Source organism: Schistocerca piceifrons, chromosome 1 (genome assembly GCF_021461385.2).
Source record: "Schistocerca piceifrons isolate TAMUIC-IGC-003096 chromosome 1, iqSchPice1.1, whole genome shotgun sequence".
Taxonomy (NCBI): Eukaryota; Metazoa; Arthropoda; class Insecta; order Orthoptera; family Acrididae; genus Schistocerca; species Schistocerca piceifrons.
The window spans coordinates 416,568,620-416,640,708 of NC_060138.1; the positions used below are offsets into that span (position 1 = coordinate 416,568,620).

Consider the following 72,089-nt stretch of genomic DNA (forward strand, 5'->3'; position numbering starts at 1 on the left):
GTAGGCGAATTTGAATGTGCCCACATCTTTGATTGTTCTTTTGTCTCAGGGTTCACGTGCTTAATCCAGGTTTCGTCACCAGTCACGATTCTGTTTAACAATGGTTCTCCTTCGTCCTCATAACGTGACAGAAAGTCTAATGCAGAGGCCATTCTTTGAGTTTTGTGGTGGTCGGTAAGAATTTTGGGCACCCATCGTGCACAGAACTTACGGTAACCCAATCTTGCTGTCACTATCTCGTCCAAGAGAGTCTTAGAAATCTGTGGAAAACCAGTAGACAACTCCGACATTGAGAAACGTAGATTTTCACGAACTTTTGCATCAACTGTCTGAAGGAGTTCGTCAGTCACCAATGATGGTCTACCACTCCTCTCTTCATCATGAACGTTTTCTCGTCCACTTTTAAATAAACGTACCCATTCACGGACAACTCCTTCACTCATAACTCTTGGTCCGTACACGGCACAAAACTCACGATGAATAGCTGCTGCAGAATATCCTTTGGCTGTAAAAAACCTTATGACAGCACGCACTTCACATTTGGCGGGGTTTTCTATTGCAGCACACATTTCAAACTGCCACAAAAACTAAACTAGCGCAGGTACGACGTTCACTCGACCACGGCTTGATGCCGACTGACCTGTTGAGTGCGTGAACGCACAGATGGCGTCGCTACTCCCCCCACAACCCGCACTGTGACCAATCGGAGGTTACTTTCTGAACCGCCCTCGTAGATAGGAGTGATCTGGTCCTAAAAGCGAATGCCACAAATGTATCGTGAACAAGCATTCATCGCCAGTTTCAACCTTCATGAGCTTTCGTACGAAAGTCCTTGGAGAATAGCATCACCATAGTTGTGTACATCGAGAACAAGTGACTCTACGAGGTTCTTTTTAAGCTCGAAAGGAAACATTTCTTTATATTTCTGTAGTGAGAGAAGTGACGCTGGCACTTCGTACAGACTGCAGTTATGTTTTCAGTCCAGTCTAGGTGATGGTCCAGAATTATTTCCAAGTTTTTTCTAGAAGAAGAAAAGGTTATTCCTGTGCGGTTTAGGATTCTCTGAATTTATTGTAATGAGTCATTTATGAACATCTAAGACTGCTTCTGTTTTAGATGTGTTAAGTTTCAAACCTAATTCTTGCACCCAGTCTGACAATGCAAGTAAATCAGTATTTACATGCTAGATATCTGCTTACAAATTTGATGGGTTAGCACTTAGATATAGCTGGCGATCATCAATGGGTAATTGATATTTATAGTGGAAGAGAACAGTTGAGATGTCATTAACTTATAACGAGAATAGTAACAGGCCCAATACTGATCCTTGAGGGACTTCTGATACTACATTCCTCCACTGTCACCGTTTTTACCAATTATTACACGCTCCTGGCTCGACGTAATGTATGAGTGGGACCATTCTACAGCACTTGAAGAAAAGTTAAGGGTTTTGAGCTTAGGAAGTAAAGTGTCAAAGTCCACAGTGCCGAAGGCTTTGCTGAAATTTAAAAAGCACATAATAGTCACCTGCTGTTTGTCCATTGGTTTTTTTAAGTCGGCAACGGCCTTGCCGCAGTGGTAACACCGGTTCCCGCCAGATCACTGAAGTTAAGCACTGTCGGGCTGGGCTAGCACTTGGGTGGATGACCCTCCAGTCTATCTAGCGCTGTTGGTAAGTGGGGCGCACTCAGCCCTTGTGAGGCAAACTGAGGAGCTACTTGACTGAGAAGTAGCGACTCCGGTGTCGTAAACGGCCGGCAAAGCGGTGTGGTAACCAAATGTCCCTCCATATCTGTATTTAATGACGCCTGTGGGCTGAGGATGACACGGCGGCCGGTCGGGACCGTTGGTCCCTCAGGACCTGTTAGTACGAAGTTTAGTTTTAGTTTTGTTTTGTTTTAAATCATCAGTCACTTTTATGAGAGCAGTAATCGTGCTGCAAGTTTGCCAGAAACCAGACTGGTATTCAAGCAAAGTGATAAACTTGGATAGTGCTGGTAGATTGCAAATGAGTCTGTAGTCGGAAGGTTCTTTAGCTGAGTCCTTCTTTAGTATTGGTTTTATGAATCCCTGCTTCCAGTCTGATAGTACGCAAGAGGTAAAAGAATTGTTAGAAATATCCGTTATTATGGGCAGCAGTGGATCGACGAGAAAATCGATCGTTTGCACGGTAATATTATCGTGTCCTGCAGCTGCAGAACGAATTGACTTCCTGACCATGTTATGGCGTATAGTCTGCAAAGAAAATTTCTCGCGTCAACAACTCATGCATTAATGGAATCGATAGTTTGTGCCCTTTTGTGTTGGTCAAGTATAAATGTCGGCTTTGCGGAATACTCGTTTAGGGACAGTAGAGGAAGTAGAGGTTCGACAGCAGATTTGGGTTTGCCTATTCCTAGACCTCGTGGATTTTTCCACGTTATGCCAGGTCTGGAAAACCCTCAATTAGCGATTGGGCATACCTGAGTTTTGCATTCCTGACGGATTGATTTACTCGGTTGCGTAGCTGTTTGTATGTAGTGTAATTATCAGATGTCGGATGCCACTTCTATTTCCCGTATGCTGCGTCTCTGACACACATGAGGTGTTTGAGATGATCTGTGAACCATGGCGCAGATTTCCTCCTTACTCCTACTGTTTTTAGGGGAGCACGTTCATCGTATAGGTTATAGTGTCTCTCAACGAAATTAGAGACTTTGTTATTTACGTCGACGCTATTTCGTGCTGTTATCGACTGGCATAACCGAAATTGAACAAAATTAGTTTTGAAAGCTACTCGTTTGGGTCGGCTGGGTCAAGTGAAGCCCAGAGACAATATACGACTAGACGAATGTGGAACTCCTTTCAAAACCATCCTCAAACTGGACGATAGAATCAAAATTAGTCTCGTCTCTCCAGTTAGCCGTATTATTCTGTAGTATACCAACTGGATATCAGAATTCGTAGCTTTTTTATTGCCTGTGGCACTGTGTTGAACCCGTAGACTTTGAGAAGGTTCCAGTCATAGAAAGTAAATTTTTTCCACCTTGAAATTTCAAAATTTGTCCTGTGTTCAAGCACAGATAATGGTAGCTTTCTCAGCTAATGCTTTTACGATTAAGAATAGGCGTGCACACGTACAATATGGCACAGCTGTGTTCTTCTAAGTGTACTGGAATAGCTCCGTCGTGCAACGCTAAATACAGAATCAGGAAAGCCGTCGTGGGTTTTCTTTTCCTACAATTTTGTGATTGAATTGTGCATGGTCGTAGATCGGGTTCTTTCTGCAGCTCGGTAAGGTCTGATCAAGGAAGCGACAGAAAAGGGACTGTAAGCATTATTTCGGCACGGTTCTTATCTATCTTGACGGCAGATCAGTGCCTAAACTGCTCCCGCACAAAGAAATCGGATTAATTTCCCATCTATGAACAGAACGATAAGTAAGAAAATCTAAAATACACTGACGGAAAAAAATCACATCATCAAAAAATAATTGATGTAGAATACCGAAATTTCGAGAATACGTTTTGGTTGGTTCAAATGGCTCTGAGCACTATGCGACTTAACTTCTGAGGTCATCAGTCGCCTTTAACTTAGAACTAATTAAACCTAACTAACCTAAGGATATCACACACATCCATGCCCGAGGCAGGATACGAACCTGCGACCGTAGCGGTCGCTCGGCTCCAGACTGCAGCGCCTAGACCCGCACGGTCACTCCGGCCGGCGAGAATACGTTTTGCTGGGTAACATACGTGAGTGATTAGCATTGCAAGATCGCAGGTTAATGTAAGCGCAAGATAAGACATTGCAAATGTGAAATGATGGTACCTTAGTAACCGTTGTAACCGCCATGATCTTGAATGCATGCATGTAAACGTGTATGCATTATGTTGTACGGTGATGGATGTTAGTTTGTGGGATGGACTTCTATGCCTAGAAGACAAACCAGACCAGAATGATACTCGTTGGAAGTTAATATGTCTTTTCTCGGTTACGTAAGACTTCTCACTGGCCCAGTAAACGGAAATATGGCGGTTACTTGTTCCATCAAGTTTAAGGATTGCTTCGTGCGACCAGAGAATTAGATCTTGGAAACGTCGCTCTTCTTCACATTTGTTAATGAACCACTCACAAAATTCACTTCGACTATCGAGATCATCCTCGTTAAGAGCATGGAAAAATCTTGGAATGTAAGGCTTCGGTTTCTGAGCTCACAAAATTCTATGAACACTGCTTTCGCAGATCCCAGTCTCACGAGAGCATTGCCCCACAGATTTCTTCGGGGACTGTGTGTACGTCTGGATCACTGTATCAAAACTTTCATTGTCTGTTGAACGTCTCTTTCTTCCGCAGAGTCCCTTCTTCATATCCTGCACCGTTACTTCGACGTCAAACTTATGTCGGATCCTTGTTATTGTTACCATTATTGGTGGTGGTATTCCAGATTCAATCCTCCAGCGTCGTCGTACCTCAGTCACATTCTCTGTTTTCCAGTAACGCTTTTGCACCCATTTCCGCTGGTCCACCGATAAAGCCGTTGTTTACAATTCTGAAACAAAAGAAAAGTTTGTTATGTTTTTCACCACCTTCTGCATTCAAAATGTTCAAATGTGTGTGAAATCTTATGGGACTTAACTGCTAAAGTCATCAGTCCCTCAGCTTACTCACTATTTAACCTAAATTATCCTAAGGACAAACACACACACCCATGCCCGAGGGAGGACTCGAACCTCCGCTGGGACCAGCCGCACAGTCCATGACTGCAGCACTTAAGACCGCTCGGCTAATCCCGCGCGTCCCTTCTGCATTATTTCCTGCAAAAACTGTTTTTCTATCTCCTTTATTTAAAGAGATATTCAGTTTCAAAGAGTGTATGCATTATTTTGGGACACCCTGTTTTTGAAATGCAAACTTTTCGGTGAAGTTCCCTCTGATCGGTCTCAAATTTCACCCAAGATATACAAAAATACTTACATGTTACATGTTAAAACGCACCTGTTTAAGAAAGCATTCCATGTGTGGTGCTCTCAAGTGGAAAAAATACTACACTTGTCTCTGCAGTGACTTGTGATCTCTCTCAGACACCTCCCCAACCTCTCCCCCTCCCAGATCATCTTGTAAAGGGGGAGGAGCTTGTAAAATTCGGTGCTTCAGTTCGTTAACCGCGCCTACTGGAGTTATGTGTAAGTCACCCTTTAGATAATCCCAGACAGTGTAGTGTAACGACGTAAGTTTTGTATAAATGATTTTCTTTGGACATATGACCATGTGCTGACTTCGTCACCTACGTCAGTTACAACACACTTCAAAATTATTTAAACTCTTTTTAAATTGTCTTTGAATGGTTCTTGAACGAAACTGTAAAACATCATCATTTGAGTCGTATGCGCAGAATTAAGTCACTCAGTCCAATTGGTTTGCGCAAACTTTTTCAATTTAGATGTCGTTTGTTTCTTCTCAGAAATTATATTAATGCAAGTGATTTGCTTTAATAAATATTAGAACCACATTGAATAAACTTTCAAGAATCATACTCGCGATGAACGCTGTCAAAAGTTAATAATCTTACGTAACATAATTCTTCACAAATAAATTCTCGGAACACGTATTTAAACTTTAGTAGCATCCACTAGTTTATTATCTTCCTACATATAGACGTGAACCTGAGCCTTGACAAGATAGAACTGAACATTTACAACATGATTAAACTTTCTATGACGTCATTGTTGTAGTAACGTTACAAATTCTTAATTTTCAATTTTTAGAAGCACGACGCAACAACTCGGTTTCAGGATCTTCTGTTGCTCTTTGGCTGTCGACCCGCGACGTATAGTGGCCAGCAATTTTCTCTCTGGTCCCGGCAGTGAAGATGCTGTCTCCGTTCGTTGCGCCGCCCTCTCCGTACATGAAACATAAAAAATTAATACAAAACTTTAGATAATTCACAACCATTACAAATATTACAAAAATACATCAACAAAAACTAAATTAAACTTATATTCACCTGCAAACTGGGCTGACACTGGTGGATGGGTGACGCTTCAATTTCGCGTCCCACTACAACAGAAAAATCCACAGGATTGAGGTCACTTCACCTTCGAGGCCAAGGTGCAGGCTGAGCTGGGCCAATTCGTTTTCGACCATATTGGTGTGATAGATGTCGTCTCATATTAGCAGCAAAAGGTGCCTGTGCTCCATCATTCACGTACAACATTCCCCTGCGTTGGCAAGCTAAGACAGGCCACGGATGAAATTTCAGCAGAATTAAATGAGGATTTAAACGAAAAGTTAACATTTCAAATATATCTCTACTAACTAGGACAATATTTCAGGGACGTCTCGTAACCAAACATCCGCAACAGTATCGCAAATAGCTCGTTTGCAAGCCCAAGTTTTCTAGGACATTTTTGTTCCTGTTATGGTATACTTTTACAGTGCCAGTTTTCACTACTAATTATGATAGACATTGTTAATATGATGGGATAAGTCCTGGAGAATTGATCCACTTTTTCTTCGACATAAAATTTGTGTGTTTTTCAATTTTTTTAAACTTCTGGCAGCATGCTCGTATCGGATATCATACACACTTAAGTACAATATATTATTGAGGCACTAACACTTAAAGTACAAGAGATATGATAAAATGAAAATATACACAAGTGGTCCATGTCACCCATAGGTCTGTGTGTGTGATGGACCAGTGTACTGGGGGAGATGGGCGATGTAAAATGGCAGTACATGTAATGTAGAAAACAGTCAGTTAAATGTCATATTTTTATTTGGAATATGTTGAAATGAATATACAATTATACCATCAAATATTTTAGGCCAGAACAATTTTATTAGTTTATTACACGATGAACAGTGTGAGCTATTTGTAGTATTTTTCTTTTTTAGTTTCTTCAGTCTGTTTTTCTGTTTACTAGTGTTGCCCTTGGGTGATCTTTTTATACATTTTTTCTCTTTCCCTTCTTTTCTTATTTTTCTTTTTCTTTATGTTTGCAGTATTTTCAGCAGAGTTTAGCTATTTGGGTACAGTTGCTGCTTTCCTCTTAAAATTTGTGTTTTTATCAATTGAAGAAACAAGTGACATTTCTCCAGCAGTTTTGACTGTTTTGGTTTAGGTGTAGTCAGTTTCGAGATGGCAATGTTGGAAGCTTTGGGTGTAGTAGGAGTGGAGGCCTAAGTTGTGTCACTGAAGGAATTTGACTTGCGCAGATAACTTTGCTTTTCTGATGTGCTTGTATCTTCTGACAAATAAGCAGCCGGCCGGGGTAGCCGAGCGGTTCTAGGCGCTACAGTCTGGAACTGCGAGACCGCTACGGTCGCAGGTTCGAATCCTGCCTCGGGCATGGATGTGTGTGATGTCCTTAGGTTAGTTAGGTTTAAGTAGTTCTAAGTTCTAGGGGACTGATGACCTTCGAAGTTGAGTCCCATAGTGCTCAGAGCCATTTGAACCATTTTTGAACAAATAAGCATAGTCTGAGACAGCATCCGTCTTCAGTGATATTATTCCACATACCTTGAAGTTAAATTTAATTGTGCTCCTTCTTTCTCACATTAAAGTAACTGGTCCATCTCTCCCAAATAACTCTGGTCCATCTCTCCCGATTGTCTTGCAAAGATAGACCACACCGAGGTCTGTCTGTGAGTAGCGAAATCGATGGTCATTTTAGGTTAGTTACCTGCCTAGACGTTTGTCACTCTCGCAGCAAAACAACTGCAACAGTATTGTGGAAACTAAGAGTTGATAATAAAATTATGTAACTACACTATAAATCTTTTCGGCTTACTAGGAGAGAATATGATTTTTCTCCAGAACTGAAGCGAAAATTACAGCACCACTTTTGCACCACCTTTTCTCACAAAAGAGCGTCCTCGCAAGTGGAGGGAGCTGTTCTCCAGCGGCGCATTTGTGAAATACGTCACTGCTCCGTCTCATCCAGTGGTCCTAATCTCCCGGACTCTCTGTATCAAAAACTTTTCACTAAAATGTTCGAGAAACTACGTTAGGCGAAAGGGAATTTCTTCTCCTCTTAATATTTTACACCGAAATAAAATTTAAAAAATCATTTCCGTTACAGAGGAATGTTTACGTCGAACTTACCTTATAGGCAAAGACAACGAACTTCAAAGATCACTAGATTTGAATTATTTTCAAAGATATTTTCAGAAGTCCAAGAATAGGCAACTTCTGTCTGAGGGCGGGGACTGGGGAAGGGGGAAGGGAGCGACATATACTACTGGCCATTAAAATTGCTACACCACGAAGATGACGTGCTACAGACGCGAAATTTAACTGGCAGGAAGAAGATGCTGTGATATGCAAATAATTAACTTTTCAGAGCATTAACACAAGCTTGGCGCCGGTGGCGACACCTACAACGTGCTGACATGAGCAAAGTTTCCAACCGATTTCTCATATACAAACAGCAGTTGACCGGCGTTGCCTGGTGAAACGTTGTTGTGATGCCTCGTGTAAGGAGGAGAAATGCGTACCATCACGTTTCCGACTTTGATAAAGGTCGGATTGTAGCCTATAGCGATTGCGGTTTATCGTATCGCGACATTGCTGCTCGCGTTGATTGAGATCCAATGACTGTTAGCAGAATATGGAATCAGTGGGTTCAGGAGGGTAATACGGAACGCCTTGCTGGATCCCAACGGCTTCGTATCACTAGCAGTCGAGGTGACAGGCATCTTATCCACATGGCTGTAACGGATCGTGCAGCCACGTCTCGATCCCTAACTCAACAGATTGGGACGTTTGCAAGACAACAACCATGTGCACGAACAGTTCGACGACATTTGCAGCAGCATGGACTATCAGTTCGGAGACCATGGATGCGGTTACCCTTGACGCTGCATCACAGACAGGAGCGCCTGCGATGGTGTACTCAACGACGAACCTGGGTGCACGAATAGCAAAACGTCATTTTCTCGGATGAATCCAGGTTCTATTTACAGCATCGTGATGGTTGCATTCGTGTTTGGAGACATCGCGGTGAACACACATTGGAAGCGTGTATTCATCATCGTCATACTGGCGTGTCACCCGCCGTGATGGTATGGGATGCCATTGGTTACACGTTTCGGTCACCTCTTGTTCGCATTGGCGGCACTTTGAACAGTGGGTGTTACATTTCAGATGTGTTACGACCCGTGGCTCTACCCTTCATTCGATCCCTGCAAAACCCTACATTTCAGCAGGATAATGCACGACCACATGTTGCAGGTTCTGTACGGGCCTTTCTGGATACAGAAAATGTTCGACTGCTGCCCTGGCCAGCACATTCTCTAGATCTCTCACCAACTGAAAACGTCTGGTCAATGGTGGCCGAGCAACTGGCTCATCACAATATGCCAGTCACTACTCTTGATGAACTGTGGTATCGTGTTGAAGCTGCATGGGCAGCTGTACCTGTACACGACATCCAAGCTCTGTTTGACTCAAAGCCCAGGCGTGTCAAGGCCGTTATTGCGGCCAGAGGTAGTTGTTCTGCGTCTGATTTCTTAGGATCTATGCACCCAAAGTGCGTGAAAATGTAATCACATGTCAGGTCTAGTATAATATATTTGTCCAATGAATACCTGTTTATCATCTGCATTTCTTCTTGATGTAGCAGTTTTAATGGCCAGTAGTGTATATTGCTTCTGGGCTAAAACACACTCGAACTGGCCGCGTATTTACTTTCCTTAACAGAAGAAGCTCAACGCCACTGCATACACGCGTTTGCTGGATACCCCCGCCACTCTCTCTCTCTCTCTCTCTCTCTCTCTCTCTCTCTTCCCTTCCTCGCCGCAGTTTGCGCAAGCCGGCCGGATGAGCAGGGGTACATAAGCGTAGCACAGTCGATGATTCCTACGCTGGTGTGGCTGGCCGTCACAATGGCAGCAAGGATGACATCGGTCCCGCGACTGGCGCTGCTGTTGCTGTTGTCGGTGGCCCTTGCAGCAAAGGCGTCCGCCGAACACTTGCTGCGGAAATCAGGTTGAGTATAGCCGCGATCTATTATCTGTGGTTAACACGTTAAAAAACACTGTTTCTTATCATATGGCACACGCCCTTGTCCCGCAAGGTAGCATATTACGCTGTAAGCTGTTCGAGCATTTCTCGACTCCCTAAAAGCATTTAACTCGGTACCGTACCACAACAACGCTTATTAATGAAAGTACGATCGCAGGGGATGACAGAAAACGTGAGACCAGACTGAGGGTTTATTGGTAGGGAGGAACCAGCATGTTCACTTGGTTGGAGAGTCGCCTTCACATACTTCAGGAGTGTCCCAAGGGAATGTACTGGGGCCCATCTTTTTCACGGTGTATAGTCTAAATGGCCTCGTAGAAAGTATTAACAGCAACGTCAAACATTTTACACATGATGCACTGGTCTATAATTAAATTTAGCAAGGTTCCATTTATCTGGGTTAATGCGGACCCGAGACTGCACAGGTAACCCAAAACACAGAAATCCAAAGCAACATTATTTTTAACGGAAACAGCTATTCACAGTATTTTGAAAAAGTACTGGTTGTCACGTTTGAAAGCTCACGCATTACTCGCTGCAAAGTGACAACTTATATACAAAACTACACTAAATCCCACTGCATTTCGTATCACTGTCTTCTAGTTCACTATTGCGGTACATAATCGCCCAGTTATTTTCCGTTTTCGTTTTTAATTTAATTTTTTTTTGACGCCTGTTCTCATTTTCCCGAAAGTAAAACATCAATATAGGAAACGAATTTTGTCCTACATACCCGAACAACAGATCACAGCATTAAGTGAATCTGTGCGCGTGATAATGGGTTCTTTGATCGCATCATTTTCGGTCTCTTTCTGCGCCGAACACACATGTTCACTACATCTCGTTCGCCTGCTCAAATCCAGCTTCACAGTCAGATCGATATTTGATTACTCGCGGATGTTTTCGTCATCTACGTTTTCACAACCAAAAACTTTTATTTTAACCGTAAATTTAATGCAAATATTCGTTCTAATTAGAACAGAATACGTCAGGTTATGTTTTTCATTTTTTTTTATGAATCGACGGACTACGCACGGATAATCCACAAGTCGGTTAATCAGCAGCTTGCTGTCTTATATGAAAAAAACCAAGCTGCACAAATATTTTGTCAGATACTGACAAGATTTCAAAGTGGTGCAAACATTGGCAACTCGATATACACGTTATGTAATGTAAAATTGTTCACTTCACAAAACCCAAAAAAGTAATATCAGTGAATCATAACTGAAATCAGACAACTCATATCAATTCCTGGATGTAAAAATTTGCGAGCACATGACATGGAACGGTCACATAGACTCAGCCGCACGTAAAGCTGATGGAGTCATTGGTTCATTGGTAGGTTACGGGGAAAAATGCGGACAAAAAGTTCAACTTCTGTCTGAAGATCGTTTCTCTGTATGTACTGAAGAGAAGTAGTCTGCAGATTGAAGCTGGACAGTTTTGTATACCCTAATGATCATGGGCACTCCCTAATGACGAATAATCTGCATTTGATAAACTGCGGATAGTCTACAAAGGAGATAGCTTACGAAAATCTCGTGGGATGCATCACAGAAAATTGGTCAAGTGCGCGGAACCCGTACCAAATTTTAACACTGAAATGGAATATTGAACGTATAAAAGATGGGAACAGCACGAATGGTCACAGGTTTGTCTGATTCGCGGGAGAGCGCCATGGAAACGCTGAAGAAGCCATGCTGCTTGAAGAGAGACGTCAGCTGCCCCGTGAAAGGCTGCTGACAAAGTTTCTACAATCAGTGTCGAGTCAATAATTTGGGAATATAGATTACTATAGTCCTCCTACGTATCGCTCCGGTAGTGACCACAACGACAAGATTAAGCCGTATAACTGACAGAAAGCACAGGGGCATTGAGGCAATCATTCTTCGAGCATTTCATACGCGAATAGCGTCCCCAAGACATGCACTTCGCATAGTTTAGTCGCTTACGCTTGTGGGTGTAGAGCAGATGCATCATCACAGTCCAGAGCCGAAGCAACAATCAAAACACAGGCGAGACTGCATCGGAAAGAGTGAATACCGTCTTGTAGGCCGGAAAAGTTATGGCCACTTATTTACTTGTTCTGTGTCCGGCGGCAGTATGACTGGAGACTATATTTAGATAAGATGTGCTGGAAACATATAGCTAATTAAACAATCTGTGAAGTTATTCGGCTATTCTTTGGTACCGTCTGTTTAGTTGTGCAGGTCCACAACGTCACCTTTTCTTAAAACAAGTTTCTACACACATCAGAACTTGTCCACCGTCTTGCACCTCCTCACATTACGGTTTTGATCGTCGGTCAGTGCCTTCTTCACCATTTGCATCTTCCCACATAATATCTAATTAATTCTGTTTAAAGTTTGTCCAAAGCTTTCAGGGTATTTGAAAGACGAGTACCGGTACTAGCTTAAAGGTGCCCTCACATGTTGAATAATATTATCAAACTGTCAATATATTGACCATCTGAGGCAGCGTATTGATATAGGCTACTGTCAGTATTACAAATATTAACGAGCAATATTGATGGCCCTCAAAATATTCTCATTGTTGCCAATACATACCGAACCTGTGAGGTGAATCATTGACGGTTTGACAATATTCTCCAGAGCTTCATGAATCAGCCACGTCGCCTGAGTGTGCTTTGTTTATATTTTCAGATTCAATTTCTCAAGTAGCCTTTATAACACAAAACAGTCTTAATAGACTTATGCAAGGGTAATTGTTGTGTGTACCTCTTAAGGATGGTCAACGGAGCGTTCTCTAAGACACTGCTTACTTTATTAATTTAAAAATAACATAGCAGTTAGGAGAAACGCACTTCGAAAAATACGTCACGCATCTGCAATGACTGGTAAGAGGTCTGCGAAATGCATGTCATTGTCAAATAATCGCAAAACGTAAGAAAAATGCCGTACATTAATTGCCTGGACCTAACCTTGCCAGGCAGATGTAATTGCTTCCCAGGTTTCCATACAATTTTACTAATTTTGCTTGCTGATATTACTACAGAACTAAGCTTCAAGCGCTTGAAAGAACTGCTTGCAGGAATGCTTGAAATTTGTTTCTGTAATATCACCAGACACAAGAGTTCCTCGAATGCAGAACCGGTTTTTATCAATTCTGAGACGACTAGAAGCTGCTTTGAATGCCGACAGGGACATGGTATTGTGTTGTGTAGTTGATGTTTCCGTATTTCTCTCGAACCTCTAAAGAGCTTCTTGTGGCTAACCTCTCCTACACCATTCTCAATCGTGAGACAAGTGCAAAACTTTTGCACTTGTCTCGCAACTGAGAATGTTGATATAGTGCAATGTATCTAATGAACAGTTTTACATAACTTACATAACATTGCCGTTGAAAATGACGGAAAGTCAAAATGTGTAAGGTTGTTGGAAGACAAGGCATAAGAAAAGTTATTAAAAGTGCATCCAAATGGCAGCGTTGTCTCACAGCATTTTCATGCAAACTGCTGTTGACACTTCAAAAAGTTCAGTGCATTCTAGGCTCTTACCTCCACGTCATTGATAACCAAGACAGTCTGGAGTCAAAATTAAGGTCCAAAAACAGCACAGTGTTTAAATTGGAGAATGGTGTTGTACATATGCTATTCAGGTAAGTTAAAACTACGATTAAAATGAATAGTGTTCCACATGCACTGGTTTCAAGTTCTCAGCATGCTGTATCGGATTTGGTTGTGACCAGGTGCAGCATCATGAGCCACAGACAGTGCCAAATCCAGCTCACCCATGGAGAATGGGTAGTTGTAGGACTCGAAATCGTTGGACCCGAAGTCCAGTTCACCCATTTCCATGGTGGCACAGTAACGGCAGAAAACTGGATCCTAGCTAGCAGCCGGCGTAGTCGTTGCAAAATGGTGTGCCATTGTCTGCGTCATGTCTCCAGATGTTGTTTGTCCATCCCTGTTTCAACAACGCCGCTATAGGAAACCAACTGCCTTTACCGGAAATACTCCTCATGGTTTTCCATACTGCAGTAGAACGACTAGGACGATTGATAGAATCCAGGAACGCTTGCCCTGACCATTTTTTTGCTCTCCTTGATGATGCATTGAGCCTTGGTTCTTGCTAAGGAAAAGGCTGTGAGATTTTGCGCTGTTGGGTGGCACTTAAGCCATCGCAGAGCTGCATACCTGGCCCAGATTACTGAATGGCATTCATCAGCCCACCAAGGAACATATAGACTTCTAGGATGACAAGAAGATGGAGAAGTCAGTGGCATGATGGATTACTCACATGATATGGTCCAGTCACTCCTGCATGCTGTCGCACGTGGCTGAACAGTGTCCAGTTGGCTCTGCTGGTCATCTATTGTGGCTGCAGCCTGCATGGAGAGCACAACCCGGTAGATGAATCCAGAGTAGGGAATGATCACTGGATTGATGGTCATCAATGACTTCCTGCTCAACAGAGTGTGCAAGGGCTGGCGAGCAGAAAGAGAGGTCGTCAACTGAGGATGACCCAGTAGCAGCACTGAAAGGAGTGGAAGTGCCCATGTTGAGGGTGCACAGCTTATGATATGTCATGAGGTTCTCCAAAACCCAATCCTGAGTGCAAGTAGAGGTTGACCTCATACCTGATGGGCAATGAGGTCTCCCAGTAGGAGAAATGGTCAGGGGAGCTGCTCTATAAGATCTGTGAGAGCTTCAGTGTCTATCACATCTTGTTGAGGTAAGTATAGTGAGCAAACAGTGATCCTCTGACACACATGAATTTCAACTGCAACTGCCTGCAGGTCAGTAGCCAGAGGGAGAGCAGAGGAGTGGTGTGTGTTATTGACAAACACAGTGATCTCTCCCTGCGCCCTTTCCCTAGGCACGTCAATCTTGTTATGGAATGTGTAACCCCCTAACACAGGGGTATCAGGCGCTTTAAAATGCCTTTCCTGCAAACAAGCACAGGCGGTGCTCATGTGCAAAGAGTTTCAGTTCCTTCACATGTGTCCTGAACCCATTAATGTTTCACTGTAATAAGGGAGTCATTTATCATGGTGGTAGCACTTTCACATTGTCTTTCCACTGGAGAGTCAAGGAGAGAGATAGATAGAGAGAGAGAGAGAGAGAGAGAGAGAGAGAGAGAGAGAGAGAGAGAGACATCGAACCCAACAGACAGCTTGCTTCCTGTCTCCGTCAGCAGTTGATTCTCTACCTTTGACTTGGTTTTTTATTTTTTTTATTTTTGCTTGGGAAGGCTTTGGATCCCCCACACTGCTAGTGGAAGTGCTGTGTGGTGCACCAGACTGAACCTCTGGAGCGACATTGAGCACCGCAATGTCGGTAACCACAGCATTCTCTTATATTCTGGGAGAAGGTATGGGTTTTGAAGTAACTGCAGCAGCATGAGTGCACCGACAAACGATGGTGCTGGTGCTGATACTAACAACCTCCATTTGTGTAGTAGCACATGGTCTTCTGAACTGGCTGTTTAAGAACAGAAGCAAAAGAGGTAGCGAATATTGAGGGTAGAATGGCCTTATACATCTCTTCAGCCCTAGCGTATGAAATGCGATTTGTAGTTTTACATTCTTGTATCTACAGCTCTTCAAGATATACACTGCAGTCCCTACTCATGGCAGCATGATCCCCAGAGCAATTCATACAGTTCAGAGGAGATGAACAAGTGACTCTTTTGTGGGCAGTCATAACACATTTGCCACTAGTGGCTTCTGCCTTAAACCCCACAGAAGTATGCCCAAAAACACTGGCGTTTGAAACAATGCATTTGATTGGGGTCTGCACCACACAGCACGCTTAGGTGAATGAAACCTGCCTTGATATTCTGTGGAAGTTTCGTGCTGTTAAAAGCATGTACAAGCGAGTTTGACTTAACCAGATTGCTTTTCACCCTTGTCATTATATTTTGGACTTCAACAATGCCTTGTTGGGCCCATTCTCCTTTAGTTTCGTCTTTGAGAATGTCCACCAGATTCCTCCACACCACATCTTTGTAGTAGTTCAAAGTGGAATGGAGCTCAGTCTCACTGGTACATTCCCCAGGGCTTTTGGCTTTCTGAATGGTTTTCGCTCGTCGGGAACTTGAGGTTTCGACCAACAGTGCATTTTGCAAATGCTTAATGGATTTTAATGTATCTGGAATCCCCTCTAATCCCTTTAGAATGTAAGAAGGTGAGACTTTTTCAAAGCTGCCCTGTTTCCCTTTAACTAGTAAAAACACATTCTGACTAGCAGCATGTTACTACATACACCAGAACTCCAAAACATTCCTGAGTATGGAGGACTGGCTACACAATCCCTCTTGTTAGACTTGGTATTATGCTGGGAGGAAGAGGAGGAACAGCAAATTTCGAGGATTCCATCTCGGTCCCTTTAGCAACTAGGGATATAAGCTTGCACTCAGAGCGAGCTCTACTTGCTTGAGTAAGCCTTATACAACTGAGGTGCAGCAGTTTCCCCAGAGGTTGCCCAATAACAACTGTTCTACGTCAATAGCCATGCACCTCATTGGCATGCAGAACAGCTTGAGATTGAGGTTTTTTTGCAGAGGATTTTACCATCCTTGCAATCCAGGTGATCAAGCAAAGATCTCCAATTGCTGTAACACACAACATTCGACAATTGCATCACATGATGCTTGCTGAAGCATGCCCAAAGCTTACAGTGACAGAAGACTGGCAGTGTTTACCAGTCCCCAGCTCAGAAATCCCGGGGTCACCAAGCAAGAAAAAGTTCCATTAATACTAGTGTGTTCTGTTTGTGTGTGTTTCCATTACTAATGTGATTGTAAAGAGAAGCAGAAAATGAGCTGTAACATGAAAATAAAGTGTTTCTCGACTGATGTCCATATAATACATTTTATTCCTCTATAAGTGAATAACCTTTCCTGAAAGTTTGTCCAGACCCTTTTGTTACACCCTTTATTCATTGCCAATCTCTCACCCAGTTTTTTCCAGTGACTGGGAGAAAACCTCAGGTGACTCTTGTATACAAGAAGGGTAAAAGAACAGACCCACAAAATTTCAGGCCAATATCATTAACATTGGTTTGCTGCAGATTTCTGGAACATTTTCAATGTTCAAACACATAAATTTCCTTCAGACAGAAAAGCTTCTGTCCACAAATCAGCACTTATTTAGAAAGCATCACTGATGTGAAACTCAGCTTGCCTTTTCTTAGATAATGTCCTGTTAACAAATGGATGAAGGGTAACATATTCTTCAATTTCCAGAAAGTACTTGACGAGACCTAATGCAGACTGTTAACTAAGTTCTGAGCATACAGCATAGGAATATTTGAGGGGTAATAGAAGTTGGTACATTGTCTTGAATGTCAAATGTTCATCAGAGGCAAAGATGTCACGAGGAATGCCCCAGAAAAGTGTGAAGATCACTCTTATTCTCTGTATAGAACAATGATCTGATAAGAAGGGTGAGCAACACACTGCAACTGTTTGCTGCTGACACTGCAGTGCATGGGAAAGTGCCCTCATTGAATGACTGTAGGAGGATACAGGATGACTTCTACAGAATTACTGTCTGGCGTAATGAATGACAGCTTCTTCTAAATGTGGAAAAGTGTAAGTTAAAGCAGATGAGTAGGGGAAAAAATCCTGTAACATTCAAGTATGGTATTAGTGGTGTGCTTCTTGACACAGTCATGTCAATTAAATAACTAACTGTAACATTGCAAAGTGGTATGAAATGAAATGAGCAAATGAGGTTGGTAGTAGGAGACGTGAATAGTTGACTTTGGTTTACTGCGAGAATTCTAGGAAACTGTAACTCATCTATAAAGGAGACTGTGTATGGAACATTTGTTCAATCAATTCTTGAATACTGCTTGGGAGTTGAACTGATGGAAGACACTGAAGCAATTCAGAGGCATGCTACTAGGTCAGTTATCAGTGTGTTTGTTCAACACTCAAGTATTACAGAAATACTCTGTGAATTCAAATGGGAACCCCTGCAGGGAAGACCATAGTTTTTTTGTGAAACACTAATGAGAAAATTTAGAGAAGCACTATTTGTGGCTGACCGCAGAATGATTCTTCTGTTGCCAAAGTACAAACACACACTACATGTAAGGACTGTGAAGACAAGATAAGAGAAATTAGGGCTCACACAGAGGCATATATACCATCATGTATTCTTTGCCCCATTTGAGAGAGTAACAGGAATGAGAATGACTACTACTACTCCATAGCACTCTCTGCTATGCTCCATGTTGTAGCTTGCAGAGTATGTTACAAGTTTATGATACACTATTTCGGGCTCACCTTTGTACCTACGTATTGGTATGAACTGCTGTAGAATCGACAGTGAGCCATTGCAGTCTATGTGCCATTGAAATGTGAGTGATATAAACTGTGTTGTGCTGTGGTTGGACGTAAGTGAAAATAGAAATGCACCCTGCATGTTTTATCTCATTATGTGCAGTGAGACCAAGAGATGAATACACTAAGCAGATTCAGAAGGATGTAGGCTGCAGTAGGTACTGGCAGATGAAGAGGCTTGCACAGGATAGAGTAGCATGGAGAGCTGCATCAAACCAGTCTCAGGACTGCGCTATGTACAGGCATATGAAATGGAGCAAAATATCATAATAAAAAAGTACATATAGACCAGATAGAATACAAGGGGAAGTCACACTGTATGTATTACTATTAGTATTATTAATATTATCATTGTTATTATTGTTATTATTATTGTTATTTTCTTGTTAATCACACAATGTAAGAAAAAATTACATAGTCCATATCCTTAAGGATCTCCTCAATATGGATTTTTGGAATGAAGAATTCATCTGATATAATGTAATCATTAGAAAATTTCATACTTGAAACACAGCAGTTTGCTGATTGTTAAATCAACATTGTGGGCAGCTGTGTTATGCTGATGAATGAGCTATTTTTCTTTTACACTGGAATTTTTCATCCAGCTGCCCTGAAAGTCCAAACAGTATTTGCCAGTCATTGTGTTACAATAAGAAGTATCAGTTTGGTATTCGGGAAAAATATCTTTCCAAAATATAAAATTCACCTAACCATTTTTGGTGCGGCCCAGCTGGAAACCACTTCATTGGCTATTGGTTCATTTCTCATGTGAGTTGGGCCCCCACATCTAATCAACAAAATCCAATTGGACAAATAATTCCTTGTTGTATTTGTTAGTTCTTTTCAACTTGGTGGGTTATTCCAAACACTTGAGCGGTACTCAAGAATGGATGGTGCAAATGTTTCAGACAAAGTCTCCTTTATAGATGAGCTACACTTCCCTAAAATTCTCCCAATGCACAAAAGTCAAATATTCATCTTCCCTGCTAACTACCTCATGTGCTCATTAAATTTCATACCATCCATTGTTCCTTATTGTATTGATAATACAGTGTCAACAATGAAGAGAAATCAGTTCACAGCATCGAAGAACTGCAGTATCTCCCTTCTGCAATGCTTTCTTTTATCAACTAATCTGTCTAATACTATACTGAGCAAAGTACTTAAGTCCATGGTAGAGGACACTTCCTACTGCTATTTTGGAACATTATTCATGCGTATCATTTTTGAGCAAACTATGAGATTTGTTCTTGTTAAACATATTGCAAGAACTCTTTGCTAGACGTTCTGATCTATTGCAGTGGACTTCCCTTGCAGCTTTGGTACACGATTTGTGACTGAGAGCTCAATCGAGAAACTGTAAAATCCAACTCATGCTATTATCAAGAAGTCAGTGATCACAAGAGCTGGTTCACAGTAATGATTTGTGTCTGAAACAATCTTATTACTGGTTTGTGGAGCAGTTGAAGGAGGATTTCTTGAATGATGAGGCTTGGTACATGATGTGTAGCCCATATGATGCCACAAACTATATAGTGATTCACACCGAATAGCTAGAGATTAGTGAGAGTAAATATGGTGGATGTATAGTGAAAATTGTTTATTATAAAGTGTTGTTGGCCACTCAGATTGAATGGAGAAGGTGGGAATGTTTGATTTTGTCTTTCCATTGTTTTTTTAATGGCAACATCAATACTGATAGTTATGACGTAATTTAGCTAGTAACATGCATCTCAAACTATAACAACTCTTTGGAATCAGAATAAAAATGCTACCATCCATGAAATGATTTCCATTTTATGAAAGCCTGAAGAAAATAAATAAATTAGTAGAATTGTCTGCTCTCAGTCTTGATGAAACACACATCTGGTATGAACTAGAGCATAATTACAACCTGTATTGATTCGCCCAAAAAGTGTAAATTGCCATTCATTACATTTCAGGCAGTATTAACATAAATAACAATTTCAGTGAATCAGAAACCACTGAAGCCATTCCTTAAGTATTAATTTAATTAAGTATTCCATAAGTATTCCTTAACTATTAAATTAATTTAATTAATTAAGTGGATGGCATCTTTGGAGCCAACAATAGTAGACCTCAAGATATTTTTGTCATATAATGCACTTTATGCAAAAATTAAGCTTCCATATCACAAAAATATATGTTAAAAAACTGTGAAATATTCTCTATGGTGTACACCACAAAGAAGAACTTCAGGATTTGGGTCAACACAATATGTACACAGTGAGCTGGAGCAGGATAACAAGTTCAATATTTAATGTAATCTTATTGTTGCTTTTTCTGCAATATATGTTTTGAGATGTAACAATGTGGAATGGCTCTATTTCTACTTGTTGCAGTTCCACTCTGTAAATATTGTTCTTCATTTTTGTTTCCTGTCCTACATGTAATGCATGTAATTTGAATGCATAAAACTGAATACTACATAAAACTGCTAAACTCTTAAACACACTGTGTACTGATAAATTTTATTATTAAAAACAATATTTTACAGCCAGCTGGGAACAACAGAACAAATATTTCATGTAGAAACAGTTAATTTAATGAAAAATTCTGAATGTATAATTTTGATAGCAAAATCATTATCTGGTCAGTGCAACTGAGTCATACTAGCTATATATGAAGAGCCATTGTCAACATGTGTCTTGGATAACAAAATATTATAAGCAATTTTATACACACTGTACTTTTATAGGTGGCATATATTATAAAGTATTTACATTTTACAATGAAAAGTTTCATTTTTAAACAAAAATCAAAATACATTTATGTAAGCTGCAATGAATGTGTAATACATCACATGCTGTGGTGTCACACAGTAAACAGCTGTATTGTATGTGATTTTGAACCATGCTGAAATTTCTTGTGTTGACGCCAAACAATATATTCCTTACATATAAACAACACTGACTTTGGGTTGTTTGTTTTTGTAAAATAACTTTCCACCTTACTTGTATTTGATTTTTAAATACTTATTCATTTTTTAAAAATCATTTTACCATAAAAAATCACAAAAGAACAAATTTTATTTCATGTAAGCATTAAAACATTTTTTCATGTAATTATTCAAACATTGACAAGGGAAACTCCCCATCGCACCACCCCCCCTCCCCCCTCGGATTTAGTGTTAAAATGGCAGAGTGGATAGCCTGTCAAAAAGTGAGAACACAGCTCAAGCATGAAAACAGGAAACATGAAAAAAGAGCAAAATAGGAACAATGAATACTCCAAGCATAAGATGTGCAACACTAAGTAAACTGCAAGAGTCATGTGGTTGTGTGGTCAGTGTGATAGAGTGCAAAGTGGGCAATCTGTAATGTGTATTCAAATCTCACTCGCATTCTACTATTATTTTTTTTCACAAAATTATTAGGCTTCCATCTGGTCATTGTTGTGTCTTTTCTCCTTGTGCAGTCTTGGCAATGATACTATATGCTGGTTATAGAATATGAGTTGTGCAGTAAGAATATCTTACTATCAAAAGTAAATGTGATGAATAGTGAGAGCAGGCAAGGTGCTACATAGACCTTTCACAGAAATGGGAGGGGGGGGGGGGGGGGAATTGGAGTGAACTATCTTAGAACAAAGGAATTCAAGAGTCAAAAATTCCAATGCAGAACACAAGAGTTATAACGTGTGGTACATATTTAGAACTAATAGAAAGTTCATACATGTGGATGTCCTTTCCTTACACCTTGTTGTTGCAAACAGATGTTAAACCATGACACAACACAAATCTGAATTCAGCGAGCAGACACATCTGTCACTGGACAACACATCATAATTTTATGAATAAATAAATAAATAAATAAATGGATATGAGGAAGTTATGAATAAGGATCTCTCCCTTTGCAGTCCAACACCGTGACCACATAACTATGACATCATACATGTTTACTTTTCCTCAGCTTTGCACTTCTTGAGTTTGGACCATTAACTGTTTCGATTTTGCTTCTTTTATCACAGTTCAGTACACTTTATCTACTGTGCTATCTTACCACTAAATCTGAGGGGGACTGCAAAGGGGAGTTTCCCTTGTGAGATCCCTGAAGTCTCTACTATTCAGTCATTAGTTTTTGAAAATATACTTTCTAAATCTTCCAGGGCACTGAGTGGTAGTACTTCAAGCTGAAAGCTTAGCATAGTTTACAGTTTGGATCATTATTGTCTAGGCATAAACACCAGCTAAATGTTACAAATAGCTAAAATTCTTTCAGTATATTCCTTTGTCTTATTACAGTATCATAGTTTATGAGTCAGTTTAGAGCATTTTTATTTTATAAATTTACAGATGAAAACACTGCTGCTGCAAGTGCAGGACATGGCCCTGTTTTACAACGAGCAAAAAGATTTTTTAAACTTGGAGCTGGTCTCAGTCATCAGTTTAATTTAGGGTAAGTTGATCTAACCTGATTTAACTGAAAATCTTCTTTTGAATGTTGCAGATTTCAAAGATAACTCATAAATTAATTGGTTTCATCTGACACATTTATATTATCAGTGAAATCAAAAGTATACATGGGAAAAATTGTTCAGGAAGGCAAACAGACAAGATACAGTACCATATTTCCTTTACTGATATTATGGCAACTTCCCTAAGGATTACTATGATATATAACAATATAATTTATAGATTGTAAACTCCCAACAATTTTAAAACAAGGAAGACACTTCTCCTTCATAAAATTTGATGTCATGTGGATATGACCAAAAAATGGCTCAAATGGCTCTGAGCACTATGGGACTTAACATCTGAGGTCATTTGTCCCCTAGAACTTAGAACTACTTAAACCTAACTAACCTAAGGACATCACACACATCCATGCTCGAGGAAGGATTTGAACCTGCGTCCGTAGCAGTCGCGCGGTTCCGGACTGAAGCCCATAGAACTGCTCGGCCACCGCGGCCAGCAGGTGTGACCCTCTACCTAAACCAGGTGTAGTAGACAGCTGAACTAGATAAACTGCAAGGATACAGAAAGATAATAACCCATTGATCACAGCTAAAATGTAGCAGAAAATATGTAACTTTGACGTGGGAGATATAAAGGGATAAAATTAGATAGTAGCAGGGGACAATGAGAACAGAACATGGAAGGAAAGTAGTAAAATTTAGAAATAGTACATACATATGTGACTTTACCATTTTATGTTTTTGCCTTCTGGCTTGTTCATTCCATAATTACCACATTCCTTCCATAGTCATACCCTCCATACTCTTTTCTCTGGTTGAATCATATTGTCTACCCGTTACTCCAGCTTCTTCTTTATATGATCTCCTCTCACATCATCTCACTTTTCCATTACTGGCATCCATAATTGAGCATTAACCTTCATGTGCCTTCTACTAATCACAGTGAACCTTGCCTTATGTTCCCTGCCCTGATTTCAAGTTTTCTTTTTCCTCTCACTATCTTCACTGTTTCTAACACTTGTCCATTGCAGTAACTCAATTATTTGTCATTTATGATATACACAACACAGCTGTTGGTAGACGTGTCATATGAAGGGCTTATTTCAATAGTGGTACAAGTCGATTTTTGTTCATATTGAGATACAGAGTCCTAATGTTAAATGAGCACTGAAAAATCTGCAGTTGAGATACCAGAAATATTCAAGCATATGGCTTGTTGCTAGAGCTGAACCTTTCTTTCTGTTTGTTTGGCTCATTAATTTCAGAAGCATTATAGACAGAAAAGTGGAGGTAATGGACTTGTACCACTATTGAAATAAGCCCTTATATATTACTTTGCCTCATAATATTTTAGGGACTAATTCCTATTATTACATTTTATTTGGGTTTAGTCTTCCCAAAGCTTTCAGCATAATTGATTTCAAATTCTGATGTTTATTTTTAATTTTATCCATGTTTCGCAGTTTAAAATGTGACTGTACTCAATACACTGGAATTATGAATTTAAAAACCCATTCAGTCCCATTCAGTCACAACTTTTTGTATTTTATTTTTATTAAGTACACAATGCATTTCAGACCCTGTGGGTCCATCATCAGGTGTAATTTGTCTTAATACATGCTTTATTTTATGTAAAAAAAAAGAAAGAAAAGAAACACCCGCATGTATTAAGACAAATTACACCTGATGATCGACCCACAGGGCTCAAAATGCATCGTGTACTGAATAAAATGCAAAAAGTTATGACTGAAGGCGTTTTTTAATTCATACTTCCAGTTTGATGTTTATATTTCTTCGAATGCAAAACTCCTTGTTTCACTATATTATTATTATTATTATTATTATTATTATTAGATATATTTTCTTTGGAGTTGGCTATTGTTTGTTCTTCTGAGTTGTGTGAACACTGACTGGAGACATACCAGAGGTCTTGTTTTGTTCCAGTACTGGGCTTGAGATTGGCCGTCACCCAGGACATGGAAATGGTTATGGGTATGGTTATCCACCACCTCCGCCACCTCATCAATATTATGGCCATGTCCCTCTACCTTATAGCTACAACAATCAACCATATGGCTACAACTATAATTATCCGATTTATCCAGCACCTGCACATGCCAGTACACACAGTCAGTCATCTAGTAAGGCATCCAGTTCAGGCTTTGGAAAAAGTTATTCTGGTGCCCAGCCAGTAGCTCATGGGTAAGTAATTATTTACAACAGAAGGAATCCATTTAAATACATTAAGGTTAGACTATTCATTTATAATACCTTTGTGATTTAAGTTACACAGATTCTCTGTGATGACAAGAAACATTTAAATCTACGTCAAAATTATGCAAAACCACTGTGAAGTGCCAGGTAGAGGGCAATTCACATCATACCATAGATTGCGTTTTCTTCCCTTCCTCCTGTCTGTGGACTGTGAGAATAATGATGCCTCTGTTCGCTCTGTAATTTGTCTAACCTTTCTTTGTGGTGTACGAGGAGAGAGGCAGTAACATATGTTTGGATTGTCACTTGGCACTTGCCTTTGAAACTTTGTAAGTAAGTTATCATGCAGCAGCCAACATCTGTTTTCAAGCATCTGTCAGCTCACATTTCTCAGCACTTCTGTGATACTTTATTGTGGGTCACAAAACATGTGATAATTTGTGCTGGCATTTTGTATACTTTCAACATCACCAGTTGCCTTATAAGAACTATCTTGTGTAGACTTCCTGAACTTTCCACCTCATAACAGAATAGCGAGAGTTGGGTTCTCATAACCAATGTTTCTGGAATGCTTGATGTGGAGGAGGTCATTCTGTTCAAGATACATTGTTACATTTGAACTCAAGCTTTGTTCTAAGATTCTGCAGCAGACAATGTCAGTGATATGAGGCAGCTGTTTTATGGAGTTCTTGTACTACCCTTCTTGCAAAAGAGTATGACCTGCACTTTCTCCAAACACTGGGCACAGATTTTTATTCAAAGATGTATAGTGTTTTGTGGTTTGGAGAGGAGCTGAATGAGCTGCAAATTCTGTAAAGCATCTCACAGATTCCACATGGCACTGGGGGAATGTACTATTTTAGTAATTTCATCTGCTTCTCAATATCCATGGTACTAATATCTGTATCACTCTCAATTATAGTGGAGTAAGAGTTAAAGTGGGTCTGTGTTCCTGAATCACCTGTAAAGAAACATTTGAGAACAAAGTTTGACATCTATGATTTTACTTTACTATTTTCATTTTTGTTTTGTTCATTGCCCATGAGTATCTGGACACAAACTTTGGTGCCAGTGACAACATTTAAATAGCACCAAAATATCTTCCGGTTTTTTGAGAAGCCTTTTTATAAAATTCAACTGTGGTAGTTGCTGAAGGCTTGTGTTGCCCTTTTGAACAGTCAAATGAATTTCATTCAGCAGGTCTTCATCAGTAGTTTAAGCCTTTTTTTACATTTATCATGCAGTAGTTTAGTAATTATTTATATTTACATTTATTTATTTAATCATTCATGGTCTGTAGATCCAGTATACAAGAGAATTGTATGGATTGGAATGAGTCATAATTATACATGAGAACATAGCCTACTTATATATGCTAATAGTCACAAATTGCAATATGTGTAAAGGAACAAAATATGTTAACAATTACAAGCTTAGGCACTTACTAAAGTAAAACAGAGACATAAAACAATATAATGATAGAGTAGCTTGTATCCTTAAGCAATACCCCCTGCTATCTATCAGTTAGGTATGATCAAAGTCACATTCCCACTGTGCCACTTAAACCTTAATAGACAGTTTTTGAAAGGAGGATTTCATGGTTCACACAACTGAAGACCTCAGTATAAATCACAGAATATACTAAATGAAGCTAATCTATTGTTCAGTGCTTCTAAAAAAATTATTGGCAAATGAAAATGTAGCATCATCAGTTGACAGACCTGATTGGAATCTCAACTAACAATGGCTAAGAGCCTTGTAGATATTCGGGTGCTCCATAATTCTCTTATGTATAGATTAGTTTCATCCCCTTTCTTGAATAGTGGTTTCGCATCTGTATACTTTATTCTGTCTGAGATGATACCTTGTTGAAGGGATTCATTAAATATATGGCAAAGTATTACACAAAAGGCATTATGAGAATGTTTAAGTACCTTAAAGGAAATATTATCAAAGCCAGATGAATTTTTGGTTTGCATTTTAGTAGTGATCCTTTTCATCTCACTGGCAGTAACAGATGATATATGCATTTGACCTATTTTGCACAATCCGTATTCATTGACATACAATCAGTTTTCTCAGAATCTGTTAGAAAGTGCTTACTAAGGACATTTGCAGCTGCATCAGTTTTATTAATCATACTACCACAATAACGTATTTATATGTTAGAAACACTATCATTTTTTCCCCAGTTCCCTTTTGATAGTACTCCAGATGGTTTTCATTTTATTGTTTGAGTTGTCTATTTCAGATTTAGTGTGTAATGTTTTAGAGCACTTTCTAACTCTTTTCAGTATTTTACAATATGATCTATAACATTCTTTTACAGTAGGCTCATCAGAACATCTTTGTGATGTATATAACTCTCTTCCTGTCTTACACGAATTTTTTTTTAAAATACTGCTTCAAAAAGGGACATGAATTCATCTGTGAAGAGGATGAATTTAATATTAACATTTCTTTTTTGTATACTGAGCTCCAGTCAATCTGCTGCAAGTGGCTATTGAAATTTTCTAATGTCTCCACATTCGTTGTTCTGAAAGACCTAAAAACTGGTTTACGTTTAATACTCAAGTGTATGTTATTAAAAGTAACCAACTGCCCATTGTGGTAAATCAGACTGTAGCGATCACCTTCTTTGTTTCTTCGTTTGTTGTCCTCAGTGTTGATGTACTGCATTGCTACACTGGCTGAAAAATGGGTTGTGGAAGTGCAACTACGGTCTACTGTAAATGATGTAGCTGACAGACACACAGTTGCATTTCACAATCTTTTACTGTCACTGTTCACTACCCCCCAAATAGTACACAATTATATATATAAGCCTCATTAATAGTTTTCAGGCAAACCTCCACATACTGCTACAATAGTTTACTATTGGACACCTACGAGCAGTAAAAACCTAACCACAAAGTTCACTGTTCTTGAAGAATAGAAAGGTACATGTGGAGCAGACACTAACATTGTTTCAACACATGGCCTAATTGTGTAACACTTATTTCACAGTTAAGTTGAAGCATTGTTGTTGTTCTAATCAACACAGGTTTCTCGTCTGAAACTTGGCCATGGACTGACTGTCTCATGACCAAAAATTGACCCCTTATTTATATCATAATAATAGGTACTGAAACTACAAATTGTTCAAAGCTAACCTTACTGAAGTTACAATTAAAATTTAACTCATTAAATTAACTGAATACATTGAAAAATTCATTCCTTTTAACAATTTCTTCTACTACAAGAATTTGGTCAAATTATTTGTTTAAATCATGAAATTAACAAACATAAGTATGTAAACAATACTTTGGACAAAACTGTTAATTACTTTGGAACTAATGAAGAGCTGTCTTTGCTAACATGTTTTCGAATAGAGCCAAATAGATCCTTTAAGAGTACTATTAGTTGTTCCTTCAAATGTTTATAACTAGTACAGAATTTATATTTGTTTATACGTCAACAGTAGAATTTAAGTTATGAAACAATTATTGATTTCCCTGTATAATGAAAGATACTAACTAGTAATAGTCTAAATAAATTAGAAAATCAATTACACACATAAAACTAAGCACAAAATTTATATCTGGTGATACATTCTTTAAAACTGAGGACCAACCCTTCACTTTTATGAAAATGCAGATTATACTCATGTATGTTAATGGTAATCAGTCAAAACTGAAAAAAAAACAAATTTTAAGGAAGCAGGTGGAAAAACAAGAGGGGAAGTAAAAATATCCCAGCTTGTTTCATCACAAGACCATTTATAATTTGACTTACAGTACTGTGGCTACTACTAACCTTATTAATAAATGAATAAAGAAGTTGGCAATTACTGGAGTTAGATTAAAGGTTTGTAACAAATGTTCTAGTTCTCTTCTATTGGTGTTGTGTGTAGGGAAGTTTATATTAAAGTCACCCAGAATGACTAATGGCTTAGCCTTTGAATATATTTTTTACAAAACTGATTCAAGCTGTCTTAAGAACACAAATGTTTTCCCTGTAGGACCCCTATATATTGTCACCACTATAACTGACCTATCTGACCTATTATCAGCAAAAATTTCAGATCCAAAGGCTTCAAAATGAAAATCTTCACAATACAGACTCAAGTTAAATGATCTATGAGGTATATCCATTTTGACATATATTGCAGCACCACCTTTCCCTCTATTTGCTCTAGAGTAACTATCAGCTAGGACATAACCCTCCAATTGAGGTATCAGCATGTGAAATACAATAAATGGTCTTGGGCTATGGAGTAATTTTCATTTATGTTGAGGGCCAAAAGCTCCATTTCATCTCTAAAGTATTTTGGTGGTATATACATAATTTATCATTCATAACAGATTTCAAGTTACAGTGTTCAGGGGTTAAATTTATTTAGAAGTTTCTTTACAAGGACTGTAGACCATGGAAGGTTCCTCCTACCATGAACTCTCCTAATAGGTACATATCTGTTCAATGATTAGTCAAATATTCTTCTGAATGTATTATTGCTCTACATGCTACTGTCCTGAGCTAAATGTTTGAGTTCTACTTAGAGTCATGACACTACTGACTCTTTGTGCAGAAGTAGCAGAAGTAGTAGTGGTAGTAGTAGTAATGGAAGTAGTTTTATTAATCCATGGACATCTTTTACAAGGATACTGGACATATCTTGGTATTAATATTAAAAAAAAGGAAGTAAAATCATTCACATGTACCAACACTCAGGTACATGCAGGGCTGTGTGACAAGGATGGGACAGGTAGTCAGTTATAGTAGGAACCATCCTGGCATTTGCCTTAAGTAATTTAGGGAAACAATTAAAAACCTAAATTGGGATGGCTGGATGAAGATTAGTACCTCCACCCTCTTGAATACAAGGCCACTGTGTAAAATAGTTGTGGCTCATTTGGTTTATCCCTATTGTTATTTGGTAACATAAAGCCTGATGCTATACTGTTAATTCATTTCTCATTCTCAGTCACTGCATGCACTCTGTTTGATAACACTACACACACTGTTTGTGTACTGCAAATTCCCATTTGCTAACCTGAAAAACTGAGCCAGTAACTCTCTATAATGAATGAGATGTTGAACTCGGAAAAAGGATGAGGTTTTAATATTATCCATTGCACAGTTATTGAAGTATTTTTTCCAGAAAAGAAAAAAAAGGAGGAAAACACAGTGTGATAGTGTAAAGTGGATGTATTATTATTTATTTGTGTTACATTTTTCCCAAATCCCTACTCTGTGTTATCTGAGGAGGAGGAGGAGGAGATTACTGTTTAACGTCCCGTCGACACCGAGGTCATTAGAGACGGAGCACAAGCTCGGATTAGGGAAGGATGGGGAAGGAAATCGGCCGTGCCCTTTCTAAGGAACCATCCCGGCATTTGCCTGAAGTGATTTAGGGAAATCATGGAAAACCTAAATCAGGATGGCCGGATGCGGGATTGAACCGTCGTCCTCCCGAATGCGAGTCCAGTGTACTAACCACTGCGCCACCTCGCTCGGTGTGTGTTATCTGAGTAATCCTTCAGTGTATAGCATATATTCTTAACAGGTAATTTTTATTGCATTTTTAAATAAATTTGTTTCAGTAGTTTCTTTAATATCTTTCAGCAATTTATTGTACAGTTTTATTGCTTGGAAGAAAATGTCATTTTTAGTTTTATGTTTACTTTTTTGTTAAATGTAAGTTCAGTCTAGATATTGTACAAAGATCATTGACAGAGCTGTCTGCACAGTACTTATCAATGTTATTTTTGATGTATGCAATTGATCAGTAAATATACTCACAGGGCACAATTAAACCATCCCTACTGTTTTGAACAGATCTTTAGAGTGTGCTCAATTATTATTTTTTATTATTATTCTTATGGCACTTTTCTGCTGTGTAAAAACAGAAGTAATATGTTGACCATTTATTCCCAAGAGAAGAATATCGTTACTAAGAACTGAGTGTATATGTGAATAGCATGTAACTGGGAGACACTCAGTTATGAACTGGACACACTATCTAAGGGCATAACATGCTTGTAATAGTATGAGACACACCCTCCACTGACATATAATAATATAGTTCAGGAAATAGTCAGTGATATATTTTACATTGTATTTGGGGAGTGAATGCACCCTCAGGTAGATAGCAGATGTGACATCAGGCAAGGGGTCCAGGCAGAGGCTCTGAGAGCAACGCAGTGGTCACTTGATTTGGCAGCTATGGGGCAATTTTTGTTGTATAAGACCATACTGATGAGTTAAATAGACATGTTCAGTATACATTGTACTTTTATTTCCACCAGTCACAATCATTCTAGAAACATTTAATAGTTACACTTTTTGAAAAATGTATGAGAACATCATAAGATAATGACATTTTATTTGCAAGTATCATTGTGTGTTCATACCACTTCAACTGAGAATCAATAATCATGTCTATAAGTTTTACATTTCTTACACAGTCAGTAGAGGTACCATCTACATTTAATTTAACAATGTCGTTTCCCCTCTTTGAATTGAAATGATTGGCATCAGTTTTCTTTATGTTAAATGGTTGTTACCTATTGACCAATGGTAAACTTCTCTTATACACTACTGGCCATTAAAATTGCTACACCACGAAGATGACGAGCTACAGATGTGAAATTTAACCGACAGGAAGAAGATGCTATGATATGCAAATGATTAGCTTTTCAGAGCATTCACACAAGGTTGATGCCAGTGGCGACACCTACAACATGCTGACATGAGCAAAGTTTCCAACCGATTTCTCATACACAAACAGCAGTTGACCAATGTTGCCTGGTGAAACGTTGTTGTGATGCCTCGTGTAAGGAGGAGAAGTGCATACCATCACGTTTCCGGCTTTGTTAAAGGTCGGATTGTAGCCTATCGCGATTGTAGTTTATCATATCACAACATTGCTGCTTGCGTTGGTTGAGATCCAATGACTGTTAGCAGAATATGGAATCAGTGGGTTCAGGAGGGTAATACGGAATGCCATGCTGGATACCAATGGCCTTGTATCACTAGCTGTTGAGATGGCAGGCATCTTATCCGCATGGCTGTAACGGATCGTGCAGCCACATTTTGACCCCTGAGTCAACAGATGGGGACGCTTGCAAGACAACAACCATCTGCACAAACAGTTCGACGACGTTTGCAGCAGCATGAACTGTCAGCTCGGAGGCCATGGCTGCAGTTACCCTTGATGCTGCATCACAGACAGGAGCGCCTGCGATGGTGTACTCAATGACGAACCTGGGTGCACGAACGGCAAAATGTCATTTTTTCGGATGAATCCAGGTTCTGTTTACAGCATCATAATGGTTTCATCCGTGTTTGGTGGCATCGCGGTGAACGCACATTGGAAGCGTGTATTTGTCATCGCCATACTGGCATATCACTCAGCATGATGGTATGGGGTGCCATTGGTTACACGTCTCGGTCACCTCTTGTTCGCATTGACGGCACTTTGAACAGTGGACGTTACATTTCAGATGTGTTATGAACCGTGGCTCTACCCTTCATTCGATCCCTGCAAAACCCTACAGTTCAGCAGGATAATGCATGACTGCATGTTGCAGGTCCAGTACGGGCCTTTTTGGACACCAAAAATGTTTGACTGCTGCTCTAGACAGCACATTTTCCAGTTGGCAACACTGTGCTAACGTGGATTCTTCGAGTATTTGCTGCAATAAATAATTATAAAAAGCGTTGTTATTAAGCTGTTTTTAAACATTTACAGTTGTTATAACTATAATTTAAGTGTTGTTAAATTAGTGGAAGTGTTAGTGAAGTATAAAATAAGATTAAGTGGGATAAGAAGCGTATTTTTCTTCTCGCACCTGTAGCTCAAATCCTAGGCCTAATTTCACACGCGCGAATCATAAGTAAGCAGTGAATTAAACTTATATTATATTTATACCAACTGGAAACGTTTACCTATAAGTGTTGTTACATTAGTGGAAGTGTTAGTGAAGTGTTAAAGAAGATTAAATGGGGTAAGAAGTTTATTTTCCTTCTCGTGCCTATAGCACGGATTTTAGGCTTAATTTCACGCGCGTGTATTGTAAGTAAACAGTGACTTCAAATTATATGTATTCACCAGTTTTTTTATTCAGTACTCTTTCAATTTATTTATATCTGCCTGAATAGTTTCTAGGGCCCTTTTTTATGTTTTAATCAGTACTTAAATCAGTTTATACGATTTCTGTTTTTACCATGAGTGAGAAGTGTGTGACATGCCGTAGGATCATTAGTTCCGGGGTGTGGTGTGATGAGTGCTGTAGTTTCTTTCATTGGAGCGAATGTAGTGGTGTGGGAAATGGGGACATAAATGAGGCTCACCAGTGGTATTGAAGGATCTGCAGTAGAGATAGGAAAATACTGGAACAGGAAGGGAAAATTGCAGCTCTTCGAGCTGACTTTGACAAGGCAAGGGAGGATCTGGACAGGTTAAAGAGGGAGTAGGGTGAACAGACAGAGGTGGGAAGTGGCAACAGGTAATAGGAGGAACAGGCAAAGGAGAGCATCTGACAGCTTTGTCATAAATCTTGAAAATAGATTTGACCTATTGCCTCAGTCAGAATTGGATGAGCCTCATGTACCTGAAGCTGTAGAAAGGGCACAACAAGCTTTCAAGGGCTTGGAAAAGGTAGGGAAATTTGTAAAGAGAAAGAAAGTTCTGTTGTTAGGTAGCTCCCATGGTAGAGGTGTTTGCCAACTACTGCAGGAAAATCTAGGTCCAGAGTATCAAGTCACAAACTTTTTCAAGCCTAGTGCAGATCTGGGGCAGGTAACAGAGGATGTAGGTTCTTTATGCAAGGATTTCACGAAGGAGGATGCTGTGGTTATAGTGAGTGGTCCAGAAAATAGCATTGACAGAGACTCTGAATATTCCATAGAGAGTGACCTGGTGAAGATAGCATCAGCAACAAAGCATACGAGTGTGGGATTTGTGTCTGTGTTGAGACGCCATGATCAGCCTCATTTGAACTCTTCCGTCAGGAGGGTGAACTTGGAGTTGGAGTGGTTGCTTAGGACGAATATAGGGTCCCATATTGGTTTGGTTCCTACGGATGCTATTGATACGTGGGACTACACTAGGCATGGCCTTCACCTCAATAGGAAAGGGAAGGGAAAAAAGTCTGGGTTGATTGCAGAAAACTTAAGGGGGGACACTGTGGTAAAATATCAGTGGTCACAGGTGTCAGAGGGATGCCTTTTTTAGGTTAGGGAAGGGGGAAAGAAAACGAGTTTTATGAGAGATTGGCAGACACACACAGTTTGAGAAAACGGATGAACAGGAATCAGATTTGAGCATACAGCCTCCATTTAAACAATGTTTAACAGAAAGTAATCAGAAACTGCCAGTTCATCTTCGCCAAAGCAGTTATAATCCCATTAGTATGCAGTATCAGTTATCTTTATTACACCAGAACATTCCGGGACTCAGAAATAAAGTTGATGAACTACTCATTTGTATTGATGAAATGAATTCATCTAACCAAATTGTCATAATCTGCCTCTATCAACATCAAGTGACCACTGGTATAGATATGTTAGACATTTCAGGATTTTAGCTAGCTTCCTACTTCTGCAGAATAAATATGGATGGAGGAGGAGTTGCCACATTTATTAAAAACTGCCATAAATTCAAGAACATTGACATTAATAAATTCTGTTTAGAGGAGCATCAAGAAGCATGTGCAACAGAAATAGAGTTCCATAACAGATCATATATAATAGTAACTATTTACCGAGCACCTGCAGGAAATTATAATCTATTCATAAATGATTTAGAAGCTGTTTTGGGTTATTTAACAGGAAGAAACAAAGAAATTTTGATTGCTGGTGACTTTAATACAGATTTTCTAATGCAATCTTCCAGTAGACATTTACTGCAGTTGTCTTTCAATCTAACTCACACTATAAACTTTCCAACTAGGATCACTAAATCCCCAAGGACAGCCATTGATAACATTTTTATAGACAATCAAAGGAACAAAATCATATCATAAAACCTATAATAAATGGACTATCAGATCATGACATATAGCTCCTTGTTTTAGATGTAAATACTAACAAGGGAACCTCCCCATCGCACCCCCCTCAGATTTAGTTATAAGTTGGCACAGTGGATAGGCCTTGAAAAACTGAACACAGATCAATTGAGAAAACAGGAAGAAGTTGTGTGGAACTGTGAAAGAATAAGCAAAATATACAAACTGAGTAGTTCATGGGAACATATGCAACATCAAGGACAATAGGATTGCTGGAGCGCCATGGTCTCGTGGTAATGTGAGCAGCTGCGGAACGAAAGGTCCTTGGTTCAAATCTTCCATTGAGTGAAAATTTTTATTTTTTATTTTCAGTTTATGTGACAAACTCTTATGTTTTCATCACTTTCTTGGGAGTGATTATCACATCCACAAGAAAACCTAAATCGGGCAAGGTAGAAGAATCGCCAAGTGTACAAGTTAGGTGGGTCGACAACATATTCCTGTCATGTGGTGCACATGCCGTCACCAGTGTCATATAGAATATATCAGATGTGTTTTCCTGTGGAGGAATTGGTTGACCTATGACCTTGCGATCAAATGTTTTCGGTTCCCATTGGAGAAGCACGTCCTTTCGTCTACTAATCGCACGGTTTTGCGATGCGGTCGCAAAACACAGACACTAAACTTATTACAGTGAACAGAGACGTCAATGAACGAACGGACAGATAATAACTATGCAAAAATAAATAAAGTATAATTTTCACTCCAGGGAAGACTTGAACCAAGGACCTCTCGTTCTGCAGCTGCTCTCGCTACCACGGGACCACGGCACTCCTGAGCTCACATTGTGCATGATGTTGCCTATGTGGCCCATGGACTACTCAGTTTGTATATTTTGCTTATTTTTTCACAGTTCCACACAACTTCTTCCTGTTTTCTCAATTGATCTGTGTTCAGTTTATCAAGGCCTATCCACTGTGCCAACTTATAACTAAATCTGAGGGGGATGCGATGGGGAGGTTCCCTTGTAAGCAGATTACCAAGACTGCTAAATCTGAGTATAGGAGAGTAGTCAATCAACCAAAAATTGAGAGTTTTAGAAAACTTCTCAAAGATATGAACTGGAAAGATGTTTATAGTGCTCATGACATGAATGAAAAATGTAACACATTCATGAACAATGTCAGTACCATGTTTGAAAACTGTTTTCTTCTAAAAGTTACTCAAATTAAACAGAAGCCTATAATGAAACCATGGATTACACAAGGAATAAAGATTTCCCGTAAGACAAAAAGGAAAATGTACCTGTCGACGACGAATAGATCCAATGCTGATGATTTAGGTAAATACAAGGAATACTGTAAAATATTAAAAAAAGTAATTCAGACATATAAACAAATGCACTACAAGAAGAAGATAGCAATGTCAGGGAACAAAATAAAAACAATATGGGATGTAGTGAAAGTGGAGACTGGTAGAACCAGAAAGAAACAGGAGCAAATAGCATTAAGGGTAGATGACACATTAGTAACTGATGGGCATAGTGTGGCAAATCTATTTAACAAGTACTTTATATCCATTATTGATAGAATAGGATTGTCAGGATCAGTAAATAATGCCTTTGAATATCTGAAACTAGCCTTTACAAATAGCTTCAGGTACATGAATATGTCAATCACTTCACCAAAAGAAATAACTTCCATAATAAAATCTTTAAAAACAAAGCATTCTAGTGGTTATCATGAAATATCAGCAAATTTAATTAAGGCATGTTCTTGTGAGTTTAGTACAATTCTAAGTTACTTGTGTAACCTGTCAATTATAACTGGGACATTTCCTGACACTAAAATATGCAGATGTTAAGCCTCTATTCAAGAAAGGGGATAAAGAGATACCATCAAACTACAGACCGATTTAACTTTTGCCAGCATTATCAAAAATTTTAGAAAAAGTAATGTACAGGCAACTCCTCAACCATCTGACCACAAATAACATATTATCAAGAACACAGTTTGGATTTCTGAAGGGTAATGATATCAAGAAGGCTATTTACACCTACATGAAAATGTACTTAATTTATTAAATAACAAATTACAAGCAGCAGGTATTTTCTGTGATTTGTCAAAGGCATTTGATTGTGTGAACCACTACATCCTTTTAAATAAATTAGAATTCTATGGTCTCACAGGCAGTGCTGCAAAATGGTTCAAGTCATACCTCGCTAACAGGGAACAAAGGGTGTCAGCGCAAGGGACTAGTGAATTAAGTTATACGTCATCGTCAGAATGGGAAGAAATTACATGTGGTGTCCCAGAAGGATCCATCTTAGGGTCATTGCTTTTTCTTGTGTACATTAATGATTTCTCATCAGTTACACTGCCAGAAGCAGAGTTCGTTTTGTTTGCAGATGACACAAGTATTGCAATAAATAGTATGATGAGTGTAGTTCTAGAAAGATCTGCTAATGATATTTTCATGGATATTAATAAATAGTTTAAACCCAACTCACTGACATTAAACTTCGAAAAGACTCACTATATGCAATTCAGAATCTGTAAGAGGTTTCCACCCAGCATATGCATAAAGTATGAAGAAGAGCAGATAGAAGAGGTTGACAGTCTTAAATTCCTGGGATTACAACTTGATAATAAATTCAGTTGAGAGGAGCATACCACAGAACTGCAGAAACGCCTTAACAAATCTGTATTTGCAGTTCGAGTGTTAGCTGACATAGGTGACATAAAAATGAAAAAGCTTGCACACTTTGCCTACTTTCATTCCATAATGTCATATGGTATAATATTTTGGGGTGACTCTTCAAGTCAAACAAAAGTTTTCAGAGTCCAAAAGCATGTAATACGCACTATTTGTGGAGTAAACTTACAGACGTCCTGTAGAAACCTCTTCAAAGAACTGGGTATACTAACTACTGCCTCTCAGTATATTTACTCCATAATGAAATTTGTCCTAAATTATATATCTCTTTTCCCAACAAACAGCTCAGTTCATACATACAATACCAGGAACAAAATTGATCTGCACAAGGACTTAGAAGCACTTACTTTAGTTCAAAAAGGGGTCCACTACTCATGAACACTCATCTTCAATAATTTGCCAGCAAACATAAAAAATTTAGTTACAAATAAAGATCAGTTTAAAACAAGCCTGAAAGACTTACTAGTGGCCAACTCCTTCTACTCCATTGACAAATTTTTTAATAGAAACAAATGATGTATTGTATACACTCCTCGAAATGGAAAAAAGAACACATTGACACCGGTGTGTCAGACCCACCATACTTGCTCCGGACACTGCGAGAGGGCTGTAGAAGCAATGATCACACGCACGGCACAGCGGACACACCAGGAACCGCGGTGTTGGCCGTCGAATGGCGCTAGCTGCACATCATTTGTGCACCGCCGCCGTCAGTGTCAGCCAGTTTGCCGTGGCATACGGAGCTCCATCGCAGTCTTTAACACTGGTAGCATGCCGTGACAGCGTGGACGTGAACCGTATGTGCAGTTGACGGACTTTGAGCGAGGGCATATAGTGGGCATGCGGGAGGCCAGGTGGACGTACCGCCGAATTACTCAACACGTGGGGCCTGAGGTCTCCACAGTACATTGATGTTGTCGCCAGTGGTCGGCGGAAGGTGCACGTGCCCGTCGACCTGGGACCGGACCGCAGCGATGCACGGATGCACGCCAAGACCGTAGGATCCTACGCAGTGCCGTAGGGGACCGCACCGCCACTTCCCAGCAAATTAGGGACACTGTTGCTCCTGGGGTATTGGCGAGGACCATTCGCAACCGTCTCCATGAAGCTGGGCTACGGTCCCGCACACTGTTAGGCCGTCTTCCGCTCATGCCCCAACATCATGCAGCCCGCCTCCAGTGGTGTCGCGACAGACGTGGATGGAGGGACGAATGGAGACGTGTCGTCTTCAGCGATGAGAATCGCTTCTGCCTTGGTGCCAATGTTGGTCGTATGCGTGTTTGGCGCCGTGCAGGTGAGCGCCACAATCAGGACTGCATACGACCGAGGCACACAGGGCCAACACCCAGCATCATGGTGTGGGGAGCGATCTCCTACACTGGCCGTACACCACTGGTGATCATCGAGGGGACACTGAATAGTGCACGGTACATCCAAACCGTCATCGAACCCATCGTTCTACCATTCCTAGACCGGCAAGGGAACTTGCTGTTCCAACAGGACAATGCACGTCCGCATGTATCCCGTGCCACCCAACGTGCTCTAGAAGGTGTAAGTCAACTACCCTGGCCAGCAAGATCTCCGGATCTGTCCCCCATTGAGCATGTTTGGGACTGGATGAAGCGTCGTCTCACGCTGTCTGCACGTCCAGCACGAACGCTGGTCCAACTGAGGTACCAGGTGGAAATGGCATGGCAAGCCGTTCCACAGGACTACATCCAGCATCTCTACGATCATCTCCATGGGAGAATAGCAGCCTGCATTGCTGCGAAAGGTGGATATACACTGTACTAGTGCCGACATTGTACATGCACTGTTGCCTGTGTCTATGTGCCTGTGGTTCTGTCAGTGTGATCATGTGATGTATCTGACCCCAGGAATGTGTCAATAAAGTTTCCCCTTCCTGGGACAATGAATTCACGGTGTTCTTATTTCAATTTCCAGGAGTGTATATTCATTCTATTAGTATTGTTATTTCAGCTTTCAAATAATAATAATAATAATAAAATAATAATAATAATAATAATAATTTTGACATGTTCCACATCCACGAGGATCTCCTCAGCACGGATCTGTGGAATGAAAAACTAATCTAATCTAATCTCTCACCAACTGAAAATGTCTGGTCAATGGTGGCCAAGCAACTGACTCATCACAATACGCCAGTCACTACTCTTGACGAACGGTGGCATCGTGTTGAAGCTGCATGGGCAGCTGCACCTGTACACACCATCTAAGCTCTGTTTGACTCAATGCCCAGGCCTATCAAGGCCGTTATTACGGCCAGAGCTGGTTGTTCGGGTACTGATTTCTCAGGATCTATGCACCCAAACTGCGTGAAAATGTAATCAAATGTCAGTTCTAGTATAATATATTTGTCCAATGAATACTCGTTTATCATCTGCATTTCTTCTTGATGTAGCAATTTTAATGGCCAGTAGTGTAGTTTCATTTGTTTTCTCTGCAAGGAGTTCTCTTGTTTTTGCAATGACTATAATATTACTCTCACCAGCAAGGAGAATTTTTTCCCTATAACTAACACTGCTTGTAAAGTCATTGATGTATATCAACAACAGTATTGGTCCTAATATGACACCCTGAGGAACTTCTATATCAATGTTTTGGTTGTGATAAATGCTTTACTACGAATTTAGGCATGTTTGATGTATGTGTTATCTCTACTCTTTGTACCCTATCCGCTATGTGTGATCAGAACCAGTCATCAGCTACCCCTCTTGTTGCTTACATTTCTAGTTACTTAGTAAAATCTTATAGTCAGCAACATCAGAAGCCTTAGAAACATCTAAAAAATTTTGTTTCAGTACAAATGTTGGTAGTTCATCTAAGTCAACTGGCTTTTTGTTTTTTAGTATTTGTACAGTTTTACTGACTTCATGCTATCTGGTTGGTAGTAACATCATTGTACTTAGTTACGTAATTATTTAATGGTTTTACCTTTGTTTTGGAAAATTTTTGTTGTAACTTCTCTGCAATACTTGGAAAGTTAGGGGTCACATGGAGGCATACAGATAATCATTTTCGCCTCACTCTATTTGTGAGTGGAACAGTAAAGGAAAGGACAAGTTGTGGTACAAAGGAACCTCTGCCTCACAACATACAATAACTTGCAGTGTAGTATACATATATAGATGTAGATATAGATGGTATTAAAAGTTTTTCTGTTGCTCCCTCTTTCTTTTTTTATGATCTAGCAGACTACTTTGCTTTTATTCTCTGTATTGTATTTTTGCAGCAATCAGCACCTTCCTGTGAATCTTTTTGTACTACGATAGTAATTTAAGAACTTTGTCTCATTATGACTCTTTTTCATGAAACTAAGTTGTTTAAGGGTTTGGGAGGACTACTTAAAACTTTCTGTTACCCAATGGCTTTTGTAAGACATTAACACTAATGTGATACCTTCGGAAATGTTTTTCCAAAGTTCGGTATAAATAATGTTAAGAATTTAGTGAAAGTGACATTTACATTGGTGTTTCTATAAAATTCATCCCATCTTTTGTTTATTAATTCTGTAGAGAAATTTTATGTTTTGATTTCTGATAAAGATCTTTTGTAGGCTTGCAATTTAGAGACTTTATTCACACCTGATTTTACTGTTGTTATTTGGCAGAAAAAGTCTTATAGTCCAAGATCTTTTACAGATGCATCACACTTCTCCCTGTCCATATCCGTGGTCACATGGTTAATTACTGGTGTAGTTATTGTAGAAATTATTGTTGCGGTATTGACCAATAGGGGCGTGCCAAAGCTCTGAATAATGTTTATGACAGTGCTACTAGCTTCATTTATGATATCTGTTTTTGTGTTAATGATATCACACAAAATTATGTTGACATTTGCACTTGAGACTTTATTTAGTATGTATGTCAATTTATTGAAAAAGTGTCCACTGATATGATGATCCACAATCAAAATTATTAATTTCATGATAATATCAGGCCCTGTTAATTCAGAAGTGGATATTTTGAGTTATTGTCTTCACTTACTGTACTAACGCCATGTCATGATTTGAACTGTGTTCCTTTTCTGATCTAAAGGCATGATCCTCCATCCTTTGAAGTATTCCTACAGTAAGAGCCTGTCTTTTCATATGATGAGAATATTACTTGCTGGATTTCTGTGTCTAAAAAATGGTGCTCAGTGACACAAACTACCATGCACTCCAGAGATTGGAACTCAACTTCAAATTATTACGTTTTAGTTTTCATTGATTGCATGTTTTGACGAGGGACTGTTAAGTTTGTGAAATGTCCCACATTACTTTTACCTATGGTCATTTCATGTGTTAGAATCTATCTTGTGAATGATTGTTTCAGAGTTTTTTAAACTGCTGGACATACTCTTTAGGTAGAAGAACCTGTTGCTTGGATTTATACTAAAGAAGGCCTACTTCTCCTACCCTTGATAATAGGTATTTGACTATGTATGGTTTGAGATTTATCCCCTATACTTTCATGAATAAACTGTATCAATATGCCCTCATGTGTAAGTCATGCCTAGTTGAACTCCATCTATTGATAATTCCAATAGGCACTAGAGCAGCATGTGCAAAATCGGTTGTTGTCAGTGCCATCTCTAAACCCACATTAATCTGCCTCAAAGTTCGGTTAAGATGTGGTTGATCATGACCCCAGAACAACTCAACAAAGTGTGTGTCAGTGTCATGTCAAGGAAGCTATCTTGTTTAGGGCGTCACTTATCTCATAAGCGACATTTCTGCCCCAGTCACTCTTACTACCTGGTCCTCTTATGAAAAATCTTTCCATAAAGACCCTAAGTCATCTAGCAATTGAATTAGCCCTGCATTTGATTTGAATATGTTTGTGTCTGGTACACTGCCCCCAAGCTTTCCTGTGACTGAGGGCCTGCATCTCACCCATGGCTACTACCTGAAGCAGCACTTCTTCCTAACACCTTGCCTGTGGTTTACTGAACATGTATATATTTATATATTTGTATATCTAAAAACAAAGATGATGTGACTTACCAAACGAAACTGCTGGCAGGTCGATAGACACACAAACAAACACAAACATACACACAAAATTCAAGCTTTCGCAACAAACGGTTGCTTCATCAGGAAAGAGGGAAGGAGGGGGAAAGACGAAAGGATGTGGGTTTTAAGGGAGAGGGTAAGGAGTCCTTTAACAGTCCTTTGTTCTTTGGTAATCACTGGTGCTACATCTGCATCATTCTCACTTTGATGGTCCTTAGCTAAAGGCAGTTTTCTGAAAGGAGAAATTTTCCTGCTTTCACTTCCTAATCATATCTCAATAACAACTATGATAATAATAATAATAATAATAATAATAATAAAGCAGTCTGTGCCCTACCACTCACTTGGACAACTGATAGGTGACCCCAAAGGTTTTCAAGTTCGAACCAAGGATGTGCAAAGGTTAATTCCATTCAGGAATACATCACTCTTTTCCACACACTCTATTTTCTCTTTTATTCTAAGAGAAATTGGTGTGGACATGTTAAGGCCACTCCAAAACTTGTTTAAAAATGTTATGAATCAAATTTCCCAAAAATATTTTCAAAAATTCCTGAAAATGTGAAAAATTGGGATTTTGTTAATAAAGCACACAAGTTCTATAAACTAAACAGACATTTATTTATTTATATCTTCTATATAATGAAAATATGTTGTGAATGATCAGACATTGAACATCAGTTTACTGTAGAGCAAGAGTTGGTAGGAGTTGGGTAATTTTTATGATTAGTAGCAACAATCCATAAAGCAAACTGTTTTTCAGATTCATCTTTCGTGAGAATGTTGTTGTAATCTTGAACAGATTTGATACATGTTTCCTCAGAGTCATTCATTACAATTGATGGAAATTTTTCATTTCCACGTTTGTAACAAGTCTTATCATTCCACAGTGAGAGGTCCTACTTGCGGAAGTCAATGGCAGTAGAAAATCTCCTGAGGAACTGTTTCATATTAGAAGTTAGATAAAATGAGAAATCAGTCTTTGTAAAGGAAGAAAAATTACTTTGTTACCGGTACCTAATGTAACTCTTTAGCTGATTTTTTCCTTGTTACTCTTCTTCACATTTGTTTACTTGCGGCATACCCAGAAACATATTTGCTTAAACATAATCATCAAATAAGCATGAAATTAATTTCAAGAGCTAAGAACCAGGGATGTCTTTCTGCTTATTTCATGTCCAGTCTACTGATTTTAAGGTTTCTTTGATGAAGTGTTTGAACTGACAGATGTCATTGTAATGTTAAAATGAGGAAACAGCTGCAAATCCTCAAACATGAAACATGTAAGAGGAATATTCTGATATGTATTACTTGACGTATGAATAGGAAATCATGAGAATATCCCTGAATTGCTTCTGATAACAAAAACCAATTTGTTACATACAGTCAGTGGGATAACTAGGAGATGGCAGGGGGGGAGGGGGGGGGGAGGGGGGGAGGAGGAGGAAAGAGTGACCAGTTTTGAGTCGGGAAAAAAAGGCAAAAGAAAAAGGAAAGAAGGAGAAGGAAGAAAGTGAAGTGGAAAAAGAAAAACATGAACGGGAGAGCACTAAAATTTCAACGTGGTAGAAATGTATGAAAGAGAATTATTAGCAAATTAGGACTCAACTGTGTTGAGTAAGAGTCTGTAACAGCTTTCACTCCCTGCACAGAATTGCTTGCTTCTTGTTGTCAGCTACTAGATAGACTCACTATTGTTATGCTAAGTGAACCAACGAAACAAAAGTGTGAAGGATTTATTTTGATCTTAGTATTTTGTTTTTTGTAGCTTTCCATTAATCAGCAAGGAAAAAATGAAAATGGAGCTGCACTATTGTTGCAAGTATTGTTGTTCTGGGCTTTTTGTTGACACAAGTTTTGAATTGTATCATACAAAAAATAGTTATTAAAAATTGATCCCTTTACTTAATTGTAAACCAATGTTCACCTCAATAAATGAATAAACAGTTAAAGCACCAACATTGGGTGATGCCAGCAGGGGCAAGAGTGGGGAAGTGGAGGGGAATGAGGGTGTGGGGGTCAAAGAGGGAGGATGGATTTGAAGTCTGCCCTGGGCACCAGTTACCATAGATGTGCCACTGTGTACTTCCAAGCAAGGAAATAAAATTCTTTTTAAATTGTACTCTTTATGAGGCAACAGGAACTGATCTTTAAAGTGTAAACTGCCTTTGCCACCTAACTGACTGCTGTTTCTGTATGGACAGGTGGTGGTCAAGAAATCATCATGTACTTTATTACCACCAGTTATGTAAGTCTCTTATAAAGTTTTATCTCAGTATCTCTTTATCTTTTACATAATGCCATTTCTGGACAAAAAGATGGAGCCATCAGTGTGCTAAAATAGCTTTTCAAAATTAACCCAAAAACATTATTATGGCAAAGGAGGTAAAACAAATCATAACTGAACATTTTTAACTGTGCTATGTTTTTTCTGCCATACTACAGCAAAGTGCCTGAATTTTGTCAGTTATAACCCACTTCCCAACTGTTTGAGAAATTATTCTGAGGTTTTTGAGAATTTAGAGACTCCCAGAAACTGCTACACCACATGATCAAAAGTATCTGGACACCCCCAAAAACATACATTTTTCACATTAGGTGCATTCTGCTGCCACCTACTGCCCGGTGATCCATATCTGTAGTCATTAGACATCATCAGAGAGCAGAATGGGGCACTCTGTGGAACTCACAGACTTTGAATGTGATCAGGTGGTTGGGTGTCACTTGTGTCACACGTCTGTATGTGAGATTTCCACACTCCTAAACATCCCCAGGTCCATTGTTTCCAATGTGATAGTGAAGTGGAAACACGAAGGGACATGTACAGCACAAAAGCATACAAGCCGACCTCGTATGTTGACTGACAGAGACTGCCAACAGTTTAAGAGGGTCATAATGTGTAATAGGCAGACATCTGTCCAGACAGTCACACAGGAATTCCAAATGGAATCAGGATCCACTGCAAGTACTATGACATTTAGGCAGGAGGTGAGAAAACTTGGATTTGATTGTCAAGTGGCTGCTCATAAGCCACACATCACGCTGGTAAATGCCAAATGACACCTCACTTGGTGTAAGGAGCCTAAACATTGGATGATTGAACAGTGGAAAAGCGTTGTGTGGAATGACAAATCATGGTACACAATGTGGAAATCCAATGGCAGGGTGTGGATATGGCGAATGCCTGGTAAACATCATCTGCCAGCGTATGTAGTGCCAACAGTAAAATTCGGAGGTGGTGGTAGTATGATGTGGTCATGGTTTTCACGGAGGGGTCTTGCACCGCTTGTCGTTTTGCATGGAACTATCACAGCAAAGGCCTACACTGATGTTTTAAGCACCTTCCTGCTTCCCACTGTTGAATAGCAATTCAGGGATGGTGATTGCATCTTTCAACACAATCAAGCACCTGTTCATAATGCACAGTCTGTGGCGGTGTGGTTACACAACAATAACATCCCTGTAATGGACTAGCCTGCACAGTGTCCTGACTTGAATCCTATAGAACACTTTTGGGATGTTTTGGAACACCGACGATGTGCCAGACCTCACCGACCAACATTGATACCTCTCCTCAGTGCAGTAATCCATGAAGAATGGGCTGCCATTTCCCAAGAAACCTTCCAGCACCTCACTGAACATATACCTGTGAGAGTGGAAGTCAATGGAGGGTGCCATGAACTTGTAAGTCATTTTCAGCGAGGTGTCTGGATGCTTTTGATCACATAGTGTACTTGCCTTGACAAATTACTGTTATTGCTAGTCTGTCAACTCTTACAGCATATGTGAGTGCTGGGAACAGCTTTCCATCCCAGTGTAATATTACTACTTGCCAGTAATTAATGTTGAAATTGTGCCTTATTTCTGTGTGTCTCACTTCACGAACTTGTTTCCTGACATACCGAAAATAAAAACAGTTCATTACTAGGTTTTCAGTGCCATGGCCAAAAAAGTCTGCAACAGTAATTAATATATCAATACTATTTCAATAACTGATTTTGCTCTTATCAGAAATGTAAGAGAGATAGAGATTAAAGAAAAGCACATTCTTTGAACTTCTGTTGCTGGTTCTGTTATTGCTGTTGCTAACAGACAATTTTTCAATGTCATTGTGAATGTTACTGTTTTTGTTGACTGATGTTGAAAGGTGTGTTTTTGATGCAGCAAGCTTATAGTGGCAAAACAATGTTTCCTTTCATTATAGGTCCTTTCCTTCCCTGAGTTTTCATTGTAGTGCAGTTTTCTGCTGCTCATTTGCTTTATTCTCTTTAATTTTTGTTTCTTCCAAAGCATCTTCCACAAGGATATAACCCACTCAAAAGGGACATCATGCCATACCAAATTCCATCCCCTTGACATGAGTCAGATCTCTGTGGAAGACTCAAGTGCAAGACCCAACCAGTTCACCCACCCACCACATCCTACTTTAGTTCCATCACAGGCTTATTCTATGTCATCAGAGGCAGGGCCACATATGACATTAGGCATGCCATGTACAAATTCTTCAGCAACTTTTATACATCTTGAGGGCTTAACCACCAACCAGGTGTCTACCCAATTAATGTTCACCTCTAAACTATGGTCAAGAGCACGTCTGGGATGACTTTCCTGCAAAATCTTCTTCAGCTCTGAGTTTTGCTGGATAAATTTTTAAAGGAACACCCTGCCATGTGAGTTTTATTGTTTATTTAAGTACAACCTAGTTTTTGGCCTTTTATGCCATTTTAAAGTATTTGCCAAAACCAAAAATTGCGTATAGACCATGTAAAATTTCAAAAAATATAAAATGTCTTCAATAGATTAGGTTAGTATAGTAGTGCTGGCAAGGCAGAGAGCAGGATATGAGAGAATGGGAGAGAGACCAGAAGACACAGGGGATAAGCCCCCCCCCCCTCCCCCATGTCTTCTGGTCATTCTCCCATTATTATAGATAGTATGAAGATGTGTAACATTAACAGTCATATATCTATGACACTTTGTCATTGTAGTAATTGGTTATTCTATTACTCATATTCTTTGATTTTACCATCATAAAGTTTTAAGGACCTGTGCTATCTTTTATTTACCAATGTAAGCCTGTTTTTACTAAATATGACATGCTCCTATGATTATTTACCGATTTGTTACAAGATAGTGCTTTTACATCTGGCATTTTGTGGGGAGCCAATATTTTTCTTAATTTATGGTCAATTTTGAGCTTGTCAGTATGTTTAAGGGTCCCGCAATATATGTTAAAGACATAAAATGTAAGTACATATTTCATAATTATACACTAATTTACATTCATTGTTTAAGACATTTTACATGGTCTTGCTGTGTGCAATTTTTGTTTTGTTTTGGGTTGTGCGTAAATAAACAATAAAACAGTCAGATGGTGGTGTGCTTCTTTAAAAAATGTTGTATGAGTGTTGCTCATCAACATCAAAAAAATCATGAGATAAAGTTTGTCAGACTGCTGTATAGATATTATGGGAAATACTGCAATAAGGTGCACTAGGCAATTCTTCAAATAATGGGGCCTTACACACACCTATTACCAAGGTATCCAATACTATGATCTGCTCCAGTACTCACAAAATTTAACGTCTACCTGTTGGCATCTTGACTGTACTAATTAGTCATATGGCAGTGTCAGGCACTTCACATTACCTGGTACCAGTCTAATTTGATGGAGAATAACTATGGCAGTAGTGACTCCATTTCAGATAATCAATAAATACACCTCATTTCTTAATAAGTGACACAAATAGGCAAATATTTCCTACAACACAGTACATAATCAGAATTCCAAAGTATTTGTACATTTGCCCAAAGTAAAAATCAGAAGACTTAACAATGTTTAAAAGTTGAAGACAGTAACTCATAGAGTCACATGGGTGCACTGGATGCATTTTTGCTGATGATAGATTACTGTGGATGGCAACTGGACACATTGTTGTTGAGACTGTCCAAAATGTTGCTAATATATTAGGTACAGACTTTTCGTAGCACTAACTGGGCATGAGTTCCTGCTCTTTTGCCTAGATGTTTCCTTGTGATTTCCAAGCCTTGACCAACTATTTTGGGGTGGTAGTTATTTTTATAAAGACTGATGTCAGAGCATATTGTGATTTTTTAAAGTAAACAATGTTTTGAAAAGTGGCTAGTTCAGATTCTCCCAATTCAGATGAGTTGTATGTTATGAGTCACTTGGCTTAAAAAACATGGAAAAATGCTAAATATTCTTGAAAACATTTTATTCATCTGCATTGGGAATATCCCATTTGCAAGTACAGGTGCCATTTTTAGATTTATAATCATCGAAAATTTATGCAAATTCTTTTGAATGACTTAATTAATTAATGAAAAGCATAATCTGATTCAGAAGAAATAGAGCAACAAAATTATATTGGTAAAAAGCGGAATCTGGCAGGCATAATGTTACAACTACCAAAAGTAATTTCAGTATATTCAGACTTTGATTACGGTTACCTGGATGCTAGCCTTTCTCATGATTGGTGTCAACATACCTAAACTGACTGATTAACTCAGTCAAAGATCCCTATCTTGTACTGTAGTGTAGTTTACAGTTGTTAATAACTTTTAATTAACATAGTTTTTAAGAAAATTAATTATACTAACGAAATAAGTACATTGAGCAGCAAAATCAGAATGATGATTTTAAGTGAGGCAAAGTGTAATCAAAGTTTTGATAAATTTGAGTACATATTATAGAAGTATTTTGTAGATAATTGAATAAAAAAATGAAAAATAAGTAAAAAGCTTAGTAACAGGGGTTTAATAAGAGCAGACGGTAAGTTCCAGCTTGTTCTGTTTTACAGATAAAACTCAGTGATAAAACTCATTCCTGAGCAAAGCATACTTGATTTGAATGGCTGCTTCACAACCCTCACAGCCCTCTGGGTCATTCTCCCCATACCATCTTCTCTGAGTATTGCAGAGTTAGCTACCCTTGCAAAACATCCCTCAGTTCTGTAATTCCCATGCCCCACACTCACCTCCACCCTTACCCCCAGGACCCTAACTTCATTCTTCCTGCAACCAAACTTTCTACCCAACAGTTTCCACTTTGTCTGTTCTGTCACCTCTCTCTCAATACACCTCTCATCGATGTTGTGTACTGCTCAACCTCACCAGTGTAGTGCATATACCAATCTGTCACATTCCTAACTCATTCAGCTGCGGTCTCATCCTCCCAAATTCCTGTGTCGCAGGTGTTTGGATGGCTTTTGTGTCAATGAGCTCACCCCAATGATAACGCAGGATGTTTGGTGGGCCAACAGGTATGAAGAGCCAGATAGATCGCTGTCATAAAGTCATCTATTTACTATATAAAGTAAAGCAGTCAAAACCTTTTGTTGCTGCACTCGCCACCTCATGATGGAGGCTTGTCCTGGACTGTGGTGTGTTCTTATGCTTTGGGAGACAGCCAGCACACTAGAATCACCATGCTAGGCAGGTGGCACTAGTGTCAAAGTTACATTGTTAGCATCTTGATGAGTGCAGTGCCATGCCAGGCTCATGCAGGAGGCCAACACACAGCTGCAGTGAGCTCTGTAGCAATTCAGTCCCACAGTATGGTGTAGACTTGTGACTCAATGCAGGAAGCATAAGAGCAAGGAGGTGAACCGAGGACCCAAGCACAGGGCGCAGCAACAATGGCCCACAGATGCAAGGCTGCAGTAACAGAGTGCACACACGTAATACAGGCGAAGACCTATCAGAAAGTCAGTCCCAAGTACGAGCCATGGACTTGTGGGTAGGTGCCCTGAAGTCAGTAGATAGCAGCCAGCAATGGACCCTCAGCTGGAAGGTACCAGTGTAGCCCCCAGTGACATCAGAACTAGGCATAGCTTTAGTCCTGCAGCTAGTAGGGGTAGTGCCCATTAGCAGTGTGCTGGGTACCCACATCAGGTCGATGACTGTTGTGGAGTACCTCTGGGAGTTGGCTGCAGATGGTGACAGACATTGCATAGCTGCAACAGGTGGCATTTATGTTAACAAAACAGTGGCAGAGATCACAACAAAGAAGGACCACGATGTGAGCCACATGATCTTTGCTTTAATGGAGGTATTATCAGGAAAAGATATTTATTTGGCAAAACACTTAACATGTCCTTGTAATACACATTGATAACAGCCTCTTATTGTTATTGTTATTAAATATTTTCTGATACTCCATACTCAGAGTGTAAGTATACTCATTTTAGACGCTAAATGAAATTTTGATCTCACAATGATTGGGTGGCTGAAGTATTATAAAATAGTAATTCACTGATACACGGAGACTTACAAAAAGATGTCATTCCTATGGGGAAAAAAAGAAAAATGTCTATGTACTATGTGGCCCCTGTGAAGGAAAGATTATTAGCTATCTGTTTGCTTTACTCCGGGTTACATATTCCATGTTAAAAGACAGTGCTGCAACAATATGTATTTGTGAATGTGTATTTTATCCTCATTCTTCTTCTGCTTCTTCTTCATTTTTAATTTTTTTTTAAAAAAAGGAGGATTAATTTGAAAAATAGCAAAGTTTAAGAAAATGTGAGTCTCCATTCATATTTTGATAAAACATGCTAGATAAGGAGGCATCTTTGTATTATCTTAGTGATGTCCATTGTACGTTGCTTGTTTGTTTCTTGAGGTAAATGAGAATTTTTTGGTGGGGAAAGAGTACACTGTACTGGAAATTGGCAGAGTATACTCATCTGAAAATAGAATTGAGGTATAAGAAAGGAGTGCATGCTTCTCAAGACTTTCTTTTGATCCGATTGTTGCAATATGTCACAGACACTGAACAATTTATTTTTAACCAATTTCCATCTGTTATTTTCCCTTGAGGTGAATTCCTTATCAGTCTCTATGCTAACATTCAATATCCATGCCTTCTGATGAAAAAATGAGCATTCTGAAGTACCAAACTTTCCTGTGTTACATAACGTACAACCAAGATTTAATTAAAACCAATTTTCTTATAGCTGCCAGCTGCATTGAATTTCCACATATTTTGAAAGTATATTGAGCTTAGGCCTTCTATTGGTCATATTGCGATCAGCTTGGTCATTTCATTGCTCCCACATCTTAGCTGCAAACATGTCAGGGCTCAGTCAGCACCTGTGTCTGAAGGCAGATATCCTAATGCAAATTTGTGTTACCACTGCAGGCTATCTGTTAGATGACTCTGAAGTAAAAATGAAATTTAGTTTGGAATTGACAGCTATTTCAGTAAATTGTGTCATGTGGTTTTCACTGAGGTGGAAGAAGTGCAGTATCAGTCAGTGACTAAGGTTGTGCTTTTGGATGGGATAATATGAATCACTTATATGTGAAATTAGATGCTGTTAATGGTGGTGTTTTATCATAAATGGCAACAGACAGATTTTGTTTCAGTGAATTTAAGCATTAATAAAATTGTTTCAATAAAAGCAGTCCTGATTGCATGTAAGTTATTTATTTCAGTCAGAGACCAATTTTGATCTCTTATAGGAAATCATCAGCCCATTTTCTGCTGTGAAAAAGAGTAATCCACTTTCTTAGGGGCAAAAGACTTGAATACAATCATAAGAATGATGTAATATAAAAATATAGCTGATCTACCCTTGGTGACAGGCAGACAGTAGCATGGAGTAGCTGCTCAGGAGAGGCACGAAGAACACTGCTGAATAAGGATCAGTTGCTTGTAGTTAAACAGTGAAAGCCCCATGTACCACCTCTGACATAACATCACTAATAGCCAATAGTTGTGAGACATGGCTACATTCTGCAGAATCCATTTATAAAAATTTATATTGATTAGAGGTTTGCTCATAGAATAAACAGCTATGGGTGTTTTAAATATTATGTACAAGTTGTACAATTTAAAAAAGGTGCAAAAGAAAACTTTATCCAGTGACACTGACTCATTTAAATGTAAGCTGCCCTCTACAGGGACTTATGGTAGATGTGAACATAGCAAAGATGGTTGGTAGAATGACAACTGGTAACCAAGGAAATGAAATATGATTCAATATGTTCTTCTGTCTATCAAAGACATTACAGAACGCAGTTGGAAAGAAGGACTTCAACCAGTAACAAAGGAAACAATATTGAAATCAATGAGTACTGTCATCACTCACAGATGCTTTGGAGTTATCTGTAGCTACATTTTGACATGTACCTATTATGTGTATGTACACACACAATTAGCTGATTGTTATATCATTAGGGTTGAGTAGATGTAATGTTATCATCGAAAAGCCAAGCCATTGTGTGCAATAAAATAGAAGCATAAAATGTTACAGTCTTACATACAAAGTTTGCTGTACTTTTGTAGTTTGTATGCAGGATTGTAACATTTTACAGGTATGCTTCTACCTTACATGATACAGTGGCTTGGCTTTTAAACAATAACATTACATCTACTCAACCTTAAAGATATAATAGTCAGTTAGTTGTATGTGTACATATGTATAATAGGTACACATCAAAATGTAGCTACAGGTAACTCCATAACATCTATGACTGATGACAGAACTAATTGATTCCTATATTGTTTCCTTGATTACCAGTTGACGTCCTTCCTTCCAATTGAGTTCTACAAGATCTTTGACTGATGTTAGAACATAGTGAGTCATATGTCATTTCCTTGGTTACCAGTTGGCATTCAACAAACAATCTTTGCTATGCTTTTGTCTACCATAAGTCCCTGTAGAGGGCAGCTTATATTTATATGGGCCAGTGCCATTGGGTAATAATTTCTTTTGAATTTTTGTGATCTACTTCTTTTACATAATATTTCAAACATCCATAGCTGTTGATCATATGACAAAACTCCTAATAATTATGTTTTTAATAACTTTCAGATGTCTTGACCACATTTTTTATTATTTCCAAAATAGTCTTATGTCATTCAACATTCCATCATTTTCAAAGGCTAATGTTGTTTTGTGTTGTACTTTATATCCTTTGAAAATGACAGAATCCAAAACATGTAAGGCATTTTTGAAAATAATGAAATGTGTTGTCAAGAAATTGAACACTAGTAAAGTGTATCCAAATGGCCACTTTGCCTCAAAACATTTTCATACAAATTGCAGCAATTATATTTTTGTTAATGGGTTCTGCAGAATATAGTCATGTCTCACAACCAATGGCTGTTAGTGACATTATGCCAGAAGTGGTGGGTGGAGCTTTCACTATTGTACTACTAGCAAGTGAGTCTTATTCAGCAGTGTTCTTCACGTCTCTCCAGAGCAGCCTGTTCCATGCCACCATCTCCATCTATCACTCAGGATATATCAACCATACTTTCGTATAATGTCATCTGTATTTAAGTCCTTTGACCTCTTAGAAAGTGAATTACTCTGTTTAACAGAGCAAAATGGTCTGATAATGATCTTATAAGAGATTGAAATGGGTTTCTTAATGAAATAGATAACTTACATGTGATTAGTACTACATTTACTGAAAGAATTTTATTATAGTTTTATGGTTTGCTATTTATCCATGGAGGATGTTCAAAAAAATTTAAGTATTGTTTAATATGTGTTTCTGGTGAGGACTGTGCAGGATGGTCAGCAGTTGTCATTAGAGGAACAGATCATGGAAACAGTCCACAACATGGTCCTTGCTGATCATCAAGTGAAAGTGCAAAAGGTAGTAAACACAGTGGGGGTTGTGTGTAATAGCATACATCAAAAGGTGACGATGAAAAAAATGTTCAGCTCAATGGCTGCTCTGACAGATGATGGTGAAACACAGACTAGTGTCATTTTCATCTGCAAAGCTGTGTTTTGAATGGTTAAAGAGAGATCTGAAGGACTTTTTGCCTTAATGTATCACCACTGATGAGAGCTGGATTCATCACTGTACTCTGGAAACCAGGAAACAATTTGACAATGGGGTGGTTATGGTGTCTCTGCTTCAAAGAAAGCTGAGATCATTCTGTTGGTAGGAAAAGTTATAGTGACCATTTTTCTGGAATGAGAAAGACGTCATATTTATTGACATAGAAAAAGAAAAAGTGATCACTTGACAATACTACACCATTATGAGAAGAAACTGAACTAAACTTGATTTGTTTTTGACAAAGAAGAAAAGTCAGAGTTAGACAATGGGCAAATGGATTTATATAGAATTGTATTATGAATTACTGTCACATTCTAACATCATTTCAGCCACCTGTCCTAATATCTTTGAGGTTTGCCGGTGACATTGTAATTCTGTCAGAGACAGCAAAGGACTTGGAAGAGCAGTTGAATGGAATGGATAGTGTCTTGAATGGAGGATATAAGATGAACATCAACAGAAGCAAAATGAGGATAATGGAATGTAGTCGAATTAAGTCGGGTAATGCTGAGGGAATTAGATTAGGAAATGAGACACTGAAAGTAGTAAATGAGTTTTGCTATTTGGGGAGCAAAATAACTGATGATGGTCGAAGTAGAGAAGATATAAAATGTAGACTGTCAATGGCAAGGAAAGCGTTTCTGAAGAAGAGAAATTTGTTAACATCGAATATAGATTTAAGTGTCAGGGAATCATTTCTGAAATTATTTGTATGGAGTGTGGCCATGTATGGAAGTGAAACATGGATGATAAATAGTTTGGACAAGAAGAGAATAGAAGCTTTCGAAATGTGGTGCGACAGAAGAATGCTGAAGATTAGATGGGTAGATCATATAACTAATGAGGAGGTATTGAATAGGATTGGGGAGAAGAGAAGTTTGTGGCACAACTTGACTAGAAGAAGGGATCGTTTGGTAGGACATGTTCTGAGGCATCAAGGGATCACCAATTTAGTATTGGAGGGCAGTGTGGAGGGTAAAAATCATAGAGGGAGACCAAGAGATGAATACACTAAGCAGATTCAAAAGGATGTAGGTTGCAGTAGGTACTGAGAGATGAAGAAGCTTGCACAGGATAGAGTAGCATGGAGAGCTGCATCAAACCAGTCTCAGGACTGAAGACCACAACAACAACAATGATTCAATTCTAGTACTTGCCTTCTATACTAATGTACCTAAATTTAGACAAAGTGAAGAAGGCATAGCTGAATTAACTGTACTTAGCTTTCTGATGATGAAGTTTTGATGGTAGTCTCCCAGGCTGCTTCTTCTTCTTGTGTAAGCTTGTAATTATAGGTTCTGGTAGTAGGTTAAAGTTGACATTTGCCTTTAAATAAATAGTCTTGGACATGATGTCACTTTCCACCAGACAGTTTAATTGTAGATTCTGATACAGTTTCACAACTGATTATGGTATTCACACATATTGGTGATGACAACCATTTAGAGAGTGAATGTTAACACACATCTACTTTTGTTCATCCCTGACAACCAATGCGTCATCTGCATTGATATGTCAAAAACTACTAAAACCTCCAGGTTCAGGTTGGAGTTGTTGTTCTGGTTTTAGTTTAAACACTTTTGAGGCAGGTTAATGTTATTTTAAAAACTAGAAAAATGTGAAACACATAGGTTGAGAATAACACTTACAGTAACCATTGAAGATTATTTATGAGAAAATGATGTTTATATTGAACTGAAATTGGTATACTTAATTCGAATTGGGCATGTTTTACACTCTTTTGGCCAAATAGGTGTTTTGCAGTTTTGTGTTTTCTACAAATAGGTTACATCTGTTTTATGTTCCCTTGCAGGATTTACAAATCACAAAAGTAATTTTCGTGTGAGCAGTTTTAAGAATGAACTATGTTTTTGTATTCAAAATTATGAAGCAATTTTTATATTTCAAATGTGGCTATTTTCTCTTTGGGATAGAACTGACAAAAATTAGGAAGCATTTCAGTTTCTCTGTTTCCTAAGTTTCTGGATGAGACAAAATGTTCCAAAAAAAGATAATTTAATTAATAATATAACAAAATTGCACATTCATAATTTTTGTTGTTTGGTTTGTAATTAAAATAAACATGGCTATTTCTATGATGGTGGCACTCAGAGGCTTTTTTACATGTAATACGCATTTTGTCTGTTTCAAAAATTTATGTTATCTTGATAATAGTATGGTTGCAAATTTGGTTGTAAGCCTATGTTGAAGATAATTTTCCATAAGCTGTAATATGTGTATTAGATTTCTTGTCTATGAAATTTATAGGGTGTCTACAGATGTTATCTGTCGATATATTGTGCGAACAGTTTGTAAAGATGAACTAGAAAGTTTTATTGAATCTACTGATGCCATATCCACAATGTTATAACATACAACCAATGCTTCCTGTGATTACTTTTGATTGTCATGCTTGAAGAGATCACTTGCTGGTAAGAAATTCTGCACAAATGCAGAGGTAGCTACTTTTTTGATAATGTATTTAAGTATTAACCATATGAACTTTATTGTTATTGTTCACAGGTTTGGAAAGTAAGGGGCAGAGATGCTGAATCTTTGAAGATTTGTGAAACAGTTAATTCCAAGTGTTAATATTACTACTTACATAATTCATCTTCCAGTTAAATTACATTGTTGTAAGAGTAATAATTATATGTGTAATTTATTTTCTATATTAACAATTCACAATAAAGAAAATTATGCTCTGGCACTATCCAATATTATGTAATACTCAGATTGCCTGTTCTTAAATCAAAATTGGCAAGATCATAAATAGCTTTGGCAGCAGACATCAGATGTCACAGACAGTGCTACAATACTCATTGACCTACATGTGCTGCAAAATTGACTAAGCTTTTGTTTTCTTCAGTGAAACAGTTACCCAGATTTGTTGCCAATTAGCAGAAGTCAGCTCGCATGGGCCGAGCAAGCCACTTGTGACAGTTAACCACTGTTTGCTTATAATTTGTCAAATTTTTGTTTATAAAGTGTCAATAATGATTAAATTCCAAGAATCTGAGAAGAGTTCAAAAAGTTTCTGGTGTTATAACTGCAATGAAACCAATCCTGAACATGAAGATAGGTTAATGAAGATTTTTTTACCCCCAAAATCAATATCAAATGAGCTGCAGAACAAAGTTAGACACATGGTAAGGAGGGTAAAAGTGTGTAAACTATGCAACTGCATGAATCAAGCAGTTTATCACAAGCTTTTTATTGAAACATAGTCAGCATTCAAACATTAACTTGTGAGAAATGTTTATAAGCCTTACTTTTTATCAGTTTCATTTATTTAATCTGCATGTAATTCTATGAAATACCCCCACAGCAGAAATAAACTGTAGTGGAACTAGGATTTGGAGTGGTGATTCTGGGTTGAGATGCATGCACCAAAAAAAAAAAAAAAAAAAAAAAAAAAAAGCACTTATTTACACACAAAAATCCAATTGACAAGACCATCCCCAAGGGATGTACCCAGTTCCCATTCACAATACAATGAATTTACTTTAAAAGGAATTATCAGTCTTGAAACTACCATAAAAACAAACTCAAATCATTTACTAAAAACAATCAGGTATCATGCACTCACGTATACCCTCTAGTACCTCCAGCACAAAATACCATAAAAACTAAAAAACAGTTTCATGCCACAATTATTAATCACCAAAGGGAAGTTTGCTGGAATACATGATAACTAACATTAGCCTTATTCCTGGTGTCCAACAGTGCCATAAACAATTTATGAAAATCTGCTGTCTGCTGCCCAACACTGAATACCACGCATTTGAATAAATCTTATGCCAACTGACAAGAAGCAAATTAGACACAGTTACTTAAATTGTATGGGTCCCAGCTTATGGTAAATTAAACTAAATCTATAGAAATTCCAGGTCATTGATTGGCAACAAAATAACTGTCTTCACAGACAGATCAACCACCAAATAAGAGAACATGGGGCCCTAAGACACACAGGTACTCTCTTGTTATACATACAATGTCTTCCTCTGCACAAACTGAATCAGACTGGTACCAGCCCAAAACAGTCCATTGATGACAAGCCAGTTGGTTGGCCTAACTTGGTAGTGGCTTAGCACTTGATGGACCTATCATGTGGCACCACTATTACTTCAGTTGATTTTTACTGCTTGCTTGCTGATCCAAGAAGAGACTCCCACCTGCCGCATTGATGGCTGACAGCCAGCCCCATAGCTCCCTCCAGCCTTTGTGGCACACCAGGATGTTACTCGCACAGCATGCACAATCCATGCTGAGAACAGCAACAGAAGTTTTGAATCCAGTGTACATCATGATTGAATAGTACCATCACATAAACTTTGTAGAATATGCCTACAGAGAACATAGTGAAACAAGACAGAGGACAACCTGCAAGAGAACAGGGTAATGTGACTATTGAGTCAAATGGAAGGGCTATAAATGATGAGTCATAGATAGAAAATATGTGTAATAATCATTTCTTAAATATAATAGAAAATGTAGATACTAACTGTAGCAGTGTGTTGAAAAAGCAACTCTCATAAAATTCAGTCATATGAATATTGCACGAACTTCTCCTTCTGAAATTAAGAAAATTACCTACTTTCTCAAAAATAAAAACTCATCTGGATTTGACGATGTTTCCAAAAGAATCTTAAGAATGGAATGCATCACTAACGCAAGGCATTTTTCCAGAGAGATTGAAATTTGCCACAGTTAAAGACCACAGTTAAAGAGCTCTACAAAAAATGTGATAGAAGAGATGTCAATAACTACCAAACTGTTTCACTGCTCACATCATTTTCCAAAATTTTTGAGAGTTTGATATATTCTAGAATAGTTCCCTCGTGAGCAGCAATAATATCCTCAGTAGATCAAAGGATTCTGGAAGGATTACTCAACTGAGAATCCCATTTACACATTCATTCACCAAATTTTACAAGTATTGAATAACAAAATAGCACAGATTGATATTTTTTGCAATCTGTCTAAGACATTTGGCTGTGTGAATCATGACATTCTCCTAGATACACTGAGATTTTATGGAATTGATGATATTACCAATGAGAATTCTCCTAGTTAAACTGAGGTTTTATGGAATTGATGATATAGCCAAAAAAAAAAAAAAAAAAAAGAGGCATAAAGTTGTATTTAGTAATTCAACCAATGTAATCAGGGGAGATTTTTCTGACTGGGGGAAAAATCACATATTAGGTTCCCCAAGCTTTAGTATTAGGTCCATCATTGTTCCTCATATATTTATATGATTTTCTGTCTAGTAAAGAAAAAGCAGAATAAGTTCTTTTTGCAAATGACACTAGTATTGTAATCAATCCAAGCATACATAGAGCAACAGAGGACAATGTTCATAAAAGTGGCAAGCTCTTATTTCTTTCCACGTTGTGCTTGGGCAGGGTTGCCACAGATTTCACCATACGCAGCACTACCTAGTCATAGTTGCATAAGTAAGTGTATAGCACTGTTGATGTATGGCGGCAGTTTCCTGATGACAGTTGATTGCCATAGCCATCTGGTTCATATGTGATATCTGCGGTACTATTAGTTTTCCCATGTGTAGAATTCAGAAAGATGTATTCACAATCTTTGCATGAATTAGGAAAAAATGAAAGTGAGAAATGGTCAGTCCTACAAAAATATGAAAGAATTACTTAATCAATTGCTCCAGGTGGTTTGTTGTATAACATAGCTAATTTTTTGCTTCTAAGGAAAATTAATTTCATATGGTGGTGTAGTAAAAATGTTTCTGATTTTATTTGTATTTTAAGAAATATGTATCTGTATCTAACTCTATTTCACGAGGGAATTTTGAAGTATGTCAATAGTGTTATATAATAATACCTGGATAAGAAATAGATTACAGGATGTGATATGTACTTCATGACATACATTTACCTGAAATTTTCACACAAATATGGCTAATGATCTGTATGATGGGGATTTTAAGAGCATTGAAAACTACTGCATTAGGGACTTTTGTGTGTGTGTTTGTGTGTGATATAAAGAGAAGCATGGCTGATGTTGATGGAATGCTAAAAGTCTGTGTGTATTGAAGAAAATGGAAAGTCTGAAGGAGGTGAGATGTGTTGGTCATAACAAGATGAGATTAGTGAGGGAAAGCGGACAGATCATAAATTCTACTGGTGAAGATTAAAGAATATCTGCTAGTAGCAATGTCAGTGGAAATGTAGGCCGCAGGGATATTGCCATCAACATTTGTGATTTAATTTAGGATGTTTAAAAGTAGTAAATGGGAAAGGTGACTGCTAAAACATGGAAAACTATAATGTAAATGCAGGGGAGAAATGACAAAACTGCAGTTTAAAGGACAACTGCTTTACATGTGTTCCATCCCCACACATGGAATAGGATCAGTCACCTACCATGTCTTTCCATTTAATTGTTTTTACATAACTGGTAACTAACTGTTGTTGTCATTGTGGTCTTCAGTCAGAAGTCTGGTGTGATGCAGCTCTCTGTGTTACTTTATCCTGTGCAAGCCTCTTCATCTCTGCATAATTATTGCAAACTACATCAGTTAGAAGCCTTCTTACTATAATGAAGCCTTGGCCTCCCTCTAAAATTCATCCCACTCCCTCTCCCTGACAAACACACACACACACACACACACACACACACAAACACACACACACAGTCACACACACACTCACACACACTCACTCTCTCCCACTCCCTCCCTCTTCCTTCCATTACCATATTAACAATTCCTTAGCCCTCAAGATCTTATCTATCACTCACATTTGGCCATTTTTTTCCCCAGTCCCATCATTAGTTTTTCAAACTCCCTATATGGTCGTCAGCGTTCTCCTGTAGAATCACATTTCAAAGGCTTCTATTTTCTTTCTGCATGAACTGCTTATTGTCCACATTTCAAATACCTTCAGAGAAGACTTCCTAGCACTTAAATTTGTATTATGTGACAGCAAATGCCTCTCTCTTAAAAATTATTTTGTCATTATATGTGGCCTTCATTTTATATCCCCTCTACTTCAGCTATCATCAGTTATTTTGTTGCTCAAACAGCAAAACTCATCCCCCTTCCAAGTCTTTTGTTATCTCTGACAGAATCAGAATGTCATCAGCAAACACTCAATGTTATTATTTCTTCTCACTGTACTTTAATTCCCTAACCAAATTTCTCTTTCGTTTTCTTTACTGCTTTCTCAGTGTATAAATTGAATAAAATGAGAGATACACTACAACCCTTCTCAACTATTAGTTCCTTTCATGACCTATGATTCTTGTAACTGCAGTCTGGTTTACATATGGGTTGTAATTAACCTTTGCCCCCTGTGTTTTATCCCTGATACTCTCAGAATTTTGGAGCGTGTATTCCAATCAATATTGTCAAAAGCTTTCTCTAAATCTACAACTGTTATAAATACAGATTTGCCTTTATTAAAACTATCTTCTAAGATAAGTTATAGTGACACTTTTGCCTTGCGTGTGTTCCCACATTTTTCTGGGTCCCAAACTGATCTTGCTTGAGATCAGTTTCTACCAGTTTTTCCATTCTTCTGAAAATAATTGGAGCCAGTCCTTTGCTGTGACTTATCATTCACAACTGTCATCGCCTGACGTTTATGGAATTGGAATTATTACATTCTTCTTAAAGTCTGAGAGTATTTTATGTGACTCATGTCACATACCTTGTACACGAGAAGGAATAGTTTTGTCGGGGCTGGCTCTGCACATTTTCAGTGCTCTGTCAAATTCCACTCACAATATCATATCTCCCATTTCATCTTCATTACTTCCTTTTCTCTAATGACAGTGTTGCCTGAAAGTTAATTTCCCTTGCATAGCCCTTGTATGTACAGTTTCAATTTTTCAGCCTTAGTTTCTTTGCTTAGTACCAGCTTGCTATCTGAGCTTTCAATATTAATACATGCACTTCTTTTTTCTCCAAATATCGGTTTAAGTATCCAATAGGTGGAATCTATCTTTCCTATAGTTATGCATGCTTCCACAGCCTTATATTTGCCCTCTGGCCCTATTTACTTAGCGTTTTTACACTTTTATCAATCTCACTTTTTAGATATCAGTATTCCCTTTTGCCTGCTTTACTTGGTGTATTTTTATATTTTCTCCTTTCACCAATTAAAAGCAATACATCCTGTGTTATCCAAGTATTTCTGCTATACCTTGCCTTTTACCTGTTGCCTTCACTATGTTACCTTTCAGAGCTACTCTTTCATCTTCTATCCTATTCGTTTCTCCTGTTTCATTTCATTGTTGCCATATCTCCCAGAAACTCCCACAAACTTCTAGGTCTTTAAATTTATCCAGCTTGCATCTTCCTAATGTCCTACCTCCCTGTAATTTCTTAAGTCTGTTGTGTATGGATTCAGGGGTCGACAGGCTTCAGGCTGTTGCCCCTGACATTGGGACACCTGAGGTCAGCACTTTGGTACCTCTGAAATGTGTAAAGTTGCCTGGGATCTCTGATGCCACTGCGCCCTCGGATTTGGATGTCCCTGCCGGTCGACACTTCCCTGACGGTGATTGGCAAACTGTGGCAGGGTCGCGAATCCCTGGGCGAAAGGTGAAAGTTGGTGCTGGATGCAAGGCTGTACCCTTATGCTTCCATAACAGGTTTGAGGTACTGCCTGCTGCTGAAAGTACTGAGCCAGCAAAGGCGGCCTCGCCTGTTGCAGCAGTGGCCGGTCTTCCTGAGAGTGGGATTGCTTGTCATAGGGAGCTCCAATGTCGGCACTAATGATATGTGTTGCTATGGGTCAGAAGAGATTCTCTCTGGTTTCCAGTGGCTAACTGAGTTGGTGAAGACTGCCAGTGTTGCTAGAGAGATGAGGGCAGAGCTCACCATCTGCAGCATCGTTGACAAGACCGATTGCAGATCTTCCGTACAGAGCCAAATGGAGGGTTTGAATCAGAGGCTCAGATGGTTCTGTGACCGTGCAGGCTGCAGATTTCTTGACTTGCGCCATAGGGTGGTGGGGTTTCGGGTTCTGCTAAATAGGTCAGGTGTCCACTACACACAGGAGGTGGCTACATGGGTAGCAGGGGCTGTATGGCTTGGACTGGGCGATTTTCAAGCATAGTTTTCACATAGCTTTTCCCCAAAGGAAAGTGCTTTCCAAAAGCACAGATAGATTCAAAAACTGGATTACACCAGGCATCAGAGTATCTTGTAAAAGGAAGCGGGAAGTTTTTCTGCAGTCAAAAACTCACAGCAGTGCAGAATTTATTAATTATTTCAAAAAATACTAGCTAGTTTTGAAACGTGTCATAAAGGAGGCAAAAATTAAGGAAAATGACAAATATATTATGAAGTCATCCAATAAAACTAAGTCCATGTGGAAAGCTGTGCAGGATCTTACGGGGAAGAAGACAACTCACAAAAATATTGTGATATCACATGATGGCAAGAATGTCACTGACCCTAGGGCAGTTGCAAACAGTTTCAATTCTTACCATGCAACTGTTGCTGGAAAATTAGTGAAGGAAAAATTTGGAAATCCACCTAATACAACACGGAAAGAACTTTCATCTATTGAAATAAATAATATATCCATGTTCCAAAGAGCTCCCAAATACCATTAATTCACTGAGGAGTAAGTAGTCAGCTGGTATTGATGATATTCCAGATTATATTATAAAAATAACAGCAAGACAAACACTTTCACCTTTATTAGACATATGCAATTCATCCTTATGATGAGGCGTCTTCCCTCGGCAACTGAAAATGGCAAAAGTAATACCCCTGTATAAAAATGGTAATCATCAATGTATGGGTAACTTTAGGCCTGTGTCTCTATTGTCAGAGTTTTCGAAAATTATTGAAAAAGTGTTCCTTTCAAAACTAACTACATTCTTTGACAAGAATAATATTATTTCTGGATGTCAACATGGCTTCAGACCACAGAGATCAATTGAAACTGCCACTTTCAATCTGATAAACCAAGACTTAAATGCAATGGGCAACCACAGAAATATCTCAGGTTTATTCTTGGACCTAACAAAAGATTTTGATGTGATTATTCTATAATCCTGAGGAAGCTCGAATGGTATAGTGTAAGAGGTGTGCCAAATCAGTGGATTAAATCATATTTGGAATATTGCTCTCAGGTAACTGAAATTAAGTACATGGAAGGAAATGAACTCCAGGTACACCTTTCAAAACCATGTGGACTAAGTCATGCTGTTCCACAGGGCTCCATTTTAGGTCTCTTTCTTTTTTTGGTCTACATTAATGATTTCCCATCACATGTTAGGGATTCTGAACCAGTACTGTTTGCAGATGACACCAGTCTATTGATTGAAGGGAATAATGAAGAAAACCTTACTGCATCTGCAAAAGATATTACAAAAGGAGTGTCTGAATGGTTTACCAGAAACAGGCTAGTAGTTAATCCCCAAAAAACATTACTCATGAATTTCCACACTGATCAAAATAAAAATCCAGCACAACCTATAATATGTATAGATAACCAAAACATTAGTGCTGTCAATGACACTAAATTTCTTGGGATTCATATTCAGGAAAATCTTAAATGGAACACTCATAGACAGCCCTAAATTCAAAACTAGCAAAAATGAGATATGTGGTAAGAATTCTCTGCAACAGTACTAGTGCAGAAACAGTTAGGGCTGTATACTTTGCTTTTGTACATTCAATACTGAAGTATGGTATCATTTTCTGGGGAAATGTACGTCAGGCCATAACAGTTTTCAGGAAACAAAAGGCAATTATAAGAATAATGAAACAAGTGAGCAGCAGAAAATCATGCAAACCTTTCTTTAAAGATCTAAAGATCCTACCCCTTCCCTGCATTTATATACTGGAAGTAGTCATACATGTCAAAAAAAAGCATACTGAGAAAAGAAAACCTTTTTCCTCAAAACAAAAGTGTCAATGATTACAGTACCAGGTCAGACAGTGACATACATGTTAATCATTGTAACACCACATTATGCCAAAAAAGTGTATATCATGCAGGAACAAAACTTTACAATAGATTACCAAGCCATATAAAATCTCTTACTGAACTACAAAGCTTTAAAAAGTCTGTGACATCTTACCTTCCGAAAAACTGCTACTATTCAATCTCACAGTACCTTACGCAAGAAAAAATCTAATTTGTATCTTAAATTGTAGAAATAAGTTATAAATATACAGTATTTCAAAATTTGTAATTATTAACTGTATAGATCCAATTTGTCATAAAAATTTATAAAATGTATGTTTGACATTTGAAAAACCAATAGCTAAAAAGGTTTTCTGTCCAATATCCTGTGTACAATATATGTACTAAAAAGACATTTATATGGACAAATAAATAAATAAAAAAACAGCAAGAGATAGATTCATACCGCCTAAGTTAATAAGTGATGGGACTGATTCACCATGGTACACAAAACACGTCACAACACTGTTGCAGAAGCAATGAAACAAGCATGCCAAATTCAGAAGAATGCAAAATCCCCAAGACTGGCTAAGTTCCACGGAAGCTCGAAATGTAGTGTGTACATCAATGTGAGATGCTTTTAATAGTTTCTACAATGAAACATTGACTCAAAATATGGTAGAAAACCAAAAGAGATTCTGGTCATATGTAAAGTACACCAGTGGCAAAAAACAGTCAATACCATCACTGCACAATAACAATGGAAATGTTACCGAGTGGAGTTACTAAATACAGTTTTCTTTAATTCCTTCACGAAAGAAGATGAAGTAAATATTACAGAATTTGAAACCAGAACAGCTGTTAGCTTGAGTGACATAAAAGTAGATATCGTAGGGGTTGTGAAACAACTAAAATCACTTAAGAAAGACAAGTCTTCTGGTCCAGATGGTATACCAGTCAGGTTCCTTTCAGAGTATGCAGACAAAATAGCGCCTTTCTTAGCAATCATATACAACCACTCACTTGATGAAAGGTCTGTTCCTAAAGACTGGAAAGTAGCACAGGTTACACCAATATTCAAGAAGGGAAATAGGAGTAACCCATTGAATTACAGATCCATATCACTGACCTCAATTTGCAGTAGGATTTTGGAGCATATACTGTACTCGAACATTATGAATCACCTTGAACAAAATGACTTATTGATACATAACTAACACAGATGCGGAAAATATCTTTCTTTTGCAACACGGCTAGCTCTTTATTCCCATAAAGTAACGAGGCAACAAGGGATCTCAGATCGATTCCATATTCCTATATTTCCAGAAGGCTTTTGATACTGTTCCTCACAAGTGACTCTTAATCAAATTGCGTGCATATGGAGTATCGTCTCAGTTGTGTGTCTGGATTCGTGATTTCTTCTCAGAGAGGTCATGGTTCATAGTGATATATGTTAAATCATTGAGTAGAACAGAAGTGATATCGGGCATTTCGCAAGGTAGTGTCATAGGCCATCTGCTGTTCCTGATTTACATAAATGATCTAGGTGATAATCCGAGATTGTTTGCAGATGATGCTGTAATTTACCATCTAGGAAAATCATTAGATGATCAATTCGAATTACAAAATGATCTAAAGAGAATTTCCATGTGGTGTGAAAAGTGGCAATTGGCACTAAACAAAGAAAAGTGTGAGGTTATCCACATGGGTACTAAAAGAAATCTGATAAACTTTGGGTATACGATAAATCGCACAAACCTAAGGGCTGTCAATTTGACTAAATACCTAGGAATTACAACTATGAGCAACTTAAATAGGAAAGATCACACAGATAATATTGTGGGAAAGGTGAAACAAAGACTGCACTTTGTTGGCAGAACACTTAGAAGATGCGACAAACCCACTAAAGAGTCAGCCTACATTACACTTGTCTGTCCCCTGCTGGAATATTGCTGTGTGGTGTGGTATCCTTACCAGGTAGGATTGATGGAGGACATCAAAAAAGTGCAAAGAAGGGCAGCTCATTTTGTATTATCCTGCAATAGGGGTGAGAGTGTCACTGATATGATAAGTGAGTTGGGATGGCAATCACTGAAACAAAGGCGGTTTTCTTTGCGGTGAGATCTATTTATGAAATTTCAGTCACCAAATGCAAAAATATTTTGTTGACATCCACCTATGAAGGGAGTAATGATCATCATAATAAAATAAGAGAAATCAGAGCTCGAACGGAAATATTTAGGTGTTCCTTTTTCCCACGTGCCATTCAAGAATGGAATGGTAGAGAAGTAGTATGAAAATGGTTGGATGAAGCCTCTGCCAGGCACTTCCATGTGAATTGCAGAGTAAGCATGTAGATGTAGATATAGATTCAGGTTATTATTTGCAATGAGATAGCTGCTGCGCAATGAAAGCAGAGGTGCATGGCTCAACCTCATGATTACATCAAGCTTTTTTTTAAAAAAAGAGCCATGTGTAGCCCAGTTACCTAAAGTGCAAACATTGTCAGGTTATGACACAACTGATTTGCTCCTGTGGGATGCTGTTTAAAGAGCAGCTACTCACCAGAAAAAACCATTAGGTAACATTGCATTCTTAAGTTATCCATCTAATCAATCAGTGAGTCAAGGCATATATCCTAACAGAGTTAAATAAGCTGTACTAACATCTCCCTACAAAACGGGAGATTGGCAAACCACCTATAATTATAGATTGCTTCAGTACTTCCTGTCTTTTCAAGTGTTTGAGAATGTAGCCGATGACATGAACATGATTCATTTCACTAAATGGACCTTGTTAATTTGCTCTCAGGTTTCACTGTCATTGTGGATGTTCCCAATCTAAAGGATTGCCAAAGCCTTTAATTGTATGACTACAAAATTTCTCTTAGAATGCTTAAGTGTTATGACATTATTGACATCTCTCTTGTAGGGATCTATCTTTATGAGAGAAAACAGACCTTGTCACTATTGTGAAACTAACCTAAGAAAAGTTGAAAATAATGTTTGTGCTTCATAAAACATTAGTATTGGGACCACTCTTGTCCTTAACCTACATAAATGATCTTCCAGTGAATTTAGAGGGCAGTTACAAACTGTCAGGTTTGCTGATTATACAAGAGCAATAATGGTGCATCCAGACTCTGTCTTGCCAGACATAGTTCAGGTGAAAACTGAACTTGCCTTCAAGTGGTTCACCACTAACAGTTTAAGTCTTAATCTCACAAAACCTCATGTTAAACAATTAAAAACTAGAAAAAATTACCTTTTAGTGACAGAAGCAGACATTAATGTTGATACACTAAAACATTCTGCGTATGGATAACAAGCTGAAACAGAGTCAACACACAAGGTGACCCAGCAGTTTTGATCAATGTTCAGGGATATAATGTGAACACCCATTTGAAGCAAGAACATTCATATGGACATATCTCCTGTTACAAATGATTTCTGAAGCAGAACGTATCTGATGTACATTTGCTTTTTGGGGTAGTGGTGCACACTTATGGGTCTCACTCAAATAACCTCTCTGATATTTCGTACAAAGACAACATACCATGCTCTTTCCAGTCACTTTGCTTGGAATTTCTGCCATTAAACTAGCCTGATGAAGATGGAGTTGCTGATGGGCTGTTCTGAGAGAAATAGTGCCGAAAAGCATTGGTTAACTGTGTTTGTACGTGTGCTGTCTTAAGTCTCACAAATCTACGCTAATGAAAAATATACAGATTTGGTGCATTTGAAATGCATGTTGTAATGTTTACTAACTGTTGTACCTGTGTAAATCTGAAAATGTATGAAATAATACAGAAAATAAATAATAGTGTACTGTAGACTGGAGTTCTTTTGGCCAGTTTCAGCCTGTCTTTTTACATGTAGAAGGAAACAAAGGATAGTGGCAGAGAGCAAATTTCAAATACATTTTAACAATATTGTTAGAGATTTGTACCATCAATTAAGTAAGTTATTAAACAAAAAACATCTCATCAGTTGTACCACAAAAAAAAGTGGGCCAATGTTTTACCTGCACCTGGGGGTACTTTCAGTGAGCCATTTCTTCATGAGAAAATGTTAATATGATGTCAGAATGAAGTAAAGTCCATGATTACCTCTAGAGTAGACATTAAGTAACATGAGGAACAAAAAAACACTGAATTTTGAAGGTATGGACAGGGAATGCTGAACTTTATTCTGAGAATGATATAGTAAATATGCAAGTGTAGTATATTTCATCAATGACAAATTAATTTTCAAGTTTCATCATGGTAATTATTTGCAGAGAGACCATATCATATGTTAAAGCTACTGTACAGTAAGGATATGAGCACTATTACACAAATTACTGAAGCCTTGGTACCTCAAAGTAGCCACATTTTATTAGTTGTGTTGGGCTAATAATACTTATCACATACAGTTCACTTTAGCCACCTCATCACTCAGTTCAATCCCAGTTACAGAATATGATTCTTTCTTGTATGAAAATGTAGCATACTGCCAAACTGCTCATTTATCTTTCACATTTGGTGGTGCTCAGTTCAATTCAATTCAATCTCTTTATTCATCCATTACCAGCATACATAGTATGGATGTAGTCAATTACAATATAATTTTTTATATTTAATTTGTTACAAAAACTAGGGTAATAAAAATAAATATTTCATATCAGTATATATAAATAATATTACTTTTCCATATTCAGATATTGTTCAATGTTATAAAAACTATGTATTAGTAAAAATTGTTTAAGATATATCTCGAATTTATGAAATTCTTTAATTTTCTATATTGTAGAAGGCAATGCGCTAAAAAGTATTTTGGGGTGGTAGTTTACACTTTTTTGGTAGAGCGCTCATTTGTGGGTGTCTCTGCGAAAATACTCTCTGTTCCTTGTTTCATGGTTATGAACCTGATTATTTAACGTTGAAAATTCCTGCTAAGTTTTCAGAAAGCAGACACATTTGTAGATGTATAAGCTAGGAAGATTCATTATTTTAAATTCTATAAATATTTCGCTGCATGACAGTCTACAGGGAACCCCTTTCATTATTCTAATAGCCCTTTTTTTAAGTTTGAAAGCTTGTTTTGGCATACCTGTATTTCCCCATAATGTCACACCATATCTAAGCAAACTGTTCATATAAGGATAATAGGCACACAGCAACGATTCAGTGTTGCAACATTCCCGAAGCATTCTTAGCACATAGCAACGTTTACTTAGTTTTTTACTCAAAACTTCTAGACGCTTTTCCCATTTCGAGTACTCATCCACCCACATACCTAGGAATTTTCTGTATGGAACTTGTGCAGTAACATAGTTTCCTAACTCAGCTTTTACTCTTCTTCTAGCTTTACTTTTAAAATTAAGAAGAATTGACAACCAAAAGCTACAGCATTCTGCTTCCAAGAGTGATGCCTTGTAGAGATTCCTTATAGAGATTCTTATAGATGGAGAGCAATACTGGAGGTTAATAAAAAAATGACCACTAATACATCTTGCGGATGCTGCAATTCCAGATTTGAATGGATGTTGAATTGACACATTACTGTGAACTATGTACACCTGTGGCAATACAAGGACATGCATCACTTCTGGGACTTAGAAATAATGGTAATAAAACATCAACCAGAGCAACTGCCCTTGTCAAAACATGCCACTATTAGCAAGAATTCCATGATGCATTCCAAATGGAAGGTGGAGCAAGAGTAGTTTCAGTACAAGGAAAGAGAGATGTGATGATTTCCTCAAATCATTGCACTGCAGGAAAATAGTTCATATAATGACAAAGAAAATTTATTATCTTCCAATTTCATGAGATGTATCAATCTCAAATTTTGCTTTACATTCAGAATGAACAATTTAAAAAGAATCAGTATGTAGGAAGCTACAATTGCTACTTTCTACCTTCCTCACAAGCAGCAGCAAGCAAAGAATGGGAGTTATGAAATGGGTAACTTTATTTGATGTTTCATCATATTAAAATGATTCACTGCCACATAATGACCCTGGACACAGGTCCTAAACTATTGCCTGAAATATTGTCAATTTTATTTCACTTCAGGATGTTCCTGAAACAATGTCAGAGATGGCACTCGAGCTTTCTTACAACTGTCTTTCAACATAAGGGATAGAAACTTAATGATGTTCTTCTGGTTTCCCATTGAGAAGAAAGAAATGAAGTTTGGCAAACTATGAATTCTAATATAGTAAAAGCACATGGAAAAAGGGAAGGGCAGTCAGTCACAGAACATACTATCATCTGAGGGCATCAATTGGGACATGGAATCATATTCAATCTTCTTCAATCCCCATCTCATCACTGATAAACTATGTGATGAACTTACTACAAAATGCCATTTAATGCACATGACAGCAAGTTTATACAACTCTCATGGGATCTTTTCATCATTATCTATCACAGGAATGAGTCTTCCTCAGGATACATGGTGTAAAGGCATACAATGGGTTGAGATTCTGTCTCCAGATGGAAAATTTTTATTTTGTGATTCACTCATTTGCTGACAGATGGTTAAAACTGTACAGTTAAACACCAGAAGCTTCATGTGTTCAGGTATTTTGTGATGCATCAGAAAGAGCTTATGGAGCTGTACTGTACAGCAGAAGCTCTGAGACTATAAACATATTAGTTTGTCTGGTCAGCACTCATAAACA

The 72,089-nt window shown here is 38.4% G+C and overlaps 1 protein-coding gene across 2 annotated transcripts; it reads left to right on the forward strand.

Moving 5' to 3' along the window:
• The first annotated feature begins 9,841 nt into the window (after positions 1-9,841).
• Positions 9,842-57,237, forward strand: LOC124793806. 2 transcript variants are annotated; one of them, XM_047258048.1, is made up of 5 exons: positions 9,842-9,973; positions 22,637-22,739; positions 24,703-24,960; positions 44,898-44,941; positions 57,043-57,237. In XM_047258048.1, the coding sequence occupies exons 1-5, from the start codon at positions 9,871-9,873 to the stop codon at positions 57,069-57,071; spliced, it is 537 nt and encodes a 178-aa protein (XP_047114004.1). In that variant the 5' UTR covers positions 9,842-9,870; the 3' UTR covers positions 57,072-57,237. The 2 variants fall into 2 exon arrangements, with proteins under 2 accessions (XP_047114004.1, XP_047114005.1); XM_047258049.1 differs by lacking the exon at positions 44,898-44,941.
• Positions 57,238-72,089: the final 14,852 nt, after the last annotated feature.

Coding starts and splice junctions, on each gene's coding strand:
- LOC124793806 (XM_047258048.1), top strand. CDS start 9,871: ATGGCAGCAAGGATGACATCGGTCCCGCGACTGGCGCTGCTGTTGCTG. Junction 22,740..24,702: donor AGTCATCAGTTTAATTTAGG/GTAAGTTGATCT, acceptor GTTTTGTTCCAG/TACTGGGCTTGAGATTGGCC. Junction 24,961..44,897: donor GCCCAGCCAGTAGCTCATGG/GTAAGTAATTAT, acceptor CTGTATGGACAG/GTGGTGGTCAAGAAATCATC.